The sequence below is a fragment of the Grus americana genome, chromosome 1 (genome assembly GCF_028858705.1).
Source record: "Grus americana isolate bGruAme1 chromosome 1, bGruAme1.mat, whole genome shotgun sequence".
Taxonomy (NCBI): domain Eukaryota; kingdom Metazoa; phylum Chordata; class Aves; order Gruiformes; family Gruidae; genus Grus; species Grus americana.
In genome coordinates, this window is record NC_072852.1 from 111,344,178 (window position 1) to 111,416,266 (window position 72,089).

A 72,089-nucleotide genomic window follows, 5' to 3' on the forward strand; every position below is an offset into this window, starting at 1 on the left:
TTAACGTATCACCAAAAGGAATCTATTCATTTTTTCATGCTCTTCTTTGCACTTTTTCAGTTCCACCACATCCTTTAGAGATGAGGATAATAGATACACAATTTTCAAGATAACAGGTTACAATTTCTAGGATGATTATGCTTTTAATGTTGATCTTTATTCCTCACTTCCTAGCATTTCTAGTTATCTTTTTCATCATTTGTATGAATTTTGAAAGAATCATATGCAGTGACTTTTTTTTGTTTAACTGTGTTATTTAACTAAGTGGGGGGTGGTGATTTTTTTTATTTTTATTTTTTAAGGATTATTCCTTTGTTATTGCTGCTGGTCTGTTTTTTGGTTGTTTTTTTTTTTTTTCCCCCCTCCTCAGGAAATGGAGAAGAGTTCCATATTCAGCATCACTACTTTATTTGCATCCCACTTATCTTTAATGCAGTAAATGAATGACTTTTTGTTATTTTAGTATTTTTTTCTGAAAAATAAGTTCATTTTCCTTCATTTTGAATTCTGAATTCTTGTTTGTATAAAAGATTTATTTTATTATTTTTTATTAGTATTTCTATTTGTGGTTGAAGTTTTGGATTGGCAATTAGTCCAGCCAGAATAATGCACAGATTGCACATTCCACATTTCACCTGCTTCCATGAAAATGGTGCAGAAAAATCAAGCTGGCTTTACACAAAACACACTAAGGTTCATCATAGCTTGATGTATTTTTCATCTTTTGTTTTTGTCTTTTAGAAAATAAGCCAAACTCTTCAACAACAGCAGGACATATAATCACATAAAAACAGCAGAGAAAAAAAAAAATCTAGTATATTACCTTGCCACAAAGAAGGATTAATTCAGTATATGCCCTGTCTTTCAGATATTCTTTTAGCTTGTTCTTAATACAGTTACACTGATGTAACTCCAAAACCTCCCAAGTTCTCTTCTCCACTCCAGTCTTCTCTTCTTCTAACCCCCAAAATTTTAACCTTTATTCATGGCTTCTTTTCTGCAGACCTCAGACCACTCTTGTTGATCTGTGGACTTTGACTACTGCCAAAATTGATTGTTGTTCAGTTCACCTCTGTGCCAAGCAGAACAGAGCATACCTATGTCCTTTCCATGTCATATTGCATTACTTGCTCATTAATAGGACTATGGCACTGCTGTGATTTCCAAGAAGCCTGGAAATTTTTCTGAAGGAGTTTAACCCATCTGTTATTTCAGCAACTGATTACTGCTGCCTATGTCCCAGTGGAATTCCATACTATTTTCTGGCCCTTTTTTTTTCCAGTTTATAAAGGTAAATTTGAATTTCAGTCTCATTCTCCAAGATATTTGCATCTCCCTATTCTGCATCTATCAAAATCAAACCCACATTTTCTACAAAATTATACTTTCTGTTGTCCAGATTACTAAGGAAAACACAATATAGCACTAGAGCCAGGATGGATCCTTCTGGAACCCCACTCAGTAGGTTTTGCTGGTGATTCACTGATAGCTGTTTTCTGGTTATAGTTCTCTCATTAGGTTTTTGGCTACCTACCAGATGGGTAATCATGAGTGTATTTCTCTTACTGTTTATGAGAATGTCATGCAAAACACTATAGAAAGTATACCAAAGGCAAGATAGTCTATTACTTCTACCCACAAAGTTGTTATTCTACAGTGGAAGAAAATTATGGCTGTTTTGACACTTTTTTTTTTCATGGCAAGCCCACCTTGACTAGTACTTCTTGTTATGTCCTAAATGTTATTTGGATTGATTACTTATTTCACAGATTTTCTGGTGAGGGGTGTTAAACCACGTGCATCCCTGAATGTTCTTTGAAAGATGACATCTATACATGCCTTACAGTGTTCTTATGTCTCACCCATCACTTGCAATTTCTCCAAATTTACTGAGACCCATTCTGAAAATAAACATTGGACCTAGGAAAAGGGGGCTTTATAAGTTCTTAAACAGTTGTGTATTTCTAGCTTCTTTGTTTTTCAGGCAAAATTTGAAAATCTGATCTAAGCACATCTAAAAAACTTAAAAGGCAAAAAGAGCAGCAAAAGAAAAAGAAAAGCCAAAGCTTGTCAAGGCCTGTTTGCAAGATGAAATCTCATAAATTATTTGGCTGTTCTTATGATTATTTGTGGTTTAGTGTTGTCAGTGTTAAGCTTCCCTTTCCCTTTTCTCTTTGCATCACACATTGCCAAATCCCCATCCTACCTTATTTGTATTGCTTGAGTTTTAAAGTCTCTTTGTTAGAAACATTATTTTTAAATAAAGTTCTATCATTTTTAATGGAAAATTCTAAGTGATAGGCCTGATATTATTTTGAAGACAAAAAAAAAAAAAAAAGGCAAAAAAAGAGATTTATTGGAATGCTGTGAATACAATAGAAGAGATTAAAATATCATTTTGCTTTTTGGAAAATTATACTTAGTTTTCAGTATTTGATACTTAATTTTCATTGTTAACCAATGTTACTTCCAGAGTCCATTTAAACAGACTTATTTTAAATTTGTGAGTTAAACAGGGGAAAAGTGTAGGGACTGTGGATGACTTTGAAAAGAACTGAAAGTATGAAAATATTTTTCTATCTAGTTTTAGAAAGTTGTTTTGACTGAAACTGGAAACCATCAAAAAATTAATTTATTTTCAAAAAGAGTTTAGATCTACTACAAATAAAAAATGAAATTGTGGGGTTTTCCCAATAATTTTTCTCAATAATTAGATTATTTTCTTAACTTGGAGTGCTGGTTGTTCACTCTTTCAGTGCAGAGTATGTTAATCTCTTTATACTATAGTGATATTTCAAAATCTTAGTACTTTGCAGAATCAAACTTAACATAATATCAAGTAATTTTCTTCCTTTTAAAATATATTATGTTTTAATTGGTTAAATCTTGACAATTAATAACTACACATTTGAAAGCAACAAGATAAACAATCAAGTCTCTTTGAAGATACAGTATAAAGCATTCTTCAAGTAGAAGGTTAAGCAAATACAGAATTTCACCATTCTTACCTTGTAAGAATTAAATATAATGACATGTATATTTAGGATATCCTGTCCCTTAAAAATTTATTTTTATACTAGCTGTAAAGTATCTGATTAAGGAAATTTCAGGGATTTCATCACTAAAAAAATTCTCAACAGTAAATTAAGATATCTTTGATATTACCAAGTGTGTAGCTGCTCATTATTTATCTATTGACTGCCATTAAAAACACTGAAGGAAGGTTTTTATGTAGTCAACACTCACATAGAAAAACAAGAACCCTACATGAATAACGTTGACTTTTAAGCTTACATATTTCGGCTACATATGTAGGTTGTGTAAATAACCCTTCCCCAGATATTTATACAAATAGTCTATAACTTAAAAATTGCTACTAATGAAGACACAGAGATACAATCTACATGAACAATGGTTAGTCATGAGAATAATGGTTCATAAGATGACAACTGTAAATATGTTGATGTCCAATTACAATTGACTTTAGGTGTCACCATTTACTTTTTAGGCATTCCGGTAGAGACTAATATAAGACTTAATATGGTCATGGTTTTGTATATAATTTGGAATCTCTTTTAATTTGATACATACTTTACTTTTATTTCCATTGTCTCTTTTTCTCACTGTGGACATAATCCTGTCTTTCACTGAATCTCAGTCAGGTCTTCGTGCAAATTATTTTTTTCTTCCTAGGTGTATAACTGCAATAATAATTGTGTAATGACTAGAAATTACTAATCTTCACTGAAGACATATCTGGTTTACAAGTCCTAAAGATCTGATCTGTCGAGAAGTGTTATATGCATTAGGATGACTTACCATTTGCTGAATATAAAAGAGTGAGGCAGACCAGAACAGACTATTTATTCTGAAGTATTTTTGCAGTATTTTATTACTGGTAGTACAAGAAATTGGAACTATTCAGGAATCTGGTTTAAATTGCATTTTGCATTTGTGGGTTTTGGTTTGGTTTTTGTTTGTTTGTTTTTGTTTTTTTTTTCCCCAAGGGGCATGTGTGTTAAAAGAACGCCTCTCTTTCATTGTTGTGTGGAAGACTGTGAGCAATTTGAGTATGAGATAGCTAGTTCTTCTATATTCTGGTTTTCTGTTTTATTTTCTTTCATACTTTTTATGGGCGTCTATGATGTAGAACTGAAAAGAAAAATGAAAGGAAGCCTTTTTTATTAGGTGGGAAGTGAAGCTTTTGTATGCCACTGTAATGGAGAATTGTCAACCAAGATAATGCAGGCAAAGAGCATTTATGGAAGAAAAATGAAACTGTTGAATGCTGAAAAAGTGTCTATTGGAATCATAATATACATATGGCAAGAGGTAGCAGGAGACTGAAGAACAGTCATAATATGTTTCTTCAAGATCAAAATATGTACGTGTTAATAGTAGAAGAAATTTCCACTGACAAAATGGCATTTTATATTCCCAGTATGAAGCAGTATGGAACCTGCTAAAGAACTGTGAACAGTATTTCCCTGTCTGTCTCATTAGAATCTAAACCATGGAGATAATACAAGGTCACTGATGATACACTTATTCACAAATATAGTAGTATAAATGTGAGTAGCTGTTCGTGTCCATCAGAAGAGGGGTTTTTTATAGTTTTAGATTATGTAGCAATATTCTTCAAATGTCTTATGAAATGTTTAATTCAATGTCTTTTAAAACATAGATTGACAATGCATGTTGAAAGACTTCTTCAGGAAAAAAACCCCACAATATTTTTCTCTGGCCAAAAGTATTAGTAAAAATAATGCCTTTACAAATTAAAACAGATGAAGTTAACATATTAGTTACCAACTTCCCAGATCCTTAATTCTGTTGATCCATGTAACCAGAAAATCCCATCTAATTCTTTATATATAGAAAATGATGGCAGCTCAGAAAGTTTAACTTCAGCAGATATTTTTGGAAGGTTCAGAAAACAATTAATGATTAATACTTTACTCAGTTATGGTGGAAGAAAATTTTGAGATTTACCTCTAGGTACAGGTATCAATTAAGTTAATGATATAGTGGTGGACTTGGCAGTATTAGGTTTATGGTTGGACTCAAAGATCTTAAAGGTCTTTTCCAATCATCTAAATGATTCTATGATTCTACAGTGGTTTAGTGATTGGTGTGGGTTTTGTTTGTTTGGCAGGTTGTTTTTCTAATTAAGAAAGGAGGGTGACTCCCTGGGGGTGGGAGTAAGGAAAGAAATTGTGGAAAATACTTAATTAGGCACAGAAATACCCACTAACTATTAAGCAAAGAGTTTCTGAAGAACAGCTCCTAAAGTACAAAGTTTAAGAAGACACTTCAAAAAATTAAAAAATATTTTTTTTATATAAGTAGGGAATCCATGTTACCAGTTAATAAATTTGAATGAAAAATAAATCCCCAAAATAGCTATTATAAAATTATGTAAATAAAATGATTGTGCAAAATTGCAAACCGGAGACCAAGAGGAAATACTTATATGTTAGCCTGTAAATGTGTCCATGAATGTATCCTTGGATCTACAATGTTTTATCTACAAATCTCAAAACAAAGATCATGAACTAATTTATAATACTAATTCCAGCATGAAGCAATTATGTTTACAGAACCCTTATAGGTTACTAATAAATTCTGTTTTTCTTCTTGAAATTGTTCGTGCCAGGCTTGCAGACACACATTTACAGATATTACTAAACTGAATTTTTCACTTAATGCAGAAGTGAAACTGCTATGAACAATACAGTTTATTCACTCCAATCATATAAACTGTTGCTATTTTTTGATATACTTAGTATTACTAAGAATCTATGTACCGGGTTTGCATGGCAAGGTTTTGGAAGTGGGGGGTTATGGGGGTGGCTTCTGTGAGAAGTTGCTAGAAGGTTCCCCCATGTCCGACAGAGCCAATGCCAGCCGGCTCCAAGACGGAGACGCTGCTGGCACTGAGGCCAGCCAGCCAGCTGATGGTGGTAGCACCTCTGGGATAACATAGTTAAGAAACGAGAAAAAAAATTGCAGGTGAACAACAACAGTGGAGAGGAGTGAGAAGATGTGAGAGGAACAACTCTGCAGACACCAAGGCAAATGAAGAAGGAGGGGATGGAGAAGACCATGGTGAGGCAGGCTGTCCCCCTGCAGCCCATGAAGGATGATGGTGGAGCAGATATCCACTTGCAGCCATGGAGGACCCCGCACTGGAGCAGGTGGAGGCACCTGAAGGAGGCTGTGACCCCGTGGGAAGCCTGCGTAGGAGCACACTCCTGGCAGGACCTTTGGACCTGTGGAAAGAGGAGCCCAGGCTGGAGCAGGTTTGCCGGCAGGACTTGTGACCCTGTGGGCGACCCGCGCTGGAGCGGTTCGTGAAGAACTGCAGCCCGTGGGAAGGACTCACATTGGAGAAGTTCATGGAGGACTGTCTCCTGTGGGAGGGACCCCACTCTGGAGCAGGGGAAGAGTGTGAGGAGTTCTCCCCCTGAGGAGGAAGGAGCAGCAGAGACAACGTGAGATGAACTGACCACAACCCCCATTCCCCGTCCCCCTGTGTTGCTGGGAGGGAGGAGGTAGAAAATCGGGAGTGAAGTTAAGCCCGGGAAGAAGGGAGGAGTGAGGGGAAGATGTTTTAATATTTAGGTTTTATTTCTTATTATCCTACTCTGATTTGTTTGGTAATAAATTAATTTCCTCAAGTTGAGTCTGTTTTGCCCGTGACAGTAACTGGTGAGTGATCTCTCCCTGTCCTTATGCCGACCCACGAGCCTTTCGTTGTATTTTTTCTCTGCCCTGTGCAGCTGAGGAATGGGAATGATAGAGTGGCTTTGGTGGGCACCTGGCCTCCAGTCAGGTCAACCCACCACAATCTACAAGTAAATCTTCTGTTGAGCTTGAAGTAAAATCAATTTATAAAATGGTTCCTATACTGAGTTTTGTGTGTTTTTTTCCTTTCTTTTTAATCCACATACTATTTAATGTAAACTAAGAATCTTTTTAATGGTACCCATGGCAGGATAGATTGACAAAAAAAAAAAAAAATCAACTACTTAAAGTATTTATTATAAATTAACAGATGTTAAAATAGAGCCTGTACAGCACTAAACACTAAAATAAGATGAATCTGAACATGCTTCATTTCTATCTAGCTACTTCACATTCTACAATTTTTGGTTGAAATGCATTCACAGAGTAAGCAGAGCACTATATATATAGCAAGAGTGTTCTCACTTAGTTACCATTGACTGTTCTCCCAAACACTCTATGTATCCGGAAATTTTAATTTTTTTTTTTCCCCACATACTAAATCTCTTCCTCCACTCACCATCACTTACAAGTTTATGTGTATCCACACATGGAAGACATGTAAGTTCTTTCCCACTTCTCCCTTCTTGTATCTCTGTTCAATAAACAGATATGAATTTTCATAGCAATTACTTCCCTTCCACTCCAGATACATCCTTGTCCTTATTTTTCTCAAGACTTTGATTAAAGCCACCTGTCATTCCCAGACTGGTTTAGTATTCCACTGATGCTTCCTGGTCTTAAAAAATCTAAAGGATGAATCACAAAAAGTGAAAATAGTCCATCTTTGCATATGCCAGTCATGATAGGTCTTCCTGACCAATTGTCTGGGGTTCAAATAGACAATTTCCCTACTCAGACTATAAAAACTCTTCTATTATCTACATCTTGAAGCAGCTTTTTCCTGTTTTGTAAAGAGGTCATCATGTTTGGGGAAGGTGGAAACATTCCCTCATCACCAGACTGACTATCTGGATGAAATCTTTTCTGCTTTCATCATGATTTCTTATGCAGATTTATTAAATTCTTTTTGCCTCAGATTTTGAATATTCAGCATATTTCTTTCATCAGTTTCCAACCTGAAAATTGGCATTAAAAAAAAAAAATGTTCTCAAACTTCCAGCCAGCTAGTTTTGTGATTAATAGAGGGAACAGGGGAAGAAGAAGTATTAATTTCTATGTCATATAAATTGTCAGTAGTTTTACTGGACCTTAATGAATTGCATTGGCAACATAGTATATGTATGATGTTTTTTAAAAGTTCCCGGAGTACTGCATAAGGGTTTTTATGTTTATGGTTTTTTTTTTAGTTTAAACCAGTAATGTTCAGGTGCTATATCAATATATTGGAAACATTTCCTTTCCTCACAGATCTAATCAATAACCTAATTTTAGTCAAGTGAATGGGACACACAATGGGAATGAATGGAAGTGAATGGTTAAAAAATACAATACTGGCAAATAAGAACAATAAATCAAAGTCTTGTCAAAAACATGAAAGATGATCAACCTCTCTTTTTGATCATTGAAAAAGAAGTAATGTGAGGAATAATGATAGTACCATGACAGAACATTGGATATAATTCCCTTTTAGAAAATCCCTGAGACTTCCAATGGAAAAAAAGGTAGCAATTAAAACCTTGGTTTGGTTACTTGTGTTATCTCCCTGTTCATCTGCTTATCGTTGCAAAATCATTTCCTGAGCTTTCTAAGACACAACATTGCTCCAAATTAGAAACATCGCAGGGCCAAGGACCTTTTCATCCCTATAAGGACACAGGTTTGCAGTTGCAGAACTTCATCCTTTTCTCATTCTACAATAACTGCACTGAAGTCCATGGAAGCCAATGATAAACCAACTTGATATTCTGGAGTGGTTTAGGCTGAATGACCTACATGGTCATTATTCCATAGGATAATATAACACAATCCAATATTCATAGATAGTGAGAAATTCTGCTTTAAAAATACCCAAAGTACACTGTTCATAGCAGCTACTAAGTGGCTTTAACTACTGGCCGAATTATTTGTAAATCTAGGGAAGTTGCTTAATTACACACTTGTGCCACTTTGGTGTCCTGTCCGTAATGTATACAACAGTACTTAATTTCTTCTTATATCACCAGAGACTTTATTTCATGTATGAGATTATTCTACTTTCATAACCACAATACCATTTACAAGTTTCTGGCTTTCTTTATCTGAACTGCACTGGTACTTTGAAATTAAAAATCTGATAAATGAATCCAATACCCGCTTTACCCAGTTATTTTGATTTCTCTGTAGTAGGTCTATTGCAGTATAGGTGGTTGAATTTTTAAATAAAATAAGTAATCCCAAAAGCATTCACATGCAAAGATATTTTACTGCACTTGTGACATAGCACAGAAAGTTGTAATATATCTGATTTGGGTCCTATTTCTTCACCTTCCATATATATCTGCATCTAGCCAAGCATTAAACCTCTTTCCCTATTAAGATCATTTTACAATGACCTGCTGCAAAGATGTCCCGCCTATTAAGATCTTATTGCAGCAATACAAGCTGTATTATTGCTCACAGCCATTTCCACTTCTTATCACTTAAGGTGCTTTGCCTCCCAAATGTTTCCCTTGCAAAGTCCTCAAGGCACTCAGTCTCAGCTTCCTTACTGTAGCTAAGTGACAATGGAAAGATTTTGGTCTGAGAATTGAAGGCAAAAAAATTAACAGAAAATTCCTTGTGATTTTCTTTTTGCGAACAGGTCAGATGGAAGAATGATAAAGTGAACGAGAGGAGAGGAGAGGAGAGGATTTAAAGCATCATGTAATTTTTATCAATCAACATTAATGTAATATGCAGGCCACTTTTATTGTCAAACATATTATTTGGCACAATAAGAGGCAGGTTTGACATGTGCTGCATGCCTGGACAGAAGAATAAGGGAAGGCATTCTTTTGTATTCCTGGGATCTTAGAAGCTATACTTCTGAATCCATATTGGTAATTGTATTTTCAGCTGCAAGAGAGAAGTTGCCTTATTGTGAAGAATATGGGAGGCCTTTTTGATGTTATCTCACACCTAGGCTATTAGCCACACAGAGCAGAATCAAATGAAGAAACACAAGAAATAAATAGTAGCACTAATAAAATGCAGCTTTTTTTTTTTTTTTGACACAGTGAGAGTATTGATGAGGAAATACCGCAGTTCGTTGGGGCTACACCCACAATCAGAGCTAAGATTCCTTTTTTCAGAGAAATTAGATCATATGATAAATTCACATTTCAAACCAGGGATTTGCACAGGCAATATCACGTTTGCACTTACGATTTCAAGGACTGCACGTATGCTTTAAAGGAGTGAATGAACTGAAGGGTACTTAGCTTATGGTGTAGATTGCTTCATCTTGCTCTTGTTAAGTGTCAACGTGACCCCCTGTGTCCTGATGGAAAGATGACAGCAAATGACAAATGCTTTCACATTTCATCCCTAGTGTGTGAAGGTCACTGCAGGTAAAGATACCACGGCCTGGTCAAGTCTATTTTTGTCAGTACAGTTTCACTAACAAAATAGATAAAACAAAGTTATGCAATGAGAGTTATTAAAAGCCTATTTTTATTATTTTTATTTCTGTGATTTAATTAATTTTTATGCAGACTCATACATTAAAGCTTTGCATAACACATTTAACTCAATAATAGCTCATATTATTGTACTTCATTACATATACTAATATGTGTATTTATAGGAAATGAACAAGCAGCCTTTGTATGACAATCAAATAACAGTATGTATGAGTAAGGAGTTATTAGTATTACTTGTAGAAAAATAGATAATGGCCTGGTGGTAGGGAGGCTCATAGTGTTTAACTTTTTCATTATACTATCAATGGTCATTTATTAGGCTAAGCTGGATGGGTTTCTCATGCTTTTCTGAATTTCCTTCCAATTTCTCTTTCAATAGGAAAATGCATTTAACCTGAAATATCATCTTTTAACACCAGGTTCAGCAAATTTCAATCATCTATTGTTTACAAAATATATATATAAAAAAAAGTGACTAAATAAAAGCTCTTAAGAAGAAAAGCATGCTTGTTTTATATATGGATGTTGTAAAAATTGTGATGTGAATTTGAAGAAATCTGTCAGATTTCACATTTCTACCTGTTTGTCATAGTTAATAATATAGTAACGATATGTTTTTCCTTCTTAGAACCAAATCTGATCAGTATAAGCTGGGCCCAAGTAACCTATATCAGAAACATTTCTGGGTTTTTTTGCTATACACTGATAATATTAGCTTAAAAAGGAAATGAGCAAATAAAAAGAAAAATAGTTGCCAAAAGAAGACCTGATTGGCCACTTTAAATATGAAGAAAAAATACGTAGAAAAGCATCAGAAATACAGCTAAATTAAAATAAATATAATAAATATAATATGCACAATATTTTCAAGGGGATTGAGACAAAACACAGAAGGTAATATTTGCATCCCAGAATTACTCTGGTGATCCCGATAGTCAAACTGCTTACTAATCAACTGTTGACAGACATATGGTGAACAGGCAGGTGGAGGGGAACTGTAGAAATTAAGAATATTTTGCCTGAAACTCATGAAGAATGTCTATAAAAGTTGTGCGTCTTGGATAAATGAACAAGATAAGCTAAAGTACAGAAGAAATGCAATGAACTTGGGGTGCCTGTTGCAATGCCAAATCATCTACAGTTGACAGTCTGAATACTGAGCTTGATGAAAGATATTTTGACCAAGTAGAAATAAACATAGATAACTACTAAATATGAGTAAATTAAAAATTTTTAGTGAAAACATTCTAGTCTGTTTTCTACAGTGACCCACCAAGATGCGTAGAACAGAAAATACACTTTCTCTTCAGAATTTCAACTGGCTCCAGCAAATGTGTTTAAATGAGTTTGAACTAAAGTTATCAAGTTTCAAGTTAAAACTCAACACAGTGGTGCCAAGGCTATTTTCTTATCTTGATAGACATATCCATGTCACCTGTGATCAGAGAGATACTAGAAAATCCAACAATATTACAAATTATAAAAAATGACATTTCAAATACCTAGTAGCACCTAATAGTGAAGACACTACCTACTATTGTCTTCATATGTAATACTGTCAGATCCTCCTATCACCTTATTTCTAAAAAGTCAAGACACTGCATGAGCATAGAAGCCAATATGGATCCAGAAAGGGTTGGAAATCAATTTATTAAAATTATTAATGGCATAAAAAGTTAAACTGTGCATATCTTTTTTCTTCTATTACAAGGAAAGCAATGGAAACATCAGTGAAATTAAAAAATAATAAATTAACAATTTAGAAATGAATAGGTAGTTGCAAGGACAGAATATACTTCTGCAAAGAACATCAGATTTTAAAAAATACTTCAAATTCTTTGTGGCCAGTAACATATGGTTATGTGGTTCATAGCTAAATATGATGATGGTTTAGCTTGAAGTAAACGTTTGTAGATTTTCTTAACAGGAATTAATCCTTGACAAAGTTTAAGAGGAAACTTCTGATATGGAAGCCATCTGAGTTCTTTTTGTGGTCTTCTGAAGCAGCTTGTACTTGTCATTATGGGAGCCTGAACACCTGGCAATTTCTATTACTTTGTGTTACTATCAAAGATGTTTTCAAGAACCCACAGCTCAGTTATCACAAGAGGGCACTATAGGAATGCCTGCTAAAGAGTACCCAAACATTCATCTGAAGCATGTTGGTTACTTTTTCCTTTTTCATTTTCTCCTTCCATAAAAGTGGAATAAACGGTAGAAATGCTAAGAGAATTACCAAGATCACACAGCTTGTTAATGAAATGAAGATGTTCAAGAATTTATACAATATAGTCAAAGCACTATGTTATTACATTATTAATAGTTACCATTCTTTATGAGGCCAGTTCTCTGTTCTTCCACCAGAAATGGAAACATTTCTTGCACTCCTATCTTTTAGCTGTGTGGTGTGGTCGACACGCTGGAGGGAAGGGATGCCATCCAGAGGGACCTTGTCAGGCTGGAGAGGTGGGCCCATGCAAACCGCATGGAGTTCAACAAGGCCAAGTGCAAGGTCCTGCACGTGGGTCAGCGCAATCCCAAGCACGACTACAGGCTGGGCAAGGAATGGATTGAAAGCAGCCCCGACAAGAAGGACTTGGGGGTATTGATTGATGAGAAGCTCAACATGAGCCGGCAGTGTGCGCTTGCAGCCCAGAAAGCCAACCGTGTCCTGGGCTGCATCAAAAGAGGTGTGACCAGCAGGTCGAGGGAGGTGATCCTGCCCCTCTACTCCGCTCTTGTGAGACCCCACCTAGAGTACTGTGTCCAGCTCTGGACCCCCAACATAAGAAGGATATGGAGCTGTTGGAGCAAGTCCAGAGGAGGGCCACGAAGCTGATCAGAGGGCTGGAGCACCCCTCCTATGAGGACAGGCTGAGAGAGTTGGGGTTGTTCAGCCCAGAGAAGAGAAGGCTCCAGGGAGATCTAATTGTGGCTTACCAGTACCTGAAGGGGCCTACAGGAAAGCTGGAGAGGGACTGTTTATCAGGGAGTGTAGTGACAGGACAAGGGGTAATGGGTTTAAGCTGAAGGAGGGTCGATTTAGGTTAAATGTTAGAAAGAAATTCTTTACTGTTAGAGTGGTGAGGCAGTGGAACAGGTTGCCCAGAGAGGTTGTGGTGGCCCCATCCCTGGAAGTGTTTAAGACCAGGTTGGACGGGGCTTTGGGCAATGTGGTCTAGTGGAGGGTGTCCCTGCCCACAGCAGGGGGTTTGGAACTAGATGATCTTTGAGGTCCCTTCCAACCCAAACCATTCTGTGATTCTATGATTCTATGATCTTGACCATACCATCTTTTTCATGACCAAGTGTTCTTTTCATGTTTAATAACATGACCAATAGCCCAGCTGAAGCTCCTCTATACCAATACACGCAGCATAGGTAACAAGCAGGAGGAGCTGAAAGCCACTCACTGTGCAGCTAGAAATCTATGATCTAGTCGCTATTGCTGAAATACAGTGGGATGAATCACTTGACTGGAGTGCTGCAATTGATGGCAACAAACTGTTCGGAAGGGACAGGCAGAAAAGAGGGGTAGAGGGTGTGGGTTGTCCTTTATGTAAAAGAATGGATTAACTGCACAGAGTTGTCTCTGAAAAACAGTGATGAACAGGTTGAGAGCTTATGGGTAAAAATTAAGGACCAAGTCAGCAAAAGAAAACTCATGGCTGGTGTTAACTACAGGCAGCCCAACCAAGGGGAGCCTGTTGATGAAGTGTTCTTACTTCAACTACAGGAAGCATCACACTTGAAGCTCTGATCCTGCTGGGGTACTTCAATCACCCTGACATCTGCTGGAAAAGCAGCACAGCAAGCTGTAAGCAGTCCAGGAGACTCTTGGAGTGCATCAAGGATAATTTCTTAAGTCAGGTGATAGACAGCCTGACTGGAGGAGAAATGTTACGAGACCCATTGCTTACCAACATGGATGAACTAATTAGAGACGTTAAGACTGGTGGCAGCCTGGGCTGCAGCAATCATGCCTTGGTGGAATTCACAATCCTGAGGAATATGGGCCAGCTGAGGAGCAGAATCAGGACACTGAATTTTAGGAGAACAAACATTCAGTTATTTAAGGAATTAGTGGATGGGACCCCCTGGGAAACTGCCCTCAGGAACAAAGGAGCTGAACAGAGCTATCAGCTCTTTAAGGACGTATTTCTTAGAATGCAAAAGCTCTCAATTCCTACGTATAAGAAATCAGAGAAGCGTATCAGGAGACCAGCATGGTTCAGTAAGGACCACCTGATCAAACTAAAGTGTAAGGAGGAAATGCACAGGCTGTGGAACCAGGAATGTGTGTTCTGGGAAGAATATAGGGATGCTGCCCAGATGTGTAGGGATGGACTCAGGAAAGCTAAGGCACAGTTGGAGCTGAATTTGACAAGGAATGCAAAGAATAAGAAGGACTTCTACAGGTATGTTGGCCAGAAAAGGAAGATTAAAGAAAATGTACTCAGCCTGACAGGAGAACTGGTGACAACCAACATGGAGAAGGCTGAGGTACTCAACATTCTATGATGCTATAATTTTATGAATAACAGTATTTCTGAAGCTTTATATTTGGTTATTAACATGTGCTTTGAGGTGATGAATGGGAGCTGGAGTTCAAGTCTTGGCAGTAATGTGTCCCTGGCACAAATATAAGAAAAATATTTCTGTTTTATCATATTGCTAGAAAACAATTATTTTTGCTACTTCTAATTGCAGCTAAATCACAATTTTTATCAGATGTTTCTGATTCAGGAGAAGAGAAAAATTCACTATTGCCTTTTAAAAGAAAACAGAGAACTGTAGAATTGACAACACAAATTATTATAATCGGAAGATTTGTTAGAAGGTGAGCCCACATACATTTTTTCATTTCCTGTAAAAAGCTTTCTTTCTGCATGAACTTTTTTTCATTAAAGAAGTGGAGACAACAATAATAATCTTATTATCCACAAGGCTAACTGATTAAAGCCTCATGGTCTTCAGAAAATAATTCCTAACAATCTTATCTCTCTTTCAAGTTCTGCTCATAAGGATTCCTGTTGCTGAAGACCTCACTTTTCCAGGGAAAAGAGTGTGCTTTTGAAGGTATGCTTTACAATAGGTAATGTATTTGTGTGAGTAGTACTATGTGAGTATTACTATGTGAGTAATACTATATTTTAAAGGGCTCTTCTGTTTTCTTCCTAAAACAGACTACAGAAGATATAGTATCTACTTTAGTGAATGAGTAAGTTTATGCTTTGGTTCTAAAGCTTGGTTAGCTGATTGATTTTTAGTAACAGCATATAGGCATCATCTTTTTTCCAGTTATATACATGCAGTCTTTCTCAAAATAAACTATAAATTGCATCGTGAAAATGCTCTATATACATATATATGTTTTATATCTGTACTTAGACACAAGAATCCCTGCTAAAGCAGATAGTCAAAATTTAAAAGACTTTTTTCCCAAATTTCCCTCATGACCAACAATCTTCTAATGAAATGAAATATTTTGAAACTGTGTCATTCTTAACTTTTCATAAGGTCCTAATATTCCGGGTGTTTTACTTCATTGCACTGTTCCAATATCTTTGCTATATTAATATCATTGGTGTTACAAACACAATAAAATCAAAATGAAAAATTCTGGTCTCATAAATATATTTTTTTAAAATTTTATCATGTATTTTGTTTCCACCACACTGATATTTTTAAAGAGGAAATATATTGCATCAGAAATACATTGACTAGTTTTGCTTACTAACATAACCCTACTAAAATAATTGGAAACTTCCTGAATCCTGTGAAATATAAGTTTTCTTTCTGGGTTTATTTTGCTTTTATGTCACCTTGCCTTTGGCATGCCCTAACTGAATAGAGACTATCTGCATGAGTAAGGACAGCTTTTATTTCCTGTGGATGAGCTGATGGCTTCTGGCTATGTTACGTTGCACAAGAAATACAGTCTATATCCCTGTGTTCTAGATATCACAAAAATTCAGGTATCTTACCAATACAAGCTAGGTAAAAAAAGACAGAATTGCCCTTTTGTGAGCACAAAGTAAAATTTAATCTGCCTTCAGACTTACAAGTCCTTTTTTGTATATTTTCAGTTTGTAATTTCAAGGCTTCTTCATAGTTAAGGGAAACCAAGACTTTGTAACTGGTTATTACTATTCCCTTAAAAACTAGATGTAAAACAGGTCTGTGTGTTGATTTGATACCATACAAAATTGCAAGGTTAGGCATATCAATGCATTCTTCTAAGAATACTTTGCTGGTTTTCAAAATGAGGTAACTGAAGATAGGTTTTTAAAATGCAGCACAGTTCTGGTAAGCTTCTTAAGAATAGTAAAGTAAAGCTAGATTTAAGAAACTGCTGGAAAGTCACATCATAAAAATAATCTTTTGAAGGCAAGGAAACAGCAAGCCTGTGATTTCAAAATAGAATAAAAATCAAATTTCCCAGTAGTACATATTCATGAACTATCTTTTTGTTTTTCTGTCAGCTGCAGCAGATGCGTAATATACATTGTCTATGCACATATTATTTTGCCAAATCGGTGGTTAAAAAATGGCTTGTATTGTACTAAAATTCATCACATTTCAAATGTGCATTTGTCTTCCAACTATGAAGAGCCATATTATAAATCCTTTGATCAAATTGTGGCTTCAGCAAGTTTTGTTTCCCACACAGGGCCTTTGATTGCAAAAGGTCTTCCTCTGTCAAACTTTGTTTGCTGTGTCGGGATTTTGGAATGCATGTTCTTCTCAAGCCACAGGCAATTTTGCAAGTGGGCGTATGCAATAATTAAAAAGTTTGTATTACTACTGGGGAAATCTTGATCAGCTGTAATGGATAAAACTCTAGTTTTGCAAATTCGCTGAGTCATTTACCAAAGTGGAATTGACATGAAAACTGGGCACTGTCCTTTCAATTCTTTGCAAATGTTCACACACAAATGTTTGATATCCTGGGAGTTTGAATTGATTTCCTCTTTTTCAATCCATTTAAGAGGACTTGTGACCAAAGCATTAACTGAATGGTATAGTGGTGGTTGCTATAGTATCTTTACACCTGTCTGAATTCTGGTATTGAACTACTGGTTCAGCCACTGAGGTCTTTTCACTTATGGTTCAACTCTCAACAGTCTCCTAACAGCACTCTGACATGGAAATTCTTTCTTTCTTGGTAAGAACTTTACTTTCACAAACATGATATCGTTTCTGAGGTTAGAGCTTGACAAAAAGCAGCATAAAGTCTGATAGATTCCTGTAAAATGCACTTGATAATCTTGTACACTGAAAGACAGCTGCTTTTTCCCGCTATCATAGAAGGAAATACTATGTAAAATGTGTTGCAGGTGAGAGCATTCAAATTGAATATTTCTCTTGAGTGCTAACACAAATTCTCTAATAAAGACAGAGAAAGCAGACTGTTTAGAGGACCATGAAAGAAAATTTTGGTCATTATGTTGAATGTCCTAGTGTGGACTATTTTAATAGTAACAGAGTTTTTTCAGTAAATTTTTCAAAAGATAAGACATGCAGAAATGGTTGACACTACACACAAATTGAGATGAATATTATATACCCTCTAAACATACTGCTGCTTTTCCTTGTAAATATTTTGCTCACTAAACTATGACAATGTTTGAAATGCTATTACACCTTCATATATATATCAAATACTACAACACTTTAGTAACCTCCAAAAATATTAAAACTGAGAGTGGACTAACATAGACGGTGTTGTTATACATTGTTTTTGTGAATTTTAATGTAGGTGCAGAAAAAAAACCATGTAAGGGATATTAATCAGAATTGAATTCCTAACCTCTGGATTTCCTGCTCTGGCAATAAAGAAGATAACAAATAAGAACATAAGTTTTATAAAACTTATGGTGGATAGCTTTACAGTGAATTTATTGGAATGCATACATATATTATTAGAATTGTTCAGAAATAATTTAATGACCTTGAAAATGTCATTGAAGTTTGGAATAACCAGGGCATATAATATTACCTACTTGAAGAAACTGTTAGGCTCCCTTGGCAAGGTTCTCCGCAAGCTTGAAGGCAGCATGAAACCTGCCAATACTGGTACATCACTGCACTAATAAATAGCAGGGGAAACTTGTATAAATCAACCAGTTGGCAGAGAGCTTACTTTTGGGGTTTTTTTTTTTCTGCAAGGAAGTTTGACATTTTTTTCCCTTTCTGCACAAAAATAATACTCCGCCATATTTTATTGTAACAGATATTTGAGGTTGAACAGGTGTACAACTTATTATTGACATTATAATGCTTCTCAATATAAACTAATACATGCTGTTTCTACACTAGCTTCTAACTTTCCTAAACTTTAAGCATCTGGGCTTCATTTTTCTGTCAGATGTTTTAGTACAGACTACTATTATTATTTAATGTTTACTTAAAAAAACTCAGTCCCCACCCTCCTGCCCCTCACCCCCAAATCTTGAAATCATTTGAAACAACCCAGTATCCTTATAACTAGGAGTAGAGCCTTAACATTTTGATTTTAAATAGCTTGCAGATGCTCAGTACCAAGTTTTTAGAGCTTTGTTGTGTAATTATTCAAAGATTTTCTTTGCATTGGCCATACTCTGAGAATATTTTCCCTGCATTTACTGATCTTTTGTGTTGAAGCAGTGTTAGCCTGAGGTCCAGAGCTCGCCAGTAGAAAAAAATTGTGTGACTCGTTTGCTCTGTGCTCCCTGTTCTCTCTTTTCGACACTTCCTATTGAAGGAAGAATCAAGACACAGAATAAAAGTTTTGTCCTGAATAAAAGTTCGGTCTGCTGAGGTATGGATGACATAATGGGGCGTTAAAAGGATATATTTGGGCCTAAGTGCAGGAAGACAGGTAAAAATGGGGAACTGGAACATGGGCTTACAGTGGCTTTCAAGGCTGAAGTTGGCTGAGAAAATAAATTAGTTTGGCCAAAGGAGACTTTGACAGAGTTGGCGAAGCAAAAGAACTAAGAATATGTGGTGAGGTGTGGATGGCATGCTTACAGCATCGTACAGTGTTGCCAGCAAAATAGTCTCAAGTAGGGTAATTTTATATGGCTTAATTCCTTGGCAGTGGACACAAACTTCTGATCCCCAATTCAGACAGTGAGAAAAAGAATAAAAAACATTTAACAAAATACTTATATATCTTCCTCCCTCCATAGCCTCTATTTTCCCTATGGTCACGGTGGGTTACACTCTCTCCACCAAAATTCTTTCAGGGAGGTGTTGGGTCGTGTAGGACGGGGAGGTGACCCACATAACCATGTTTTCCTTTTTTTTTACATGAGATGGTGTTTGGCCACTCTGGGTGCAATGATTCCTTTCTGCCACCCTACACCTAATGGTTTCCTGCCATCCTGCTCTTTTGTGTCTCTACTCCAGTCTAGATTGCCCACAGGCTGTGGTGCCTCAGTTCAGTTCCCTCCCTGGCATGGGTTGCCCATAGGCTGCAGTTGTTCAGGGGTGTCCCCGCTTGGGCATGGTTCACCCACAGGTTGTGGTACCTCATGGGCATCCCTGCTCTGGTGTGGGTCACCCATGCACTACAGTCCTTCACTGTTGTCCCAGCCTTGGCATAGGTGACCCACAACCACAGTCCCTCCAAGGAGTCCCTGCTCTAGCACGTGTCATCCTTTGTGAACAGCACAGGGTGGTTCATGGCCTTCTCCCACACTGTAACCCCCTCCTACTAACACCTTGCCACTGCTGGCCATTGCAAACAGGTGCTGCAAATGGGAAGACTGTCGGAGTGACATGGAGTTGGCTGGCCACCAGACTGAAAACAGAGAAACGAACACTGAGATGGGATTAGGGTCAGGAAGGTAAGACTGAAGACTGGGACTGAGTCAGTCAGGATTCCAGAATAAGAGGAAAAGGGCATCAGAAAAATTTCAGTGTGGCACCAGTGGGGGCAGCTGCCAGTGGCTGGGTGAAGAGTCTGCTATGGACAGGATGAAGGAGGTTGAGACTGTGGTGAGTCCAAAGGTGTTAAATTAAAAATTGCCAGGAAAGAAGGCACTGTATTTCACCAACACATAGCATATGTTCCAGAAAAACTATTCAGTCATTCAAAATTCTATGTCTGCTCCTCTTCTTTGCCAGCCTCAGAAATTCTCTGTATCACTCATGTTTTCCTTGCACATGTTATAAAGAACATCTGCTTGTTACCAGACTGATACACGAGTGTAGTAAAGTATCTGTGCAAATGCAAAAGTATGTGCAAAGATGTTTGCTCAGCCTTGCAGGTGAATGAGACACACTATCCCAAGAGCAAACAGGAGGGACCTTCACAGTGGGACTTCCTGTTGTGAGCCAAAGAAAAACATCTACTCGGGCTACTGAGAGAGATTCAGGTGCCATGAGGACGTTTCAGGCTAGGTACTTCTGTTGGGTTTCTACTTCCTTTCATCATTTCTCAGCAGCAGCCACAATAGGAAGAAGAAGGAAAAAAACCCAACTGTCTAGAGATATTTGTCCATATGTGATACTCTTTGTTTTCACTTTAGTATATTCCACATTGTTAAAAACAATGGTAAGGCTTGGTCTGTTACTTGTGTTCCTCTGAACCTTCAGGAAAACTTCTCATTCAGATACAAATTCTACCTGTTCAATCTCACAGAGCAAAGGTACATTCTGCTGTAATTAAACCAGACAAAAAAACCCAGCCAAACAAGAACCAACAGATGGTATGCATCATACTACAATTTTAGGAGTCACTTTGAAGTAGTGTTCTTTGTAATAAGCCCTGTCACAATATAGTGTAGTAGCAGCTCCTGATTTTTTAGTTTTCAAAAGTGTTTTGTATAATATGTTGAATGTAAATATTCATCTGCATTTTTTCTTATAATCTCCATTTATATTTAGTATTAACCAGGGAATTCATTCATATCAAGAACTGAAGGCACAGAGCAAGCTGAAAATCTGCATAAAATCATTGCTGAGTTCAGACCACAAGGACACATCCTGAAATTTATTTTCAAGTGTTTTGCAGAGTACAGGATCTTAGCAGACTAAGTTCAGAAAGAATCAGATAGTAGACTTTTTTTTTTTAATTAAAAAGGAAGTTATTGATGCATTTAACTACTCTCTGATTAATAACACATCAAAACAAATGCAATAAAAGTTTTTCCGAGAAATATTATGGCTTTTATTTTAGCAAACAGTAAGTGAGAGTGCAGAAGATTCCCTTCTGGGCTTGTATATGTCTTGCCATCCTCATTACTTGTTTCTGACAACTAACACCCATTTCTCATGCAAAACTTGCCTTGAACTTTTTGCTCCAAGGAAAATTTTACTTTTCTATTACCGTATTGTAATTCTATTTGCCATTCTTGTCATATTGCTTAAATGTCACTCTGGATAAAATAATATAGTAATTAGCAGTGATTTGTTCAGAATGTTTGCTCTGGGTCTAGCCCTTCAGAGCAGCAGTCCTCTAGCTTCTGTACTGGGGGATTACACTTCTCGCTGGCTGTAATAGACTATGCTCTCTCTTTTTTGCCTCTTTACCACAGAGATAGGTACGTGCATATTTGTCTGCGTGCGCACACTCTTACACACACATGTATGCATGAACAATTGCTCTTCTGGTTTGCTGCAAGCTCTCACGTGTCCCTTGCCAGTAGCCCACTGAATGTAACAAAACACCACCCCAGTAAAAGAGTTCTAGCTCTCAGGAGTCAGCGTGCTTTGTCTCATCTACTCAGGGTAATGCAGGGATGTTCTGCACTGTCTCAAACTTAATAAAACTAGTCCTGTTCTCTTTCCAAAATCCTCACATTCTAGAGGTCACTGTGAACCAGTCCCTTCCCTTTTGCTTAAGAATTTCTTCCTTAGCAGTAAATTTATTCTGTAGAATATTTTAAAGTGTCTTACTCTGAGCAGGAGCTACCTATTGTGATGGCTGATTTTAACAAAGCTAAAGAGTCTGATTTAAGGAATAAATTTGAAGCAGCAATGTGTCCTGAGTAGAGCTGTTCACCCTTTAAGAATAGAGACAATAAAATGGGATAAAACCAGGTATAGTTGCATTTTGTTACAAAACAAAAATTGCAGTAGATAGTCTTTGAAGACATTTAAAGTAATTCTCCTGAAATTCTAGATGTGACTGAATGTAATCCAGATAATTTAAAAATCAACAAAATAGTGGAATCACTGAATAGAAAAAAAGTTCAGTTTCCCCATCCAAGGTTTTACAGCCCATTATTTATGATTATATGAATTAGATGTGAAGTAAGACTATTACACCCTGTAATAAAGGTCACTTTCAGATACAACTAGTAAATACATCATTTTTTATTACAGATTTCAGAAAAAGTTTTGAGGCTCTAAACCTGTAGATATATAGGTTGGTGACAGAATCAATCACATTTTCATCATTTTGAAGTGCTGTACTACAAATGTATTAGCAAGGAATTTCAGTTAAGGGAAGTCTTTTGGTGGATTCTTGTATTTCAGAGTTTCAAAAGTAGACCAAAATACAAGCTTATTAGAATTTTAAGGATTAAAAACATATTTCGTAGAATATAAAATAATAAATAGCTTTAACAAAAAGCGACATAATATAATTCAAGATAATAGCCATGTCAAATGAAAGATTTGTCTCATCAATATGAGTGAATATATTTTGCTGTATTTTCAAATGACACGTTTCTTGCATTTTCTGTGCTATGGCACCATATATAAGAAATTTATTCCTAATTTTAGTTTTTCCACTTCATGGACCCAGTTCTGAAGTTAAATAGTTGATATTAATAGCTGACTGGAGTTTCTTCTAATTTTTTTCCCCACATCAAAATATAGTACCTGGTTCTTCACTTTTCTAATCTGTTTTTGAAGCTCACTTCTCTCTTTACATTTTTTTCAAGAATGTATATGGAAAGTTTCGTGAACACCCTGTAATATATTATACTAGATACTTTGTGCATTGTAAATGTCTGACTCAGGATGAAAATTAAGAAAATAATGTCTATTTCAGTGTGGCTTTTTGCTACTACGCTAAGAACACTCAGTTACACCTTCCTTTATAATCCCTCAACACTGTTCTGTTTATAATAATTTCTCTTATACATTAGGATGTCCTTTTAAGGTTCAATGGTTCCCAAGATTTGGTAAAAGGGACTTGACTTCTCTGTGGTACTAACAGCTTTATATTCCTGCACTGTTTCTTAAGGCCATTTTATAGAATCATAGAATCATTAAGGTTGGAAAAGACCTCAAAGATCATCAAGTCCAATCATCAACCCAACACCACCATGTCTACTGAACCATGTCCCGAAGTGCCACGTCTACACATTTTTTGAACACCTCCAGGGATGGTGACCCCACCACCTCTCTGGCCAGCCTGTTCCAATGCCTGACCACTCTTTTGGTGAAGAAATTTCTCCTAATATCCAATCTAAACTTCCCCTGATGCAACTTGAGGCCATTTCCTCTCATCCTGTTGCTAGTTACTTGGGAGAAGAGACCAACACCCATTTGGCTACAACCTGCTTTGAGATAGTCATAGACAGCGATAAGGTCTCCCCTCAGCCTCCTTTTCTCCAGACTAAACAACCCCAGTTCCCTCAGCTGCTCCTCATAAGACTTGTGCTGCAGTCCCTTGACCAGCTTCGTTGCCCTTCTCTGGACATGGTCCAGCAGCTTAGATGTTTTCTTTCGTGTTTATACTGCAAGAAGAATTTCTACAGGAATTTATTCACTGCATATTATTTCTGTTCTTCACTGAGCCACTGCAACTTGATAACATGCTCTGGCCTTTTCAGTTTCTTGCCTTGTTCTGTCTACTAAACTTCTGCTTTAAGAAACTCGATTCAAATAGGTTGAGAGCTTACAATGTCCTGAGTTTTCTTGCAAAACTACTCCAGAAGTTGGAGCTTGTTGGATTCTGAGGTTTTTATACATTTTCCACTGAAGTCACAAGATATTAAAGCCATGGATGTTGGTGCATGAGCTGTTAACACCTTGCTGTAGAATTAAGATGAGCTGGCACTGCTGCAGTGACTGTAATCCTTCAGTGTAGGACTGATTGAGGCTGTTATGCAGAAAGGACTTTACTAACATCCTGTAACACCTACTTGTTGCATATTTTCTGTAGAAATGTTGATGCAGCATTGAATAAACTCAAATATAACCATATTTAAGTAAAGAGAAACATTAGCCTGCTATGGAACCAGAAGAAAAAGATAAAGCATTAGTATTCCACAACAGTCTTAAAGCTATTAAATGCAGAGTGTTTGTCTTTAGTATGTCCATAAAGCTCACCAGAAAGCCATAATATCAGTGTGCCCGTGACACTTTTTGTCAAAAAAGTACTGCTTGAATACTGGAATATTTAAATTGTTTGGCTGAGGTATTATGGAACCCACTAAGATCATAAAATGGGATATAATCACATTCTTTCAGCTGTACAGGAATATCATAGGAATGAAAGAATCTCACCCTTTCAACTGCTATCTATACAGATATTCCTAGCATTAAAAGTGGAAAAGCAATGCAATTTTTCAGTTTAATAGTAGAGACAAAAACTCTGGAGAGAGGAAAGAGAATGCCAATTTGTTTGAGCTGAAATGAAATAGAGCTCTTGATGAAACTAAAAAATATTATCTTCTGAAAATTTGCCCTTTTTCCTTTTCTGGATGAAAACTGTTTGTCAAATTCAATCTGATTTTGCAGATAGTTTTGCTTCCTCTGCATCTGTTTTTAAGTTAATTTCTCATACGTAAAAGAAAAAAGAAAAAAAAGAAGGGGGAAAAAAAAGGGTATACAACCCAAGAGATGAACAAAAATTGACAGTGGGATCTTTGGCTTCTTACTAACTGAAATCAAAACAGTCTTCAGCATTCTTCTTTGCAGTAGATTACTGTGCACAGCCATCAGTGCATTGCAGCACAGCTGCAAGTTAGTTTTTTGTGAGGACAGCTGAGAGGATGACAAACAGGTTACTTTACTGTCTCAGACAGGCTGAGTCAAAATTTGGTTGATATTTGGAAAATTAATTTTCCATAAATAAGATTGCTGCCATTCCTAGAGCTTCAAGGCAAATAATGCATCCTTCCATTCTACTAATTCAAATATTATGTTTTGGCTGAAGGAATGTAATTAACATTGGCTTATAATCAGTTGTTGACATTAGTAAGCTTTAAAACCATTTCTTATTCAAATAATTTTTCATGCTGCTAATATAAAGCATCATAATGTGACATCAGCATAAAAATTTTCATACAGAGGGAAGAGGATATTAGTATATAAACTTTTGATTCTATACACCTTTAGCACACCTGACGACCAAAGCTTTTACCAACAGATAACAGTTAACACCATTTTTGTAACTCTTAAATGACTAAGGCTTCAGTACATTCAAAGAAGATCTTGGTAATTCCTTTGTCCTGTCAAAGTATTTCAACATCCAGGTTTGGTTTCTAGGTCCAATGATAAATGTACATTTTCTTTAAAACATCACAAAGTTCACAAACTAAAATCAGTTATCTAAGGCATTAGATAATTTGCATATGAGTCATAATGATTGCACATACATGCAGAGATAGTACAGGTAAGTTAATATGCATGCTTTTATGGTGAAGCTCCACTGACATGTATGTACTCCTTGCAACAACAGTACATACTTTGATGAACATACATTCTCTCTCTCCACGTATGCATATATGCATATATGCTTAAATATGATTCTTTATTGTAAGTTCACAAGCTGAGTACATTTGTAATTGGTAAAGATACTCATGAAACGCTGGGTGGATGTTTTTCTCCCTTCCCTCCTCCTCTTCATGCTATATTGGAGGACAGAAGTGGAAACCCAGAATTTCTGTTTACTCTCAGGGTGAAGTTACTTAGATTCTAGCAGGGTGTAAGCTGCATGTTGTGGTACCTTCTGGCTTCTGGTCGTAGCTCAGATTGATTTTGGTAAATCATTTCTGTTGGATATTACAGTGCTCAGTGTTCACTACGACAATACTTTGTGTTAATCAATACAGTTAAATAGTGCCTTATCCAAACACAGCATGTGCTCCCTCCATTGAATAATAAGGATTTTTCTATCATATCATAACTGATGATAAAGGGCAGTTTTCTTTAACTGGGGGAGAGAAAAGTTGAAGAAGTAATATTATTTTTCTTAGACTTAGGCACAGTAAAAAGGAGATGACATTTTGACCTGTGGAAATTTCATAGGTTGTAAGTATACATAGATATATGTTCAAATCCTAGCTGTTCTAAAATGGGCCTTTATTTCTTCTTTTCTAAAATTCTTTAGACAGGCAAAAAGTGGTATTTCATGATCATACAAAATCATTAGAAATATTAAAGAATTAAGAAAAAGAATCTGGCATTTGATCTGTATAGAAGAATCTCCGGGGCGGGGGGGCGGGGGGGGGAAGAGGCAAATAAGAAATCAAAAAGTAAGAATGAATAACTTCTTGGGCCTCACGAAGAGCTTATGCTAAAATGACTGAAATAACTTCATTGAATTCAACCATAGAAGACAGCATAGAATTAATGGTATATACTATTAGGAGCCAAAACTTTATTTTTTATTTTTACCCTTTTCCTTACAATCTAGAAGTCAAAATATGTATTTTGATGGGGTTACATCAGGCTGGCAGCCAGTCACCAGTGAGGTTCCCCAGGGCTCAATTTTAGGGCCAGTGAGTGAAGTCTGTCAGAGTTCAAGGAGCAACTGGACAATGCTCTTAATCATATGGTTTAGTTTTAGATAGTCCTGGGAGAAGGAAGGAGTTGGACTTGATGATCCTTACAGATTCCTTCCAACTTGAGATATTCTATGATTCTATGATTTAAAAGTACCTGAATTCACCTACATTTCTGAGGAATTTGATCTGTGGATGCATTTGAAATGCTGGCTAAAGTCCTTTACTAAAGGAATTCTCTTACAAAACACTCATTTCCTGTGACCAGGGAAAGATTCACACTGAGTAATGATGGACACAATTTAGATGAGGTATAGGTAAGAGGTTACTATTCAGATACGTATCATCAAACAATCAAAAAATTCAACACCTGCACACTTCAGTTAAGTATGCCAAATTTCCATTTGTTTGCATTAAACAGAGCAAGATTGTACTTTATACATAATAGATTATATAATGTAATTGCACTAGCAATTTTTATATTAGAAGTTATTGTACTAGAACAATCAAATATTCATTGTTTATAGAAAAATTTCAATAATACTGCTATTTTCCAAATATATTTAATTAATTGAGTTGTATATTAGACATGTCACAGAGTGAAAATAGAAAGGAAAGCAAGGTGCAAATATTTCACTCTTCTCAGCCATCAGTATTAATTATAAGCTCATTTCTCGTGGCTAATTTTATACATTTAAGTTAATCTGAGAAAATTATTGTTTAGTTTTAGAATTTTGAGTTCATTCCCCCATTTGTGAATCTATTGATTTAAGACTTAGATATTCTCCCTCCTTATAATATAATTAAATGTTTCTGCTTCTAGCTAAGATTTCTAGCCTTTTTCTCCCATTAAGAACATTTTAGGAGTTGTTTCTATAATGTAATTCATAGAATCATAGAATCATTGAATGGTTTGGGTTGGAAGGGACCTCAAAGACCATCTAGTTCCAACCCCCCTGCCATGGGCAGGGACACCCTCCACTAGACCACGTTGCCCAAAGCCCCATCCAACCTGGCCTGCAACACTTCCAGGGAGGGGGCATCCACAGCTTCTCTGGGCAACCTGTTCCAGTGCCTCACCACCCTCACAGTGAAGAATTTCTTTCTAACATCTAATCTAAATCGACCCTCCTTCAGCTTAAACCCATTACCCCTTGTCCTGTCACTACACTCCCTGATAAACAGTCCCTCTCCAGCTTTCCTGTAGGCCCCTTCAGGTACTGGAAGGCCGCAATTAGATCTCCCCAGAGCCTTCTGTGTAAAGTTTCCAAATTAAATCTGGCTCATTTTTTAAAATTTGTCTTTATTTGCTTTAATTATGGTTAATGATAATTCTACTGATTATGAGAAATAGCCAGGGATAAACAGCTTTTTACATTTATTAAAATAGTCTCATTTTGTGGCAAAGTTGCGAACTGCCTGTTTTATAACAGACAATTCAATATGATGGAGGATGAAAGAGTCAAGGCTTTGCCTCAAGACAAGGAGGTGCATGTGTTTCAAACTTTTAAAATATCCCTACTTATGTATGTTTTCAAAGACTCTTGCTGTTTAACAGGTAAATTTCTGCCTGTGCCACATTTGTTCCACCTTGTCAGAAATCCTACATATCATGAAGGTGGGGATGCTTGTGTATCATCCTCAAAGCTTTAAGTCTTTCCATCAATGGAAAAGATTAAGTAGAGTTTGCATGTGATTACACCTTCTAGCTACCAATGCAGCAGTAGTAGGACCTGAGCTCCAGAGAGCTTCTGCCACCCATGTTTCCATACTTTACATAGACAGTTTTGTCACACTTTATCTTTTGACTAGCATTTCCCTGTGTGTTTCCCACCTTCCTTTAATATGAAACATTTTTAAAGGAAGAATCATATAATAGTTTGGCTTAGGAGGTATCTTTAAAGGATATCTAGTCCAACCCCCCTGCAATGAGCAGGGACATCTTCAACTAGATCAGGTTGCTTAGAGCCCTGTCCAATCTGAACTTGAATGTTTCCAGGGATGGAACATCTACCATCTCTCACGGCAACCTCTTCCAGTGTTTCACTACCCTCATTGTAAAAATTTTCTTCCTTATATCTACCACCTTTTAGTTTAAAACCATTACCTCTTGCCCTATTGCAACAGGTCTTACTAATAAGTTTGTCCCCATCTTTCTTATAAGCCCCCTTCAAGTACTGAAAGGCTGCAAAACGGTCTCTCCGGAGCCACCTCTCCTCCAGGCTAAGCAACACCAACTCTCTCAGCCTGTCTTCACAGGAGAAGTGTTCCAGTCCTCTGATCATTTTTGTGGCCCTCCTCCGGATCTGCTTCAACAGGTCCATGTCTTTCCTGTGATGAGGACTTCAGAGCTGGATGCAGTACTCAACACATATGGCAGATCTAGCTAATTGACAGGCATTTTCATTCAGTTCTCTGTAAAACCTAACATCTGATAAAGTGGCAAGGAAAGAAGAATCTGCAATGTTAATGTCCCTTTGCTCATGTGTACAGAAGAGATTTAGTATAAAAGCCTAATAATACACTTGTACTTTCAGTACCAAGTTAATATTCTCATTGTAAATTAATACTTTCCTGTAGTGTTTGTATATAAACACAACATTCATGCATATATATAGCAATCCTGTTTGTGTTTGTTTAGCACTCTAGTCCATCAATTAATAATTTATTGAAATTGAATTATTCTTTATATGGATAATCTTTGCGGGAAAAAATAAAATCCCCTTAACCAATTTAACTTCAATCTGCCTTTGGGGAAGGAACAGCAGATGATGCCAACACCTACACGTCAGTGCACAGATGCATGAAGGTTATAAGGGCTGAATTCTGTTATTGAGGAAAAGGTATCTTGTTCAAACTGCATTCAGCTGATTATGGAAAATATCGTGAGTACAAATTGCTGTCCCAGCAAATGCAGTCTTTTTATGGGGCAGCTGCATTCCTAGATCTTATGTGATCAAATAGCTAAATCACAAATAATCCCTGAAGATACTGAAGAAGCTCACAAAATCTGTCATCGTCTTTTCATCTCCTATCTCTTAATTCACCTTACATATTGACATGAATAAAAACAAAGAAGTGTTAGTTTTGTTTCTCAGTTAAAATAAATGACTGGACTCTTCACCTATTGCATAATCTTGATGCAATCACTTAGAGTCAAACCTCTGCTAACCTGTGTTTTTCCTATCTTCAGTACAAAAAATTTCCTTCGGTTTGAAGGGCTTTAAGTCTCTTGTTCTCTGGAAGGATAAGAATATACTCTTGAATCTTCCTGACAGCCAGTGACTAAGTAACTGTACTTGATGTATTTGATCACACCTTTACCCCCAAACACTTCTGTTGATCATATCAGGGTTTTACAATTTCAAACTTCTCAGCTTTGTAAGGCATTTCTCCCTTCAGTGCTAAAGAGAATGTCCTTAAATTGCTAAGAGGTCTGATGTGAGAGAAGAAAATCCTATCTATTGTTTATATCAAGTAACAACTTTAAATCATTTTAATTTGTTTCCTTGGTAAGCGCTTGTTCCTTTTAAAAATTAGATGTTCTGGAAATGTAATTAAGATAGTATTTTTTCCATTCAATAAGAAGTACTGCTATAAGAGAGAAACACCAGTTTTCAAGCAATGCAGCAATCTGGAATCTGCATCTTAATTGAACACAAGCTTTTGTATTGTTCTTGCTTAGTCAGTTTTACAGCTCTAGCTTTGATGTACATCTTTCACAGTAAGACTAAAGGAACAATTTAAAAGAAAAGCTGCATATGGTAGAGTACAGTGGAATCTAAAAAAAAAAAAAAAGAAAAGAAGAGATAGCTTACATAATAGGAAGAGAGAAAAGACTACATAAAATGTATAGATTCTTGTGGGGTGAAAATGCCGTATCTGAGCATATACAAAGAATATTTTTTTTTCCCCAGGATAAGAAGGAATCCAGCCATACTGTAGCTTCACCTGCTATATGCTCAAATATGCAGTGAGAACACACACCTGTCATGGGTTTATACTGCTGCAAATTGGACTGCAAAGCCTAATCTAATGCTTGACATCTGTCTTACAATAGCTGAGTGAAGTCTTATCAAAATACAATATATCGTTGCAAAGCTGTAACTACTGTCTTGGGTTTTTCTTCCCTTTCTCTGTCATTTCCATGCTACATCAATATTTTAATTTATTTTGCAGCAATACTTCCACTTCTCCTTGAAAAGTTTCCTTGCTCATACCTTGCTATAGAAAAATAGAGAACGCTTATTTCCTTATGTGGGACTAACTTTACCACTCTGAGCCTCTTTTGTGGTTTAATCCTGGCTGGCAACTAAGCACCATGCAGCCGCTTGCTCACTTCCCCCCATCGGGATGGAGAAGAGAATTGGAAGGGCAAAAATGAGAAAACTCATGAGTTTAGATAAAAAATGTTTAACAGGTAAAGCAAAAGCTGCGCACACAAGCAAAGCAAAACAAAGAATTCGTTCCCCACTTCCCATGGGCAAGCAGATGTTCAGCCAGCTCCAGGAAAGCAGGGCTCCATCGCACATAGCAGTTACTTGGGAAGACAAATGCCATCACTTCAAACAGCCCCCTCTTCCTCCTTCCCCCAGCTTTATATGCAGTGTATGACACCATATGGTATGGGATATCCCTTTGGTCAGTTGGGGTCAGCTGTCCTGGCTGTGTGTCCTCCCAACTCCTTGTGCACCCCCAGCCTACTCGCTGGTGGGGTGGTGTGAGGAGCAGCAAAGGCCTTGGCTCTGTGTAAGCACTGCTCAGCAGGAACGAAAACATCCCTGTGTTATCAACTCTGTTTCCAGCACAAATCCAAAACACAGCCCCATACCAGCTACTGTGAAGAAAATCAACTCTATCACAGCCAAACATAAAAAGGATTTTTCTCTACTTCTTATAGTATAAAAACTTCTTTGCAGTAAAATATTTCTCAGTTGATGGTGTCCAGTAAAATAAACCTATTGAAAAGAGAAGTGTAAAGTTTTAAAAAAAATTAAAGAAAATAGTTTCATTACTAGTTGTTAAATGTAAAGGCATGGACAAGAATCTGTCTTACTTGGTTGACAGATAACCAGTTGTAGAAAGGAGTATAGTATGCCAGGGGAATAATTCCTTTATATTCCTCTTGTTTCTTAACCATTTCCTAGCACTTGAACACTGTCGAAGACCGATGAATAGGCTCAGTGGAAATCTGATTGGACCCTGCAGAGTAGTTCTGATTTGTCTCCTGTCTGGGAATCTGTACTTCTAAAAACAAGAACAGACAAAATTAAAATTAATTCTATGATAAAGTATTAAATGTTCCTCTTTATTTCAGACTCTCTCTGAGAGAGTCTAGCACTCCCTGAATACAACTATTGTACAGGAATTAACTATACCACATTACTGTAGACCTGTTAACAGGTACAAAAGCTAAATACTCTTTTTTCTTTTGGCTTTAAGCATTACAGTAACCCATTGAAGTTAAGCAGGTACTATTATATACACAATTGTCTATGAATGGATATGAAAGATGAATGAATGGATATAAAAATGTTTATGGATAGAACACACACGAAGTTAATTGCTACATCAAGACACAAAGGAAAGAGAAGGGAAATTAAAAATTTGGTCAGAAATTGACTGCTGGGATACTTTTATAATACATTCCAATGATTGTCTAACTTCCTGTTTATTGTTTGGATTGTTTACTTTCATAAAATAATAAAAAAATATAAAAAAAAAGCCTGTGCAAAATCTTAGACCACCTATTTCCAAAACCTCCTTTGCTGTTTTCTCCAGTTCCAATGAATTGTTTTACCCCAAGCTTTGACTTTACAAACTTTTGTCCAGAGTGTTTGAATTAGAATTTGACTAATTCCATCCAACGTTCTAGCTATATGTTTATTACTCTAAGTCAGTCTCTGCTCAATCAGTGACAAACCACCTGTGGGAATATATCAGGCAAACAGGAATCCCAGCCAGCTGTAACTACAGCAGGCAAATTGCTGGTTCACTGGAATAGTCTAGGTTTATTTATTTATCCCTAATTATAATACAAGGATTTTAGAAAATTAAATTATAGCTGTTATCTCTAAGGCCAACCTCTCTCAGCAGAATATATTCAAACTGTATAGAAAAAGTTTATTTAAAATAATACTGTATGTCTCAAAATTAACCTTGATGTGTGTAGACTGGCAATAAAATGTTACTTAGAATTGTAATCCAAGAAGTATAAAAGGGCAAAAATATCCCTAGAGAAGGAAATGTTCAGACTTCTACCTTTAAAATAAATGATCCAGACAGGAGAGAGACTTTTGAATGCAAGCTTAATGTACATTATATTAAATGAATTCTTGCCATATACAATCTCATGGATGAAAGGTTTATTTGAATAGTTTTATTCAATTTGAAATAGGCCACTGTAACATTTTAACATTGTAAAAATGGCCTTTTACAGTGTTTAATACGTGTAAAATGAGTTGGCTCTTCAACATCTGTTCTGAAATATTTACAAAATTCCCCTCTTAAATTTTAATATTGTGCTCTGAAGTATTTTACACAGTGTAATCAAAACTCCTGGTATATTTTGTTTCATTCAAATCTTATATCTCTATAGAGAGCTTTCAGATGAAAACTCCTTATAGATCTTTCTGTTGAAGATGATAGAAAATATTGTACTGAGCTTTATATAAAATTAATTATACTGCAAATCTCTAGTTGCACATAAATAAAAGCTACTTCATCTGCTGTGACAGATATTTAAGTTATAGGAAGAATATTAAAGAAAAAAAAGTAAAAAAAGAACTACTAATACCTGATAGAACAATTTGAAAACTCTATGAATCAAAATTTTCTACCCAATTTTTCTTTCCCAATACACATACATGTTTTGTTCTTGTTTCTTCTGTTTGGTGGTGGGGTTTTGTTGTTGTTCTTGTTGTTGGGTTTTTTTTAAAATAAAAAGCCTAACTGGAAGCAGTTCAATCCTGCCACCAGAACGATTTTTTTTTTTGTTGAGGTTATTGTGCATGACTGCATAATAAATTATACTCTCAGTTCTGTCATATTTTATTATGATTTTAAGTCAGAAACACTAATCAGTCTTTGCCTTATTTTTTCAGCCTCTGAAACTCGAATGACATTGAGATCAAGATCCAACTTTTTTGTCTCCATGTTTGATAAAATAATTGTCAACTGGAAAAGTGGATTAACTGAAACTACAGTACCTCATGACAACATTACAGTTTAGACAAGAAAATCTTGATTACAAGGAAAACAATACTATCACAGCCCATGGAAGAACACAACAGAAGAGTTAGCAAGTTGATATGTAGACCTCTATTGAGCTGTTAGAGGCTGGAGTTGCCTAAAAGTGGAATAGCTAACGTATCTGTTGCCCTTTGTATACATAGTTAGCTACTGAAAGAAACTGAGAAACAAGAAAAAATCTACAGTCACTATAAAAGCTAGAGCGAGAAGAGTTAGAGAAGAAGAAAATTCCTTGTACAGGCCTTGAAGTTACTTGTAGAATTAGAAAAGAGGTTTGAAGAGCAGAATTCTATGACTTTTTCTTAATTGTTGCTTTTTTCCTGTAGGAGTTCTACAAGTTCCTTTCCGGTCATTAACAAAAATCACATTTCATTAAACAGGGTTTGTTTAGCTGATATTGTTTTAACTCTACTTCAGTACAAATTAAATCAAGACCATGAACTACTTACTGGATTTTTTTTTTATTTTATTTGGGTTTTATTTTAATTTACAACGCTGTTGTTAGGCAAAAATTGGAAAAGGAGGAAAAAATTATTACTTTAGGACAGTGAAGCACATGGAATTCTTAAATGATTGTGCCTATATGTTCTGTAAATCTGTGGCAGTTCCACTGTTGTGAACATTGGCTTAATATCCAATTAGTTCTTACCAGTGCTAATGACTAGATGCCAAAAAAATTATATTTCTGCGCTGTTGTGGTGATTATAGACTGTGCTTTAACAATGAACAAACAAACAAAAGAAATTTTAATCTCCACAGATCAGAAGCTGTTATTTAACTATCCTATTTTAAACAGTAAGCGTTCTGACGTAGTTGGTTATTTGTTTTATTGGTTTGTTTAGCTGTTTCTGCAATGAATTCATTCTGTTCACTGATGACAAAAATAAAACAACATTGACATGCAGGTTGAACAAAAATTTTGATGCAAATTCAATTTAACTTATTTTCCAGTTTAAAAATAATATAGCTCTAAATTGTTCATGTGTTCCCTTGGGCATTACATCAACATATATGTAGTTTTCTGTAAATAGAATTCGAAAAAGTAAAAGATAAAGAAGAAATACACATAAATTCTCCTCATGTAGAGGGGGCTGTAGATAATTTTTCAGAACAAAAATGTTGGCTATTGATTGAAGAATATATAAACTGAACTTCTGTAAAAAATTTAGATAGATTTTTCATCAATGATATAAAAGGAATGTTAGAAATAATACGTTAGCAGTCACGGTCAACAATGACTGTGTGTTTTGGTAATGAATTCAAAATACTCCAGAATTTACCACAGAGAAATAACTGTTCTAGGCCAGCAAATATCTTAAAAATTATATGCCCAGTTCTTATAGTCATTTAGTGCTGCAAATCTTTGCTTCATTCTTCCTGATATAAAGTAAGTAATAAAGAAATATTGTACTTTGTGCTTTTGGTTCAAGAAACCCCCAATGTACTGAATATTGGAAGGGTATTGAAAGTGTAAGTATACGCTTTCCCTTTTCTTGACCAGAAATCTCTGATTTGCTTCTTACATCTTGAATACTATTTGCAGTTTTATTTCCTGGATATAGTATAACTGAGAAGGTTCAGGGAAGGGCAAGAAGTACGGAATGTGTGCTTTACAATCAGTAAGTAAGCCAGGAGTCTTCAGTCCAGGAAAAAAATCTGGAGGAATGGAGTGGGGTAGAGGAATATCTTAGAGGTCTATAGTATCATGACATTCTCACAGCAGATAAATTGGGATGCATTTCTCAGTGGGTGTGGATAAAGTAGCATTTTTGATTGAAATAGGAGGGTGCTTGTTTGACGTTAAGATTGTGTCCCTTTAAAGGTTTGTTTTCAGTCACAGCACATGCAAACCGGATTTCTGTCAGGTGAAAGTGAACTGAAAGATGTGCTGCAGGAGCCCATCTATGTGCTCCGGTTTCTAATGGATGTTCATTCTGTAGACCCAGACTAGAGATGGCCTGAAGTAAAACCTCAGGATACATATATAATTTGAATGTCATGCTCAGCACCCATTATGTTGCTTCAGAGTCCTGATAATTGCTAATGAGAAGTAATCATTGATGCCTTCTATGGAGTAGGAGCCAGGTTTAACAAATATAGCCGAATCCCCCAGGAATATATAGACAAGCTTTGAAGTTCATTACCATAGGATGTGATGGATACTAAAGTTTACAGGGAGTCCAGAGAAAGGCTGGATAAATTAATGAAAAAGCAATCCATTGACTGCTTTAAATACAAACCACATTCAGTTTATGAAATCTTAGGCTCCCTCAGAACTGGAGCACTTGTGCTTGCAGTAATACACACTTCCCTTGACAACTGTTGTTGTCACTAGCCTTGGAGGACTTTCAACAGTCATTCTAATCTGTAATGGATATTTTCCCCTGAAAAATGTTAACTTTAAAAAAAATAAAAATTAAGTAGTACTGACAGCTGGAAGCATGCTGTCAGAACCCTGAGTGCAGCAGCAGATTTTGACTGTTCAGCCTCACCTGGGACATCCACCCGCACACTCTGACCATGGCCCAGGAACCTCCTATCTAGCTCAGACTCATGTACCCAGTTCTGCCCTGAGCTGTGCTGTAGGTAGCCTGTGTTCAGCATTGCTCTTTTCTTGCCCTGTCCTCTTTGCTGGCTTTTCTGGATTGTCCTTGTGCCTGGTGTGAGCTATTTGCCTGATGGTCAATAGACAGTTGACAAAGCCTGTTGCTGCTGTGGGACCTGCTCTGCTCCCCCTGCTCAGATGCTGTGGGACTGCACCCGGGTCAGGGGACACTGCCCTCTCTGTGCAAGGGTTGTCCTGAGCTCCCAGGCTGTCTTTGCTCATGGAGCAGCCCTGCCGTTGCTGCTCCCTGGGGCCTGTACCCCTTCTATCTCTGATTGGCAATTGCTAGTTTTAGAAATTCTCTTCTCCCTGTTTTCTTCCCTGCTATTCAAAGGGTGTGAGGGGTTTGTTTTGGTTTATTTTCAAGATCTTTAGATATCTAACAGGATCTTCATAGAAAGGGAAACACTAGAAATAAGTATAACCCTTAGGATTTTTCAGTACAACCAGCAAGCAATGAAAATTGAGAAAAATAACTTCTATTTCCATGCATTCTTCTCTTTGCCTTTTCTAAATTAAGCATTGTTTTTTGGGAAGACTACCATTGTAGTGAACAACCTGTAGGTAGCAACCAGAATGAAATGGGAATTCTTTTGCTTTTGATGCTGATGCTGAAGAGTAAATAATATGTAAAACCTAAATAGTCTGCTGTCTACACTAGAGAAAGCATGGACTTCTCCTACTCTGGAAAACTATGGTAGATGTTATGTCAAAAAAAAAGAGTTCATTTTAAGTTCTTGGCCAAGGAAAAAAAAAAAAGATGTGAAAATGGACCATAGCATTGTCACCGAAATCCGGGAATAAACCTTGTAACACCAATGTAGTGTTAAAAGGCAGGCATTCTTTATTGCAGCGCTGGATGCACGGGGGATAGCTCCACCCAACGTGCATGCCAGGTGATCACCAACACACAGGTTATGTAGCATCAAAACATACATATTCATCGTTTATCTCAGAAAGGGCAGTCCTATGATAATCATTTCTTGGAATCCATTTCCATATTCTCCTCCCCGTCACGCATGCTCAGTGATTTGAGTCGGTGGTCCTCAAGGGTCTCTGGTGGTCGTCAGTGGTCTTGCACCTGTGTCCGCTGGATGACCTCCTTCATGCAGGCATGCGCAGTATCCTTGCTGTGGGTGCACCTGTCCATAACGACTTACTTCATAAGATTAATATCTCCAAACCTATTGTTCAGTTTGGTAGGGACTGTACATGGAACATAGCAGCACTGTACCTTGCCATGGTCAGTTAGCTTCATTACCTATTACCTTGGTTACAAACTAATTATCTCAACCTGATTCTATAGTTTCTGTTTCACGGCCCCTATCCCACAGTTACAGCATCATTTGATTTAGGCCTATATGGAAATGAATAGTCTACACATTGATGTTACTGACAGTGAGGGTCCAGTTGGGGATTATTTGCAGAATCAAGTAGTATAAGGCAGTCTGAGCCCAAGTGAAGTATTAACTCCTAATTTAAGATGACAGTGTAGCTATTTTCCCAGGAGAAGGTAAATGTGTAAGAGGAGCCTAGTAACTGTGATACTAGAGCAGAAGCATCAGCAAATGCAGAGGAAGATGACAAATATTATCACCTCCTTATTGATCTCTTTGTAGATATATACTAATTCAGCTGACATCCCAGTACAGTCTTTCCAAATTATTTCAGTCCCAATCAGCCTGTCTGTCATATAGAGCAATGGCTGATCTTTGGTAAAAGATATTGAGGAACACAGTAAAATATTCAATGGCCTGTGAAGAGATGAGTATAACTCTGTATTCTAGACTGAAAGAACTAGCTCTGCATTACAAATATCAAAGTGGAAGCACAACTCAGTTATTATAAATAAATTTTGGGCATGTTCTTCTATATTCAAGGGGCTCTGCAGAATGCCATATCTAAAATGAAGATAAAATCTATCTTAACATTTGCACTGATGGCTGAATTAAAATTATAAACACAAGTTAAAATGACAGAGGTGATTAATAATTCTGCAGATAAATTACATTAATTCTTTTCTTGTTCTATTAAAAAAATCTATTGAAAGTGTTTATTTTTGGTCATTTGATATCTTGGATTTGACTGAAGATTGGTCTTTTATACATGGGGGGTTATATATTTATTTTACAGCTGACATTTCTGTGTTTTATTTTGGTTCCACTGAGAACTACTTTATTATTATTTTTAGATACCCTATTTAGAAACATCTACTGTTCTAAATGCTTTGAAAATGTACTGTACCTTTTCAGTGAGTTATTCCTTTATATGGATTTAATTCACTTTGTTGCTTCTAAGTCTCTGTCACTGAGTGTTTCATTTCTACCCTCCTGTTAACTGTGACATTGTGATACCTGTGAATATTGAAATATTAAGATCAATTCAAGCAATTAGAGCCATTGCTCAATAGATGTAACCAAACAAAAGGGAAACCATTGTAACTTAGAAAATAATTAATTGTAAGATAAGAAGCTCTGGAAAAATCTCATTTTAAACAGCTCGGCCTTGGAAGCACAGATGCACAAAGATAAGAAAGTTACAAGGTGATCACAAAACCAGCCTTGAGGGATAAGGTATACGTGATACCAGGACTGAGTCTGAAGACCCCCAACGACCACCCGGACGTGCCAACAAACATGCGCGAAAAACATTAGCGTATGCTAACGAGTTCCCGGAAAATCCATGCACGTGATAAGCACTACTCGGAAATATACTGAATATGTATATTAACACAGTATAAATACTTGCTAGTTTTGTCTTTTGGGTGTGCACGTTAGGTGGAGTTATCCCCTGTGCACCCAGCACTGCAATAAAGAATGCCTGCTTTCTAAAACTTCAAAATAAGTCTTAGAGAGTGAATTATTTTGCCGCTTTCCGGTAACAATTGTGCAATATGCTGCTCTTTTGGTTTCCAAAGTGCTATAATTGGAAATGTGCTGAATAACAGGGGCATAATTCTCCATGGGTGCTCTTACACAAAGTACGAATCTGAAGAACATCTGAAGAGAGGAAAAGTTGATTTGAATTTTTTTAAGAGTGTGTATCCAGTAACTAATGCTATTGATTTTTAGTTTCATGTTGTATTTGTGCATATTTTAATCATAGCTGCCTCAGATTTTGCTTCAATAATTTACGTCCTCTTGTGGTGACTGGAAAGAAGACAAAGAAGTTAATGTTTTGTAATTACAAGAAGTAATCCAAAATAAATTTTTCAGGAGAAAATTAACCACAATATAAAACTTAGAACACCAGTACAACTTTTGTGGCTTTCAGCTCATTTTTAACTGAACAAACAATAGTAACATCAAGAAATATATGTCTTTGTGTCTAAAAATTTTAGGTTGATTGTGGTTATGTCACCGAAATCCGGGAATAAACCTCGTAACACCAATGTAGTGTTAAAAGGCAGGCATTCTTTACTGCAGCGCTGGATGCACGGGGGATAGCTCCACCCAACGTGCATGCCAGGTGATCACCAACACACAGGTTATGTAGCATCAAAACATACATATTCATCGTTTATCTCAGAAAGGGCAGTCCTAGGATAATCATTTCTTGGAATCCATTTCCATATTCTCCTCCCCGTCACGCATGCTCAGTGATTTGAGTCGGTGGTCCTCAAGGGTCTCTGGTGGTCGTCAGTGGTCTTGCACCTGTGTCCGCTGGATGACCTCCTTCATGCAGGCATGCGCAGTATCCTTGCTGTGGGTGCACCTGTCCATAACGACTTACTTCATAAGATTAATATCTCCAAACCTATTGTTCAGTTGGGTAGGGACTGTACATGGAACATAGCAGCACTGTACCTTGCCATGGTCAGTGAGCTTCATTACCTATTACCTTGGTTACAATCTAATTATCTCAACCTGATTCTATAGTTTCTGTTTCACGGCCCCTATCCCACGGTTACAGTTATAGAATTTGTATTGAGGACCATTTCTTTATGTGAAAATTCTTTTGCACCAATTCATTCCAATATGTGCTATTAAAAAAAAGTCTATAGATGCATTTGGCATTTATATGACCAATAAACCTACCCAGAGCTGTCACAGTAAAATTTCACTGTGAGAAACCTATGGATGCACACTGTAACAGTGATTCTAGTTATATACCTTTGTCTTTACTGGGACAAAATACCCAACTATTTTATGAAATAACAGTTGAGTTCACAGCCCACATACCAACATCAACTGTAGCAAAACTCTTATTTGAAATGATTCCTGGTGTTCTGTTTGTTCATTCATGTATTCAAGACTTCTTCCAGTCTAATCCCTTTGACCTGAAAAATCACCTTTTCCAAATTTATTATTATTTTCCTGAGAGCAATTGTTTCTTTTTTCCTTGTATATTAAGCAGTATATTCTTCCCTGGTTTCTTTTTTTTTTTTTTTTTCATAGTCATACTTACTTTTTCTTACCATTTTCTGAAAATCATCATACATTTGATATTGAACTGATTTTTCCTTGAAATAAGTTTCTCATACTTCTTTTTTTTTTCCTAAAATTCACTTCAACCTACTGTTTCATATCATCTTTCTTTCACAGACATGCTCTTTCAGTTGTTCTTTTTAGCAGATAAAGGTTTCAGTCTTAAATCTAATTCCATCCATACAGTGGACTGACCTACAGGCTTTTTATTATCCATAATGACAAGTGCTTGTACACAACAATAATTTTAATTCCCTTTATTATTATTTTTACAGAAATAATTGTATTGGACATGTTTCAAAGGTTATAGATTAAATTGAAAGTAAACAGAAGAATTAATAATGTTTAATCAATTTGATTTAGAATCACACTATTATATTATGAAAGATCCTTGCTAATAAATTATGGATACACAGAAAAATCCTAAACAAAACATGAAACAAAAACCGTGTGTACTTTCCAGTCAGTCTCAGGCTATGATGGCACAAGAATGGTACCACTCCTTCATGAATACAATGACAGAAACAGTTATTTCAGTAGGGGAAGAAGGTGTTTGTTTCCTTCTACCCAGAGCTCATCAAGTTTTATATGTTAACATGTACCCAGAAATCCTTTTTTTTTTATATACCTACACACAAGATGAAATGAGCCTCAGACATACTATCTTGCCAAAACACACACACACACACAAAAAGGATGGCTGAGAGAAAGAACCCAAACACCTTGTTCCACGTTTTAAATAAGATACAAAAAAATGTAAGGTTTAACGAGTGATATGATTTTACTTTATTTAGTAAATGTTTCCTGCTTAACCTTGTCTTGCTTCTTTAAGCAGTTGTGCAGCTATAGAATTCTATCAAACTCTCCTATACCGCAATACATTGACTTAAAGAATGCTAATATAGCCTAGAGTGATTCAGGTATTAGGTTATGGAAAATTGTCAATAAGAAGACAAAGAAAACCTTTTCTTTATCCCTTTGTGTCTGTACATGTACTGGAGTGCATATGTATAATTAAGATTTTATTTTTTATTATTATTATTGTTATTATTAAGCTGGAATTACTTTATGCAGCTTTCAGTTAAAGCAGCCTGTGACATCTATAGTTCGAGGCCTTAATTTTGTATCAGTAGTTTCCAGAGCATCCTTATTATCGCTAACTACTTTCATAGCGGCGTTGTGCTTGTAATCAGATTTGCTGGTGTGGTTGAAGTTGTAACTGCGCTGAACCATAAACCCTCTTGTGTCTGATGAGGACTGAGAGCATAACGAAAAGGCTCCAGGTGGATTTGGTGTGATCAACAGAAGACCTAAAGGTTGAACGATAACCACTAGGGCAATGTACCCAGCCTGATAACCTCTTGTAGCTTTCTTTTTTCCAAGGCCTTTGAGGAATAAATGGCAGGTCAGGTAAATTGTTCTGATGTTGTCAGAGTCTGTTGAAAGGCCACAAACACCCTTTGTTGTCTCACGGGGCGGTGTCAAAGACTGCCGAAGAGCCACAAGTACCCTGCTTTGTCTCAAAGAACCCCCGGTAGCCCCGGGCGCCACGGAGGGGCAGCAGACGACGCGGGCGCTGCGGAAGTGCGGCGGTGAGCTGCCTCCCCCCACCTCTGGTAACCTTCCAGCGGCTGCTTTGGGCATGCGCCGGACACCTGGGACCCCGAAGGAGCCCCCCAACCCAATTTCAGAACTTTCTGGAATGTCGAACCGCGCAGACGTGAATCCCCGAACCTTCCAGAATAACGGACGGCGCAGGTGCAAACCGTCTGCATGTTTCCGCCCCGAGGGTGGGCCCTGAGGAGCAGAACAGCGTAAAGGCGAGCACGTGCACAGCAGTATTGTGGATTCATCACCTGTAGGTAGGTAGTTGTGATGCCATGCCATTGTGGGATCCAGGGGCGGTGATACTGTTTCTCTTTTTCTTCTGACCTTCTTTTCCTTTCCTCTTAAGAAGCTTATGTGTTATACCCCGTTGTTGCCTTTGCTAGATAAATTTATCTAGTTGTTGATTGTACTTGTTGTTTGTGGCAAGTGTTTCACGTGTTGTCCGCACAGTTGCCAGTTGTTGATGCCTAGCCTGTAGATTGTTAATAAAACTCTGTTATGTTGTTCCTCTGAGTCATTACTGTGACTCAATTTGTGGCTCTGCTGAGCTGGACTCACACCTTTGGGGGGTAAAAAGATACCCCTCCCTTGCAGCCCGCCAAGTGGGATGAGACAGATGTTTACAGTATTCTCACATCCGCTGCTTGCCTTCAGCGCCTGGTAACCCTCCCTGGTCAGCCCATGGTAATAAACTCAGTAACGTCACTGAGCATCCAGTATGGTGTAACTGCTGTGCTTCCCTCAGGTGTCTGAGGTAATGCCTGTAGTTACTATAATTGACATTTGCATGTGCAGTAAATCTAGTGTTCCAAGAATGTAGGAAAATATACATGGGCATAAGACAAATTCTTTTTATGTTATTGACAGAAAGTTGAAAATATTGGTGTTCTTGATTTAGTTGATGACAGAAAGAAACCTTTGAATAAGCTGCTGTATCCTACCCTCCTCTCTGTCAGAAGAAGAGTCATCTTCTGCATATCATATTTCAAGATGTTGGCTATTCCTTTAGCTTAAGGAACAATATGCAATACTTATTATTGACACTATTTTAAAAACTATAATACCTTAAAAATTAGGTAGTAAGAAATTAAAAATCACAGGTTTTTTTTTAATATAACTACTATATGATAATACCCACTGTTCAATAAAGCTATTGAAAGGTACTCAGTGGAAAAATTCTCTGGAACCAAAGTTAAGAGTTGCCCAGTTAAATCTGGAGGGGAAAAAAAAAACCCCGAAATAATGCATGTAAGTACCTAAATCCCATAGGTCTTTATGTAATGGTAGCTACTTAATCCTTGTAAACATTTTGCTGACTCTAGGGAGGTTCCTCTACTTCTCTTCATATGTATACAATGTTACCCTGAGTAAATCAGTGACAGATTTAAGGTATGTTTAACAATGATTTAATACTAAAGAAAAAAAAAGAAATGGAAAATTTAGTGTATTGTGACATTTGGGAAAAAACCCATCAAAAATTAAAAGACTAAAAAACAGTTTGAATTACAGAAGACTTATACCTTCCATTAAAATCACTTACAGATTTGTAAGGTTCCTGTAAATCAGGTGCACAATTTCTTAAATATGCATCATTAAAATGTTTCCTGTTGCTTACAGGCAAGTGTTCTGGACAAAAAAACCGTATATGCATATAATATTAAATAAAATATTGGTCTTTCATGTGGGGCAATTATCAAAGTTCTAACTTCTTATTGAAGCAGTGAGTCATGGAATAAATATCCTGAGTCTGACAGAACACCTGTTGAGCTAGTAAAAGTTCCCTGAAGAGCATCAGCAGGAGAAGTAAAGGATTTCAAATGTGACGGAATTGAAATGTATTCTGTATTTGTTGAGAAAATCATCATAATAGTAAGACATAGTTCGCTTTTCAAAAGAAAGATCAGCTATTAAGAAAGCTAATATACTTTCCAGGAATTTTCTTTACTCTAGTGTAAGATATGATTTACATGCAAACTTGGAAAACCTGTTATACTAAATCAAATATTGCAGAAAGCTTATAACGAGAGGAAAAATTGTGTGTTTTGTTGGTTTTTTTCTTAAAAAAAACCACAAACAGCAAGTCAAGAGGATGAAAATGCAATTTTTATTAGGGACTGTTACAGTAGCATTTTCTGCAACATCAGAAGCTGCCTTTAATCATTTGACATCTTGGAGGGCATGTATCTTTCTTAGGTCAGCTGTTTAAAAATTAGTTTAATTCAGATTTGTATAGCTAGTTTCCATATATACAATTATATTGTTACTTTCCATCAAAATATCAAGGAGTTTGTCTTCTGACTATATATTTACTCCTATTACTTTGATTCTTTTGTGTTTTGGTAGCGCTCTCAGCTGCTATGTAAGTGAACCTGAGAATATACAGATGTCTGACTGTGGTTTAAAATACCTCAGTTACCTCAGGCTTTATCCCCGTAATGATCAAACCAACATTCCCCTTCACATGGTTACTTTGGGCCAAAATATGAACATGACTTTCCACTATGATCTGGTTCCCCAAGGTTTAAAATAATCTACTTAAGGCTTTTCTTTTGCAGAGTCTGACTGTGGCAATAGGTTGCGTGGGTTCCATATTTTCATGAGAAAGCAGTGAAAAGCATACTGCCACAATGCTTCTGTTTATCCTTAACACTTTTTTCCCTCCATGTGCAAAATATCTTGTAGGAGTCAGATCTGCTATCCTGCTAAGCATGCCAAGGAAAGTCTTTATCAGGACTGTTCCCAAGACGTCTGAAACCAATGAGAAGGTGGAATTCTGTATACTGGTTTTATATCATCTGCTACGGGTGCTATAGGTCTAGAGTCTTTGAACTTTTCTGTAGAGACTCACACTCATATCTTGTATAAATACTTCATCATTATTTCATACTTCATTAGTCTATATTGATTTGTTGTTTTTATTATTGTTATTATTCAGGTACATTTAATATGGTTACCAGACCAAACATTTTGTTTAATTTAACTTTTACAGTTTTGGTATAAATTACATTGTTATGCCTTTTTTTAAAGGTGAGCACTGAGCATAACTGAATTTTGCATATTTTTCTTCCTGACAGCTGTCAGAATACTATTCCAGCCTTTCCTCAGGTTGTACATCTTTTTTACCTTCAAATGTTAAATATTGAATATTGTATTTAAATGCATAAAACCCATTAGGAATATTTGCCTTAAAATCTAAGATGACCCCAAGGAGCTCTGAAGATAGGGAACTCAGTTGTGTTAAGTGATAAGTTGTATACCATATTTAAGAATATGCACTGTTTCACCTTGGCTGCAATCTTTATATAAAAAGATTTGTATATGTTACATACATTCACTGAATTTTGATGTGGAATAGTGAAAGAGGAGTCTGGTAACATATGAATCATGACGTACAGGAAAGGATACGTTTTACTCAGGTATGTCTACATCTTTGGATATTACACAAAGATTCAAAAATGTTCTAATACAGCTGTCTCACAATACCTGCAAGAGCCCTGGACTGCAAAATTAAATTCTGTAGTTGTCTTCAGCTTACCAAAATTCTATAGATAACATCTGTTCCTTTAACAAATGCATACTGATTTGTAAAGAAGGATACGATACTGTGTGCCGTAACTTTTCATCATATGTTTGAATATGTTGTACATGCTGTACTCCATGAATCTCTTCCAAGAAAATCCTACATATTTCCCCTACTGCTCATCAGACTGCTTGTAATCTTCTTAGGACGAAGCAAGACTGGGAACACAGGCAATAAGATAAGATTTACTATCTTTCTTCCCTTATTAGGTAGACTTTTGATCTTAAAATCAGTTGGAGCATCTGTTTGTCCTAACTTACTCATGAGGTAGTCAGGATGATTGTGTAGCAGAAGAAAAGTATTTGAACATGTGTTGCCAAGGACAAATTTTTCAATGAGCCTTCGAAAGACATTCCCTGCTCTTTTATAAAACGTATTTTCAAGCTGAGGAGTTAGCTTAGGTGTCAGGAAGCTCTCTTTGCAAAGCTGGAATTCCCCTAATGGAAAATCAGGTCTTTGGAAAGGAGGCGGCTTCAGAAGTTCATGTGAGTTGATGTCTGTTTGGCTCAATGTTGTAAAAAAGGTGGAATTGGCACAGGAGAGGAGGGCATAAAAGAGTTTAACTTACCAACATTGAGTGGCACCTCACTTCTTTTCAGCTTTAATATAATCATCTCTTCATTCTCATGTTCCTCATGTAACTCTACCTTTATTCTCATTTTTCCTCATTGTCCTATCAGATGCAACACAGCCTGAAAAACAGTGGTTTCTGCAACTCAGCTGCCAAGCTCATCACTCATTTTATGAATCTGTAGGAACAAGTAAAAAAATTATTTTGCTTATTCTGCTAATTTGATGAATACCCAGATACCAGTTTTTTACCAAAAAGTAACTGTCCCCCTTTCTGTTGGATAGGTATGACTTAGGGGGGATCAGAAAAAAAGCAGACTGTAATCAATTTATGGAAAAATCATAGAGTCGAATAAAGAGAGGCAAAATTATTTAGGTGAGTTTGGGTAACAGAGAACAATGTTTTTAAGTGTCTCCCACTTTAATGTCTCATTGATTCAAATTATTTTTATATATTGATACATATATTTATATACAAATCACCATGTAAAATCTATGGAATTTAAGTTATAAATATGAAATTCAAGTTCGTCCTATAGTTACGATTTTGGTTTAGTTGGGTACACCAGATGTGTCTATGCCTGTGTTCATGCCCATTGCACTTAAGTCATCAATTCCCTGAAAGATCAAGGCACTCGCCAGCTAGTATCTCAGAGACAAGACAATGGGATAATTTGAGACAATAGATGAACTTCAGATAAGGTGATTCATAGGATTGGCATCTCACTAGTTCTGAGAGGAGTTCTCCAGGCAAGAAATTTGGACAGTTCAGGAAATTTCCCCAGTTGACTTCTGCTGTGCCTAGACCACCTGGTAGGCACCTGTACCTGTTGGTCGGTTAACATTCTGTGCAGAGAATCTGGCTGTGCAAGAAACTCACTGAGTTAAGTACTGCTGTAGATGAAGAAACTGATCAAACTTTACATAGGTAATTTTAAATAGTCTGTGGAAGCTGTTCCCGCAACTGCAGAAGTGGTCTTTTAGCTGTCTTAACTATGCACAGAAGGTTTTTTGTACATGGTTTGAGATAATCAATAGCAATGGTCATACATGTGCCAGAGTGGTGATGTGGGACCATACAGAAGCTGGATTATAAAAACAGAACAGTGGGTAATCTCACTTGAAGTGGCCATTTGTATGCAGTCACAAAGACTCTTTCAACAGAGACTCATGTCAGCATCCGGACAGCAGCTGACCATCCTGTTTGAGAGATTTAATTCCCCATGTGAGTATTACCTTTTGCAAAAGATACCACAACTATTTTTTTTAATGCTCTAACCACAAACATCTATGCAATGTCTCCTATGTTAAAACCACCAAAGACAGTAATACTTCTTGTTCCTGTGAAATCCTGATAACTCTTGAGTCATGCTACTTTCCTGCCTCTGTTGTTCAGAGCCCCAGTTTGTACTGATGATGTATTAATACCATAACACATCTACCACCTTGTTAAAAGTCAGAGCACACTATATAGAACACAGAGATTTAATTCAAGTCACCTTGGAGACAGCATCTTTTCCTATGTTCTCTCAGAAAAATTTCCCTGGGATGTATTTGCTAACTCCTTAAATCTTAAGACTGGGTTACAGAAGACTCAAAAGACAATTAGATTTTCTTTTGCTGCTGTTCTGAAAGGTGAATCAAAATTTTGTCTTTTTGGAAGCTTGAATCTACAGATTCTCCTTTTTAAGAGCTCTTCATTACCTAATTGGTTCATTCATTCGTAAGGCTTAGATAGCAGTGTGTGCCCAGGTGTTATAGGGAACACAGTCTATCCAAGGAGATGCATAAGATGCTTGTGAAGTTACCCAACAGCGACTTCCACATAGAATGATTCTCTTTATCCACATGATACGATTCTTTTTGGTGACATGTCTATATAGATTTGTCAAAATATGAGACTTTCAGACATTCTAACAAAGCAAATATTGTCAGCTTTGCTTTTGATAATACATAATAAATATGGTTTATAGTACTAGAACTAGACCAGTTGCAACTAGTATGTAGTTTTTAAATAGCGTTTTGATATATTCCTTAGTAAGTAACTTCCTCAGAGAATGAAAAGATAGTGGCACAGAAACTCAGCCAAGCAAGTGTGTGTAGGTGTTCCCATGTATTGATATCTAGTTATTTGAAATAATTGAAAACTGTTACTATATTTTGCTCAATTTTTGTTGTGAAGAGTAATAATACAAGTCAAATATAGTGATTAGAGATGATACTTGGCTTTAGTAATAGTATTCACAGTCATCTTAGTCTCTGTTATGTCTCATTTCTTAAACTAACCTGAGTTTGGGAAGTAAAGGAAAAAGAAGAAACAAACAGAAATATAGGATGAAAAAGTTTTGAAGAATCCTGAACAGCACTGAATTTTGCTTCAAATTCATATTCTAATATGGAAAGTTTTAAGAATACTAGCAAGTTTGGTATCTTAGGTAACACAATTCATTACTAGCATGTGTGTTTTTCTAAAAAATGTTGTGAGCTTTGACTTACTAGGATTATGAAAAATTTCTTTTGTGATCGCAGATTTTGGTAGCCCTCCAGGAAGAGAGAGACAGATATGCCAATGCAACCAGTTGCTTGCTAGCCTGGGTTTTCTTTGGTGATGTTTTAAGTTACTGTCTATTTTCCTTTTGAGGTTATTTTGGGGGGAAGAAAGGGGGGAAAACCTCTTAGTTCCAAGACTCTTACTCTGACCTGTATATTTATCCTATTTTTTAACAAAAACCTAGGTCAGAGAAAATATGCATCACTCCTGACTCAATTAGACTTTAGTAAGAAATAATAGATGACAATCTTCTCAAGCAGAAACTGTCAATATTGGGAACTAAAAAGTAGAGTATATGCAAAGGGTGGCATTCACTTTTACAAATGCAGAAGTTAAAATTTATACTTGTCTATATGACATCCACTCGTCATAGCTCAAAAGGCTAATATAGGTGCTGGCAATTGTGACATCTTTTCCCATGAAAACTGAATTTTACAGAAAACCACAATAACTTTTTTCCCCCTGTATGGGGAAATCTGACATAGTCACATTCTGTGTGTGTGTGTGTTCAACATTCTATTATTTCTCTTTCAAACCATTGTTCTGTTAAGAATTTCATATAACTACAATACTAATATAAACATGTTGAAAATAGTTTTGATTTCCAGAATACTTGACTAAAAATGGTTGTTGAAATCTCCTGGTGGAGAGAGCAAGAAGTCAAAGGGATCTGGGCTCAGGCTGAGACATTTGACAGTTCTCAGTATTCAGTTTCCAAAAACAGTGAATGAAAACATTGTTCAGTATTTAGTATCCCAAGCACAGTTAGTTGTGTCAGCATTACTGATAAGAACATGGTTCTGTAGAAGAGGTTTCTTCTTTTTTTTTTTTTTTTTTTTCCAAAGTGGGGAATAATGCCTAACAGTCTTGCTGACTCAGGAGAAAATAATTTTATAGAACTAAAGATAAAAATCAGTCTTGTTTTACTTAACCTACATGAAATATTTTCTTTGTGTAATTTGAGAATATTCTGCATCTAAAATAAACATTAAAAAGCAGTTAAGGCTTTTAGATGTAAAAGCAGATGCCACATAGAAGTATGGATTCTTTTCAGGATAAAGGTTTTCTGAGCATGAACACATAGGTAATCCAAAGATTTTTTTGATTTTTAACGAGAAGCAGCCGAAGAAAACTTTGTTTACTTTTACAATTTATAAGTTGATGATAGACTTCAGTGGAATTTCAGATGATGGTTTTCGGAACTGAACTGAGGATAAAATCTTCTGCTGGGAAATAAAAGAGGTTAGACTCTGAGGAAATAGCTCGTATTGTGCCCTATCTGTTGCCACTTCTGATGCTTACAGAGCTTAGGACAGACTTGTTCTCCCAGGTAAAGCCAATTAGAATTTATTCTGATTTGTTGCTATTTCATGCTGTGAACTCCTAGTGAGCTCAGCTGCTTACATGCTAGGCTGGTAGTTGCTTCTGCTGTTCAGTGCATTTTGAAATTGGCCTTCTGTCTTCAGGTACATTAGGGGTTTTCTCAGCTCATACCTCGTAATGCTCCACACAGCAGCAAGCTAAATTCAGAGAGCAGCACTGCATTCCCCTGCTAGCAGCAACCCTCATAACAAAATGCCACCACTTTTTGCTACTGCTTTTACCGCCCTTCAACACAACATCTTAAAAAGACGTGAAGATGTAAATTCTGCATGTTTTCCAGCTAGATCTGTGTATCAGTGGGATATTCATATGTGCCTAAGGGCTTTAGCAAAGATACATTTTAAAGCCTGGAGTTTTCTGAATGTTTTTGTGTAGGTCAGTTGCATCTTCTGTGTTTTATAAACCCATGAATTCTAATACAATTTACAACATCAGATAAGGTATAACATTTACAGTAAAACATACAAATGATATATAAGCAAGTGCCATTTTATGCAGGGCATGACAATAATGTTCTGCTATTATAAGTACCCATGAAACTAAAACACAATGAAAGAGCACCTCGTGTAGCTTTGACACCAGAATGAATTCAGGTTGGTAACACAACTAATTTAAACCATGTAACAGTGGATGCTGTGCCTTTTTGATTTGTTTTCACTTGAAGAACATTGTGATCATTTTGCTTTGAAAACTGCATCCTTGAACAATTTTATAAAACCATTTTTCAGTGCTTAGTTTTTCTGCCAATAATCTCACTAAGGATGTCCCTTTAACTAGGTTTTTTGAAGATCTTAACAATACATAACACATGGCAAAGTAATTCTTTGGCTGTACCAATATTTTTAATATGAAAATACAGTAATTTGCAATGAGATTTAATGTGAATAATTGGTATTTGACAGGGGTGGTGATGTTTTTGAATAAGAACAAAGTTCCCCAATAATAGTTTTGGTGCATATTCAGATTCTTGGATTTTCTGTGTTTGCGAATTGCCCCTTGGGCGAATTTTCTGGAACGCCAGGTATTACCATCTGTATTTGTCGGACAATCCACTTGGATATCTTCAGCCCATTTTGTTAGTATATGAATTACATCTGTAGCAGCGCATTTATAATCGTATGTTCTGTTATCAGCAAAATACAAGTCCACCTGTGTAGTATATGCTGAGCTCAAAGGTTTTTTTTAGATGCACATAGTAAGTCAGGCATAGAAGCATCTTGTAGCAAACCACGACACAATTGCAAAGTAGTTAGCCAACAGTGCTTAGCTCTACTATATAAATTACTGCTGTTTTGCAGAACAAAATAATATTTACAGGATGTGCAGGCATACAGATGAACAATGCATACATCCAGGGTTTGCAGGTTCTGCATCAGTCCTCTGCTATGTCAGCTATAGAACTGACTTCCCCACAGAAAATTGGAAAACTTGAATTTTTTTAGTTTATTTTTTAATAACAAATACATGGTCTACATTTAATAATGCAGTAGCATATGGAATAAAGAAATACTGCAATAATTTCTTGTAGGTCTTGGACAAGCCAATAAGTGAACCATAAGGAAAAGGGTCAGTGGGTTAGTAGAAATTTGTCATGAAAGGAAATATGAGGAATGTGTGTTTATATAATATAGTTTGCTATTAAGGACACAAAATAGCTTATATTATCTTTCATAGTACAGTACCATGCCATTTGGTCCATTTTTTCAGGCTAGGCTTTTAGTACATACCTATTTGACACAATACAAATACAAGTAATTATGATACCAGAATTACTGGTTTATGCCCTCTGAAAATTCAAAGAGAACAACTAGCTCTAATAGACAATTAGTTATATACTGTCTTACTTTACCACAGTTACTTGGTACTGTTAGTTACTGTTGTAGTTATTGTAGAATTTACAGGTATCAATCAAGACAGGTTTTGTTGAATAGGTGTTGATGAAATATAAATCATATGGGAAGAAATATACATGATGGTGTAGTTGAGTATTGGAAAAGCTTGTAGAGGACCTGCAAACCAGATCTCTGAGCATCAGTTTATGTGTTACAACTTTCCAATGGAAATCTTATTTGGAAGGAAGGAGATTTTATAAGGTTCATCCATTGTGTCTTGAGTGCTCTGGGCTCATTGGCTATTCATAGATGATTGTATCAATAATGTTACTAGTATTTTTATTTCCCTGAATAATTTGATACATTTTCTGGGGAATCACTGTATACAACAGGTAAATAATTCTCATTCCCAATCCTCTCTTTCAGATTTTATCCTTCAGGAAATAGAATTGACTTTTATTTGTTTGGAGGATGTGGTGAAGTAAACACCTTGCCTATCACTTATGGCAAAGCCCCTTAAATGCTCTAGAAAAATTTCTGATAAGGGACATACCTTTAGAATTTGGGGAATTTGATAAGGGACATACCTTTCATTCCATTTGAATCCTGTTCTCACACAGAGGTTGGAAAACAGAGGAGGAAGGTGAAGGAAGCTAAAGCTCTTCTACCAGCTTTCACAACTATTTCTACTTCATCCTCTCATCTCTATATTGTCCCATTGCTCCTTCCATTCCTTGATTATGTTTAGACATATATAAATATACTAATTGGTTTGAGAGAAATTTTTCCTAGACTATTTTTGCCACTCATTAGTACTTATGGAAACAGACACTGGTTAACTATGTTATTAAATCTGCCATGTGGGTCGGCGCAATCCCAAGCACGACTATAGGCTGGGTGAGGAATGGATTGAAGGCAACCCGGAGGAGAAGGACTTGGGGATATTGGTGGACAAGAAGCTCAACATGAGCCAGCAGTGTGCGCTTGCAGCCCAGAAAGCCAACCGTGTCCTGGGCTGCATCAAAAGAGGTGTGACCAGCAGGTCGAGGGAGGTGATCCTGCCCCTCTACTCCGCTCTTGTGAGACCCCACCTGGAGTACTGCATCCAGCTCTGGGGGCCCCAGTACAGGAGAGACATGGAGCTGTTGGAGCGAGTCCAGAGGAGGGCCACGAAGCTGATCAGAGGGCTGGAGCACCTCTCCTGTGAGGACAGGCTGAGAGAGTTGGGATTGTTCAGCCTGGAGAAGAGAAGGCCCCGGGGAGATCTAATTGTGGCCTTCCAGTACCTGAAGGGGCCTACAGGAAAGCTGGAGAGGGACTGTTTATCAGGGAGTGTAGTGACAGGACAAGGGGTAATGGGTTTAAGCTGAAGGAGGGTCGATTTAGATTAGATGTTAGAAAGAAATTCTTTACTGTTAGAGTGGTGAGGCACTGGAACAGGTTGCCCAGAGAGGTTGTGGCGGCCCCATCCCTGGAAGTGTTTAAGGCCAGGTTGGATGGGGCTTTGGGCAACCTGGTCCAGTGGAGGGTGTCCCTGCCCACAGCAGGGGGTTTGGAACTAGATGATCTTGAAGGTTCCTTTCAACCCAAACCATTCTATGATTTTATAAGTATTATGCCTTGTTAATATTACATTTTGTAACAATAGCTCTGCTACGATCTCTTTATTCAGCAGGGATGGTTTTGCTGAAACCCAAAAAACTGGTGTTGATGAAGACCTATGTAAGCTTCCATCCCAAAGAGAGTGCCTGTTAGAGATTCAGATGTGGTGCCATAAGGGAAAACATATGACTGAGCTATCAAGCACTCTACCAAAAGTAATATGAGGCACTTTTCTTTCTAAGTGGTCTGAATATTGACCAGGAGCTGCTGTTTCATTCTTTCCATTTAATATCTGATTGTTTTGGTGTTAGATCTTCAGTTCCGTGAAGACTGTCGTGTTCATATTCTAATTACTCAGGAAGCCAGCAGGTTTCTTCTTCCCCACCAAAACATCTATCTTCTCTCTTCTTCTCAAGGAACTCTGCCAAATTAATATATGTACAGATATTTCAAGATACATGTTCAGTCAAGACTTTGTTAGGGTAACACTGTAAGAGTCTAATCAAGTCAGGAGTTTCATATCCAGTTATAATAGTACCAATACTTAAATTCCAGATCTATACAGACAGATGTCAATAATATACTTAATTTTTTTTATACAAGAAAACTTAGATCTATTCTCTTTTTTTTCAGGTGCTACACTCACTCTTTTGAAGATCCTCTGGGTCTGATGGTGGACAGTTTCAGCCCTCCCCAAGAAAAGAGGCTGGGGATGTTGCAGTGAGCCACCAATGTCCTCAGATTTCTCTGGGAGGAGAGTGATGTTGGTGCCGGCGTCCCTTCCTGCTTAGTTGTGGGGTTCCCTTGGCTTTCTTTTTATACGTTTTTCTCATTCCTGCCTGCTCCTGGGGAAGGAGTGAAAGGTGCACTGCAGACCCTGGGGGCTGTTTGCCTAGTAGGGACTGCCAGTCTCTTTCCCCCAGCAGCATTCATACAGCTGAAGTTCAGACAGGTTGGGAAATAAGCACTTGCCCATGGGGTACCTAATACACTGCATTATCATTCCTACATGTCTTTTTAAAGCTTATGAATTAGTTTGGAAAATATTTTTATTGGGGTTGTTTTTCTGGTGGTTTTTTTTTTCCCAGGAAAAATCCCCAGGAAATCTCTGTGTGGTCTGATACTAGCTCTCATCTCATTGAGAAGAGAAATGGAGAGAGAGGGAGAGAGAGAGCATAAGAAACGGGTTGAAAATTTGGTCTTTCAGAACCAGTTGTATTACAGATTAACACATACATATATATAAACACATACATAAAAACTTTGAGCTCCATCAAGAATTTTTAGAAGAAATGCAAATATAAACCTTGACATTTAGTATGTGGTACGTAGTGTTAACTGCCAATGCCTTAAATAGCGATTTTCACTCTTCTAAATATTGTTGCCTAAGTACTACATAAATGTGCATGACATGAAAGACAGAGTTTGTAAAGAGATTTAAATATAAGTGGAATTGTTAGTATGTTGGAAAAAGTAAAATGGTTAATCTAATTAATTGCAACCTGTACCCACAAACTGTATTCTTAACAGTACCACCCCTGCAATAACAATGCCACTGTGATAATGTTGTGGACAACAGGAAAAACAATAGTGTAGTGAATGTTAATTAAAAATAAAACAAGCACACAAAACAAGAACTCTTACACAAGCAAATCTGTAAGCTTTTGTGTTCGCAGGGTAGTGAAATGAATGATGTCAAAGACAGTAGGTCTCACTTCTGTAACTGACAGCAAGCAAACATAAAACAACCAGGCAAATTTTATTTAAAAATATATATCATGTTAAATATCACCATAGCTAATGATAATGTGGTTTATTCTCACTTTCTGCATACATATTTTGGAGCAGGATTCTTCAGCTCAAGTTGCTGCTGCTGTTTGGTTTTTACATCAGTTGTCATTGGATTACCCTTTGGCCTACTTTGAGTGATTTTTTTATTATACAGCTGTTAGCAAATTTGCCCTTTTTCTTTTCTCCTTTTTTTTCTTTTTTCACCCCCTTTAGATCCTTTCACTTTAATTATGGTTTCAAAGTTTTGTAGCATTTCAAACTCCCAAAATGTTGTCTTTAGTAATTTAAGGTTAAGGAGATTTTGTTTATCCTGTAAACAATGAGTAGTACTAGCGACTGTGTATGATTCTATCTCGTCTTCCTCATGGATTAGACATTGCTAAGAAAGGACTATGTGGTCCTATGCTGTTTTAATAACCAAGCACAAGGTAACTTGTTAAATGGTATACTATGAATATTTCTCCTTCCCACAGCTATTTTTTAATTCTTCCAAATGTCTGTGCAGAATCTAGTTTTATTGAATTGTCAGGTTCTTACAAGCCTCTAATCTTTTAAGAATCCTTTTCAAAATTACCTTCTGGCTTTCTAATTCATCATCTTTGTCTCTTGGCATTTGATTCCTGAATTATGTAGATATCATTCTTTTAATCAGAATAAATATCTGAATAGGACGGCTTAATATTATTGCTATTTCCTTATCTCCTTTATGTAAATTCTGGTAGATTTCCTAGGAGGGATGCTGTTTCTCTTCCCTTTGACATTTGTCTATTCTGTTCGTGCTTACATGCTTTTCCTTTTTTCTTTTATACTTCATATTTTTTGATGATTTTCATTTTCACTTTAATTTCAAGGACAACCATGTGTTGAGGCACATGCTGTAGCTATAGTCCTTGTTAAAGCTTTAATGTAGTATTTCTCAAACTGAGGTTCACAAAAGCAAGTAAAAGGGGAAGTAAAATTAGATGGCAGAAGTCAGCAGCCACTTTAGAGTGGGAAACTAAGAGCAGAACTTCTGGCAGCAGATGGTTACCTGAGCAGACAACCATTAACTGTTGGCAGCAATGCAGTTTCACCGGTCAAGTGGAGTGAGCATAAAACTCTACATTTAATAAAACTCCACATTTAATAATTACAGTGTATTCTCACTTCAAGGCCTTAGAAGGAAATCCATAGCATTCCTCCAGATAATGCAAGCTGCTGCCAGCTAAGTGTCACATGGCAGATGAGAATGAGAGTGTCAACATAGTTGACACATAGTTAAAAACTATAATTTACAGGTATTTTTGCAATTAATGCTGAGCTCATCAGATTACTTCAGTGTTAGAAGAAATGTTCTACAACTCTGTTAGATGTAACTAGCATCCAAAGAAGTGTATTTACCCCATACTTCATGCAGGAAATGTGTTTTCTGCAGGTGAAGATGGTATTTGTACAGAATTTAGATGAAGAGTGACAGTGATCTTGCCTGAGGGCATCATGATCTGCCTCAAGATTGCAATGAGACATTTTATTGCCCCTAGTCTTTGTGAGTCACGAGGTTTGGCTGGAACTGAGTTTGGGATAAAGGGTCAGGATCCACTGATTCACAACACACATAAATGTCAACTAGACTTCACTTATAATTCATTTGAAGACCATGGAGATCTTACTGTTCCTTGGAGCATATCTTCAGGTAGCCATTCTTGTTTATTCTTGACCTGCAAGGCCCAGTTGAACCACCAAAGGGGTTCAGTCAGTCTTTGATTTGATGCTTACTTCAGCCTTGTAAAACTTAATCTGGTCATTTTTTCCTATTCTTTCCCAACCATTTCTTCTTTTCATGAAATAATGGATATTCTGCTGAGGAATACAGGAATCGGGGATGAAATGGAAACTCACATATAGTCGGTGAGATAACATGCCTTCCTATCAATGCTGGAGTGGATTTCTGATAGAGCAGTTTAATGAAACCGAAACATAATCATGAGAAGATACTTTATTTTAAGGAATACTGAATTCCTAAAATACAGAAAAAAAAAAGATACTGTCAGGATAGAAAAGAATGGGGCATTTAGGAGAGAAAAAGAAATTATAAAGAGTGGTATCTACAATTTTTTCTTTCTTTCCTATTCAAACATAGAAACAATGAGTAATTCTCTTAGGATACTGTCCTTTTTAGATAAACAGACTACAGGGATAGACAGATGAAGCTGTTCCATGCTATCAGAGGAAGAAAAATGCAGGTCAGCTACAGCAGAAGGAAAGCCATGCACTTGAATTGTGGTAAATGAAAGCAAATACAGAAGTTAAATACATACCCAATCTTTTAATATATGCTCAAAAATTAGTTTGTTCTCCTTTCCACATTTGCCAATAAGACTTTAAAAAGATACACTGAATTTTCTCCCTCTGTAAATATTCCATTATTTTCTTACTCTGGCTTATATTCTAATTAACCCACTGAGAGGATAACATTCTAATTAAGTAGCCTATATGTAGGCCTTGTTTATTCCTTTATGGGCATATAAATTTCCTAAGTAAATTTTCTAGTCTTTGCTTTGTAATCAGTATTGCTTCCCAGCCCATCATAAATTAAAAATAGCTGCAACATATTATAAACTAATATGATCCAAGCAGCCTTTCTTCCTTGAGTTTATTGAAAGGTGTGTCTTTTCCTCACCTTTCTTACCATTATTATAATGTGTGTCCATGGACATAGAATCACAGAATCATAGGATCAGTTAGGTTGGAAAAGACCTTTTTAAGATCATCAACCATTAACCTAGCACTGCCAAGTCCACCAGTAAATCATGTCCCCAAGTGTGACATCTATCCATCTTTTAAATAGCTCTAGGGATGACGACTCAACCACTTCCCTGGGCAGCCTGTTCCAGTGCTTGACAATCCTTTCAGTGAAGACCAGATCCAATCTAAACCTACCCTGGCACAACTTGAGGACATTCCCTGTTGTCCAATCACTTGTTACTTGGGAGAAGAGACCAACACCCACCTTGCTACAACCTCCTTTCAGGTCATTGTAGAGAGTGATGAAGTTTACCCTCAGTCTCCTCTCCAGGCTAAACCACCCCAGTTCTCTTAGCTGTTCCTCATAAGACTTGTGTTCTAGACACTTCACAGGTGTACCCCATCTGTTACCAGCAAGCCTGGTGTTTTGTAGACTGACTAATCATCAAAAAAACACAAAATGCTGCCGATGATACTAGGCTCTGAGATACCATACCAGGTACTGATCTGCTGGCTTTTCCTGTATCTTTCCTCATCATTCCCTGCAAGTGGAACGATAGAGGAGAACACTACTTGTGCTCCTGATCCCTTAACCAGTCATTCCAGGGCCCTGAAGTCTCTCTTGATTGTTCTCAGACTTCTTGTTGCAACTTGTTGCAATTGCTGTCTTCCTGAAAAATCGGTAATGGATCATAATCTGAGGGCTGTAGCAGGGTAGGAAGCTTTCTCTTCACATCTTTAACCCGGGCCCCAGGGATGCAGCAGACTTCCCTAAGAAGTGGATCTGGTCTGCATATAGGGCCTTCTGTTCTCCTCAGTATTCTGTGACACTGACTCTTTTTTTTCTTTATGGAAGTGGTTTTGACGCAGGGCATAGGCCGACTTAACCTCAGCAACACCTCCAAGCTAGATGAACCATCGTCCTCCTTATTGTTCAGTTCCACTTGCAGAGCCTCGCACCTGTTATGCAAGGGCACCTGGGAGGCTGGGGAAGTCACAGGGCAGACAGGCTGCTGCGCCGGGCAGGAACTGGTCGCCACTGTCCCCTATCCCTTAAGTCACTCTGTTCAGCCAGGCAGAGAGAGGAGAAGGAATCCTCCATACCATGGGCCCTGCCTGGCTGTTGGGCCTGTCCCAGGGAAGGTAGGGTGCGATTCCAGTAGTCTGTCTCTCTCTCACACTCCCTGATACTCCTCGACCTACTCACCTGCTCCCAGAGCTCTGTCACTAAGTGGAGGAGTTCTTCCACCCAGGCACACCTCCCACAGGTCTGTGCCCTGCTGCCGTCCTGTACTGGTACAGCCTGTAGCCCAACACCCGGGTGGCAGCGCGCTCCCACAGCTGGGAAGCTGCATCAGTCATGGAGGGTGCAGAGCTTAGAGAGGCCGTGGCTTTCTGCTGGGTGGATACCATTGCGCTGTGGGCGAGCTGGCAGAGCTTCAGCACCATTCCTGCATGCCCTTCTGTGCAAACTGCTACGCCACACTTTTGCCAGCACACCACACAGTTTGCCTGCCCTGTTTGTGGTGCTACTGGTCACTAGTGTTCCCTAAGGGCTCATTTCATATGTGTGTTGGGGCTTGGCTGCTCTTGCTCCTGGCCCCCACACAGGTCTCGTCAGCTGCTGTTGCACGAGCTGCGGGCTTCTGGTGGCGCTCTCTGCTCCCCATGAGGTTTCCCCGGTGAGGAAACCCCCTGTGCACAGCACTGGAGTGCTCTGCCGTGGATCCTGCACGATCTCACCTCGGCAGCTGAGTGCTGGTTTTGGTTACAGATAAGTAACATATATAAATCATATTTTATTTAAGCTTTTTTATTCTATGGCTCCTTATTTCCAGAACTACTATCTGAATAGGTTTTTGGGTGGGGTTCAGTTATGGCTTTCAGTATTTCAGAATCACAATGGCTAAGCATCATCTGTAACCATTGACTTTGTTCAGATTGTATGTGTTGCACACTTGTGATACTCTCAAGGAACCTTTCAGAATCCCATTTGTTTCTAGCCTTGTAAGATGTGAATGATTATGCTACCTTATGAATATTTTATGTGAGGGGAAAAAAGTTCTAATTAGTCTTTTTTATTAATCGTGGATAGCTTATTACATTGGTTTATAACTGTGTTTTGTTGCTTTCCTACTGAGATTCTTTGGGGCCTTCCTTTAAAGATACCTCCATGTTTCTAAAAAAAAAGTAAAGATAATGAGGAACTAGGTATCTGTTTTTACCTGGAGGACTCTAAATCTCTCAGTAGCTTCCTGAATTGGTTCACAGTCCTGCTAATATTGTATCACTACATTTCATTTTAGGATTTTTTTTTGTTTTCTGGCCAAGGTCACAGACACAGACATACAAAACACTGGAGAAGAACAAAATGAAATCTTTCCTTATAAGAGTGGATGGTAAAAACTCACAAATTACACTACAAGTTAATTATTCCAATCACACTCTTCCTTGATCATTCAGAGAAAGGCAATAGGGATGGTTTTTCATATTAGGAACTGCAATTTCTGTTAAAAACTGCACACTATATTCAGAATTTTAGAATATAGGAATAAATGGACACTGTTGTCTTGTCAGACTTGATTGACAGGCTCTAGCTGTGTTTGCTGTTAAAAAGCATGTAATACGGATATAGATGATGGTTTACAGTTTTACTAATATTACATTAAAATCTTAGTTTTGCTTATCCTATGAACCTTGGCTTTAAGTAGCACATATTTGAAAGTACATGACTAAAATGTATTAGTATGAATGGCTTTATTAAAAATTAAAGACAAAATGTGAAATTCTGGGCCCTGTTAAAATACATGTCAGCTTCACCATTGACTTTAACAGACCCAGGAGTTTAGCCTAGATATAAAAGATGTATGGATCTCTGCCTTGTGATACCTGCCTTGTGTATAGGAGTCAATCCTGGAGAATAGCTTTGTTATATAGGGCTTTTTTCCCATGGAATTTTGTGTCCAGAGTCAGTAACTGAATTTTTCATTGTTTTGCTGTTGCTTTTAGTCTACCTTTTCCTTTAAGTCATGCGATAGCAGTACAAAACTACCAATTAACATTCCTGTTTTTCTCCCCTTTGTGGTTATTAGTAGCAAGTAACATCAGTGAAACCTGAGCCATGACACATACATGTCAAAATAAACCCCCAAACTGAGTAGAATTTAGTAAGATGACTAAAAGTGTTTCCAGATCAGAGACAACTGGAAAACCTCAGCAGTTACCAAGGAAGTTCTACACACCATGGAAATTCATCAGCAGTACTTCAGCTGAAAACACTACGCAAGATGTACAATTGCAGTGCCTGTTAGGATTCCTTGTTCTGAACCGCTGCTTATCTACGACTACAGCACAGGGAATCACTGATTCTGGAAGCAGAAATCCAAATTATTTTATGGTTTATGTTGTTGACCCAGATCTCCTCTGATAATAGTACATGACGTAGCACAACTTTCAGATTCCTGGAGAAGGATCATTTTGCTCGAACTGCACAGAGACAACAGGCAGGATAGGCATCTAGCATCAACTTAAATTGCCTTGCCTTTGTTGAATTAAGTCAGATTCTTAACATTACTTAATTTATAGTAGTTTAATAGCTGTAATTCAGTCTATCCAAGGCACATTTTCTGGTTTCTTATGGAAAAAAGCCACTTGGATTAATTCTGGTCCTTTCATTTCACATTATAGTTCAACCGTGGCTAACTTTAATTAGAAATGTCGTATATACAATATACAAGACCAGATACATTTTAATTCTCAGAATTAAAATTGTGAGCTGGATCTACCTTTTGTTACTTTTAGTAGAGTGGAAAATAGGAAGGGTTTATCTTAAAAATATAGTCTCCTCTCACTGTGTTTTCCTTAGCTTTGCTGAACGCTAGCAAGACATCCCTATAGTTGTGATACAAACAAACACCAAACACTTTTAAAACAAAGGAGGAATGAATTCTGCTCTAAGCTCCGTTACATTTCAGTAGGATTACAAATGATGGAAGTCTAAGAGAAATTACTTGTATTTTACATACTTAAAATGAGAGCTCAAGGTTGAAAATGACCGTTACCTGCTTTTGTGTGTCTAGTTATTTTAGTTCTCCTTACACCAAACTTTCATTTCTAACTAGACCAAGCTCACCGAAGAATCAGGAGTTTTGCCTGCGTGAATACCTAAAGATCAGGCACCTGTGGTGTGCTGTATGAGATTCTGCACTGCTGGGACAACTCTTCTAAAGAGCTGTGAAAATATAAATCAATAATTTAAAGCCACCTAGGACTTTACTCCCTAAAAAATAATTTTTTTAAAAAAGTCCCATATTTACTACTTCAGATTCATTGGGTTAATCCATGTGGAACTTCTTTAAACTCACATTATTTGCTCCTCTGGAGCTTTTACAGTTTTATAAATGAATATTAAGGTATATTTTGACCCACCAGACAGTAAGAGCTCCTTTGAACCTTATTGCAATCTATTCCACAAACGAGTATCAAGAGGGTCTTAAAGCTCTTGGTTATATGTCTTCTGAGAATACACACAATGGCAAAGAGTTCAGAATTTTAATGAAATGTTTACTGAAAAACAGAGCAGATTTATTTACAATAACTTTTTTTTTTTTCACAGTGCAAACCACAGACCCTGCAGTTCAGCTCCATCCAGCTATGCCAACAGTTTCCAGTAGAAAACTTCTGTTAGAAGAACAGAATCAGGTGGCAGTGCAGTGCTCGTGCTCTACAGTGTTCTGTTTTCCAGTTATTTCTTTTTAGAATGTAACTCCTAGTTCTGTATTTTCTAACTTCCTGAATCCTTCAAGTTTTAACATGCAACTCAGAAATAAGAAACAGGACAAGTAAAGGATAATCTCCGCTCTGTCTTACTGCAATTTGCTGCAGCTGTTCTGGTATATTTACATAATATCCCTTTTACCATAGAAATTTGCAAAAATACCTATTTCTTGTTCACTGTAGAAATGTACAAATATGCAGAAGTACAATATGTGTTTGGAATAATTGGATCTCACCCCTGTTAACTACTTTTTATAGAAAATGAATTTCATTATGACTCCTAGGGTTGATGTATTTTTGGCATCCTTAACATAAAATAATTTTATCTGGTCCTACACAAGGAGAAAAATCAGATGGATGGATGGAAAATGCCGCTTAAACATTAGGGATTATTATTTTCAATGGCAGTGCTATAACCTGCCATAACTGCCATAAAACACGTTCTTTTTCATTTCACAGACTTTTTCATCTAAACCAGTAATCTGTTCAAAAAGTAGGTAGTCTTTATATGTACTACTCAGTGAATTCTACTATAAGGATGTAAATGTCTTGATTCATGTCTTCCATGAAAAGATTAAAATAATTTTTCTTTCATGAAAATATGTACTTTGACATTTTATTTTAACAGCCTCCTTTCCTTAAAATTTCTTGGTAAAATAGACCAGCAGTGATTGTTATGTTATATAGCAAACACCTTTGCTGCCCCTTCGTCACTGGCCATTAAATGTTAAAGAAAAACTATGCAATTTTGACTGTGAATAGACACAGGTTGTTATAATACCTTTCTCCTACAGATTAAAAATACTTGACCATTCTCAGTTTATTTTACATCAAAGTTCTTAATCTTGTAATCAAGTCAATAGTAAATACTCTTTTTTATGAATACACTGAATATATTTAATATAATCAATAAATTTAAATCGGTTGCTTTAAAACACCTTTACAAGACAATTACGTGCATTTGTGTTATATTATCTCCAGTTTTTAGAATGTTCCTCTTTTGAATACAAAAACTAGAATTGCATTCAGTGACCAGTTCTAGTCTTACCACCGTTGCATAGGGAGGTAAACTCATCTCCTTAGCTTGTTTTTTGTGTTAAAAGTTTTAAAAGAATCAAACACCTAATACTCACTAAAATGAAGTAGCTACACAAGGAGGTAAATGATAGCTATATATTAAATTATAGTTCTACGGGGATAACTTCCAGTGATTTGATTAAGTTAACGGAGCCTGTGAGAAAAGAATGAGTGTGCCTCAATTCACAGAACAAATGTTTTACCAGTGTTAGGAATAGAGTAAACTTTCTGATTGCCGTCTTTAATCTGTGGCAGTTCTACAGCTTCTATTGGACTCTAATCTCCTCAGAGAATGAACCGTCTTATTCAAGGTCTAAATAGAGCTATTTGTAGCTCTGTAGTATTGTGTGAAGACTTAAAATCATGCAAGTGTGGGTTCCCTTTACTGACAGTCTGTTAAAATTAGATTTCATAGTAAGAATATCAGAATTAAATTACTCTGAATTTCATACATACATGATTCTGAAGAGGGAAGATGACATTTTCAATCACTGTTTTAATGGCACTGTTAATAAAGTGGCTTCATTATAAAGGACTACAGGTTTTAAAACGTGGATGGAACTTGATAGGAAATGTGTCATAAACACTCAGGAGGACACATCAACTGAGTTTATGAATGTAGGCATAAACTACATAATTTAGTCAAGATGTTTATATGGAATGCCCACATACTTCAAACATTGCAGGTACTTTTTTCTGATGCCTTTACATTACTCTTCATATCTTTGATTACAGATTTAATATTTGGAATTTTGTTCGTGAGCCAGGAAATGTAAAGAAACTCCAGTGTTCACTATGTAGAGTTCAATATATATTGGATATTTTGTAAGCAGACTACGTTATCTAACTGGAATACCAATGTTTGGGTTCTTTTCCTCAAGATTATAGTTTCCACTAATATTATGTCTGACTGCAAAGTCATTAATGTGGTATTGAACATGGGCATGAAAGCAGATTTAAAAGTACAGTAAGCAGAGCTTAGTTTCTCCATGCACTCATACCAAAATAAAATATTTTGTTTATTTTCATTCCTCATAATTTTAAAGTTTATTTTTTGCATCCACAACATAAGCCGACATGTCTTTGTTCTGTATTTTCATTCCAATAATATTATAGAGGGCTAGGAGAGGACATAAAAATAGCAGGACTGGCTTTGTAAAGTGTATAATAATAAAAATTACACATTTAAAAACCTATGTCCTTTAGAATTAAAAAGAATTACTCAGCAGCTAAACAATAGCAATTAAAATGAAGGAAATGTGACTGTCACTTGTGCAGTGTCGTATTTGTCAATTACATTATCACATACTTCTTTTCCTCACAACCATTTCTTACCAAACTCATTGCAGTAGACAGGGATAGCTGTAATAAAACTGTATCATTGTGCACATAGGCAGGGACATACTGCATCTGTGGAAAAGGCATATGTGATGTAAGAATATATAGGTGTTTGTATATACAAAAACATACCTTTTTTTTTAAGGAACTGCTGAGTCTTTGTGTATAATATTGGTTTGAGTGTCGTCCACCTATTTTTAAGACAGATAAATTTGAGACAGAAAAGGCACAGAGAATGATTAGGGGTATGTGGAATCTTTTTATGAGAAATGATTGAAAATGCTTGACTTGTTTAGGCCGGCAAACTGCAATCTGGTGAAGGATATGATTTTGCTCTATAAATATATGGGAGAAGAGTTGAATATAGAACAAAGAAAAATAGTTCTGGGATTCACAGATGTTTTAGGTACAAAAGCAAATCAATGTAAAATTGTGCTCAACACAGGATTCAAAAGTGTTACACTTCAGTTTTCTCTTATAGGGATAGTGCTAGATAAGTTAAATGGTCTCTCCAACCTTATGGCTTTCAGGGTCTTATTAAAAAATAAAAAGTATAGGAGTAAAAATTCCTTAGATTTTGACCTCTATTACCCTAATTCATAGCCACTGTCTTCTAAACAATTTTTTGCCCCAGTTCCTGCTCATCTTGAACCATATCCCTTTCCCCTTTGATTTTTGTCCCTTCTTTACTCTGCATGTATCAAATGCCCACTTTAGTTTCTGGTTCCTCTCTGTTTTCAACCACCCATCAGTGCTTCCTCTTGACTCTTCATTATCCTTCTCCCCTCTCCTCCTGCACGTTTCCTGTTTCCTGCTCCTCTCTCTCCTGTTGCTTTGCACTACCTGGCTTGTGTCGTAGGCCTCCTCTCACATTCCCACTGTTCAACTTTCAGCTTTCTGTATTGCAAAGTTTCTGTTTAGTCCTTTTTGTTCCCTAATTCCCTTGCAACTAGTCACCACACGTGGGTGAAGGATCACCACTGATAACACAAGAGAGAACATCTTTCTGCTTTTTCATGTGCCAAGTGCCACAACCAGCAAGAGGAACAAATCTCATCCACATCCTTCAGGTCTGAAAAGCCTAGTGAAATTGTCTAGATGATTTACCTGCAAAACATCAAAAGATGATGGACATGTATGAAGTTCTCTTTGGTTTTTTGGGGATTTTTTTGAGGCTTACAGTGGGTAGCACAAGCACACGGTTTCACAGGTATGAACAAAATGACCTCCCTGATCCCAGGGCTGAGCACTTTTCCAAATTCCCATCATTGCTTAAAGAGTACAAGTCAGCATTCCTTCAGAGAGCAAAGCAACTTCCTCGCTGCCCCCCAACCTTTTTAAAATACTTCTGAAGCATTTTTCCGCTAATCTTGTTCCAGAAATAGCCAAAGCACTTCAAAGAAACTTTTGTAAAATTACTCTCAGGCCAGACTCTCAAACTGGAAAATAGGTCTGAGCAGGTGCAACCTGGTGAAAGTGTTGGTGCTTATAGCGTAGAACACAAGCTTTTCAAGGAACAGACAGTTTTGGGCAAGCTGAAGTACAAGCACTGTTACCAGCATATTACATGGCAATAACAACAATTATAACAGTAATATCACATATAGCCAGCTTAAAGTGATGAACACATTTTAAACAGCTCCCAAAACTATAAAGTTATATGAAGTGTCAGCAGTGCTTATGTGGATTTTGTTCTGTTTTTTTCCCTAGTGGATGTCATTAACATAGGTCAGCAGTTTAGATGGAGAGGTTTCCTTTCAGAACCTGTAGGAGGGGAAAATGCATTAAAGTACATCAAGCATTACCAAAAGTCAGTGTCTTGAGTGAACACAACGTGGATGAACACAAAAGATACATACTGTATGGCACTAAAATATGAGTCACAGTACATAATGGTACTTCCACTTATCAGTTTTTATCGTCAAGGAAAATCTTAACATTTTAGTGCAAGAAAAGGTAAGTCAATAGTTTATCTTTGAAGGAATGCTAATGTTAATTATATATAAATTCACTCCAATAATTGGGCAAAGTCACATGTACTTTACTTTGACAGTTACAGCATATGGGCTGTAAGAAAATATCAGCAGTTTAAGTGAAAGATACTTTAATCACTCTAACAGACACAAATCCCTGCCTTAAAATGGAAAGTCTAGTCTTGACCTTAGCAGGAAGATACAACTCACTTTGATTATGTGGAAACCTATAGGAAGCATCAGTAATCACACTGATTTGCATACCTAAATTAACATAATTGTTTTTAAATACTAACGATTTAAAATCCCAAGCGAGTTTTGGACTGTAATTGTAATGAGTGTGGGTTACAGGAAAAGGCAACAATTCATCTTCCTCAGTGATCCATCTTACTAAGGATATAATTTTAATGTTGCACTTAATTACTATTTAAAGGATATACCACATGAGTGTCATTGTACATCTCTAGTTCTCTGAGGAGTAAGGAGATTTTATATCATGGATAATCTTTGCTTACTTGCTTCCTGAAATGCAACAGTTTATGTTTACAAGGAGTACACACTGCATTTGAATGTATCCTTTGAGTGCTTGAGAGATTGTGACAAGAAATGTTTGGAATCTCTGTGATGCTCTTGGTTGGAGTCACTTCACCTCAAACATCTGCATCTGATCCAGCTCCCCTCAGCTTCCTTGGTAGTTAGTACAGAGAGATAGAGAGGGCTAGAGATTTCATTTCATTTTGCAGAAAATGCCAAATACTTCAGGTGTGCCTGTCTTTCTGCATTAAGGAGGCCTCAAGGGAGCCTTGGATGAATCCTGCCCTATATTCTCAAACGCTGTCCATCATATTTGAATGCTGTGTATTCTGTGCTTCCTCTCTCAGCAAATCTTGTCCAGAGTCTGAGGCTGAGTAAATGTAGAGAAAATACATACAAAATACTTACAAAACAGATGTGTATGTACATGCATATTAGCAGGCAACACAGAAGCAAATGGTACTTGAGCACCATGCATGATAAATGCCATTGCTTCTACACACTGCTACAGGGATTCAGTCTAGATACTACAGGCTGGCTACAGTCCTTAGTGCCTGATGTTAGTGGTCTGCTCATGGGTATAGAAGTCTGCATTTCACTGTGGATGTTTGTTCTTAGTCAAGAAAAGATGAGAAAATATTTGAAGTTAACTGAACAAACCAAATATTTATTATTGACATTATTTAGGGGAATTATTTAAGATTTTTTTATTGAGGTATTGGGTATGACAGTGGATCCCATGAAAAATCTCCCAAATCACTGTCAAAAAGACACTTTCAATTCTCACCAATTATGGCAATAAGATGCCAGTCGTTACTACAACAGAAGTGTAAAATATTAGGACAGTACTTACAAAAATATCCTCATCACAGTACCAGTTTGCACAAACTAGAAGCATTATATTTTGATGAAAACATTTCAGACACTATCTGATATCTAAAAATTATGATTAAGTAGACTAAGTATATCAGGAAACTGCAGATGAAAAACCCCCTGGATTTTGGTCTCTAAACCTATTTGCTCAGTCCCTCATTAAATTTGCACAACACAGATTAATTTTTTCAGCTAACTTCATCTTTATTCATCAATGCAGATATATTTTTTATTATTAAAAATTCTGTGACCTATTAAAAAGTACTTACAGTATAATGAATATTTACAGCTATCTACAAACTGTTCTATGCCTTCGATCTTATTTTCTCATTAACTACAGATGTATAGGCTTTTGCACATCCACAGAGGGATTCACTGCGGTTTGTCACCTCTCCGTGCATGTTGTGCTCAGCATTGCAGTATTTTTCTTCCTTCTCCAAGTTTGTAAAACATCTTAGAGTAACAGTTATTTATAATAAAATACTTTAAGAAAATCACAGAATCACAGAATGGTTTGGGTTGGAAGGGACCTCAAAGACCATGTAGTTCCAACCCCCCTGCCATGGGCAGGGACACCCTCCACTGGACCAGGTTGCCCAAAGCCTCATCCAACCTGGCCTCGAACACTTCCAGGGACTGGGGTATCTACAATATACAGGATATCTGCTCTCATAGCTGGAAAAAAGATTAATTATTTTCCTTTTCTGTTAAGAGTCTGGGGGAAAATACATGTTTAAAGGAGTTTATACAACCATTAAGAAAATGGGACATGATATGCTGTCCTAGGAAATGTATGACATGAACTGTTTAGTAGAAATCTTTAATGAGGTTTTATTTTGGTTTTGTTTTACTTAAATTCACTACTCTCTTATGTTAATTTAAAACACATTTTATACTCATATAATGTTCTAAAAAGTCCTGAATCACTTACCTGCTTTTGGTGAAGCCCAGGCACCTGAAAGAGTACAGTATTACAGTACAGCATAATGGGAGTCAGCGCTTATTGGTTAATACGTCTTGCTGCCAGCAAGCGCTTCTTTAAGGAAGAAAAAGGCAAAATCTTCATATGTCAGTGACTTAAATAGTAGTGAAAGAGTAACCAAATATAATACTCAAAACCACCAAAAGAATCAAAAGTTTCCCCATATTAACACTCATAGATGCTTATCCAAGGCTATATTCAATGTAGAAATTGTATGGACAGAATGAGGCCAAGAACTATGAGTTGCCTTCGTTGTGTTTTACTGGGCATGTCTGATGGAACAGGATCCACCAAGATAAGTCTTATTTTTGACTGCTTACATAAGATTCTGTTTGTCAAGAGACAGATAGAGCCACCTAAGGCCCATCTACATTCCAGCCGTATGAACTATAGAATTGGACAGCAAGAGCCTCTTAGCCAGTGCAGCTCTTCTAAAGACGATGGCAATGTCAGTATTCAGTGAAGTAGAGATACGCTCAAGTCTTCAGTGTCTCAGTAATCTGCAAGGTAGTTTATCACTCTTCCAGAAAGAAGACATTGCCACATGAAATATGTCTTTATAATGTTTTCATCTTGTTGTGCTTTAGCCCCAGATAGCAACTGAGCCCCACACAGCTGTTCGCTCACTCCCCACACAGTGGGATGGGGGAGAGAGTTGCAAGAGTAAAAGTGAGAAAACTTATGGGTTGAGATAAAGACAGTAAAATAGGTAAGGCAAAGCCATGCATGCAAGCAAAGCAAAACAAGGAATTCATTCACCGCTTCCCGTTGGCAAGCAGATGTTCAGCCAGCTCCAGGAAAGCAGGGCTCCATCGCACATAGCAGTTACTTGGGAAGACAAATGCCATCACTTGAAACAGCCCCCTCTTCCTCCTTCCCCCAGCTTTATATGCAGTGTATGACACCATATGGTATGGGATATCCCTTTGGTCAGCTGGGGTCAGCTGTCCCGGCTGTGTGTCCTCCCAACTCCTTGTGCACCCCCAGCCTACTCGCTGGTGGGGTGGTGTGAGGAGCAGCAAAGGCCTTGGCTCTGTGTAAGCACTGCTCAGCAGGAATGAAAACATCCCTGTGTTATCAACTCTGTTTTCAGCACAAATCCAAAACACAGCCCCATACCAGCTACTGTGAAGAAAATTAACTGTATCTCAGTCTAGACCAGCACCCACCTTTACTGGAAAAGTGAACATGAAAGTCATTTACATCCAGAGGATTTAATAGAAATGTTTCTTGATGTGCTCTAATAGAATTTCGCTGAGTTGTCTTTAGAGTGAAGAAGAATTTGTGACGAAGTGACTTTCTTAGAGAAAGATTGTCATGTATCTCAGTCTTCCTTCCTCCTCCTTGCTTTAGTTAGTTCATGATAGAATTTGACCACTACTGACTGGAGTATTTCTAAATAGTTGTTAGCTGTCAACAGTAGTTTGTTTTTTCTGTACGAACCTTTCATGTTGAAGTACATACTCATATTGAATATATTAATTGTAAATACCATGTATCAAAAATTTAAGGTAATAGTTTGATTCTTAGTGATTAGAAGGATTTAACTGTAATAAGACAGTCATTTTATCTTTATATCATGGAAGA